This window comes from Chelonoidis abingdonii, chromosome 25, assembly GCF_003597395.2.
Source record: "Chelonoidis abingdonii isolate Lonesome George chromosome 25, CheloAbing_2.0, whole genome shotgun sequence".
NCBI classification, from domain to species: Eukaryota; Metazoa; Chordata; order Testudines; family Testudinidae; genus Chelonoidis; species Chelonoidis abingdonii.
Window position 1 is genome coordinate 14,507,523 of NC_133793.1, and position 71,570 is coordinate 14,579,092.

The 71,570-nt window shown below is 49.0% G+C and overlaps 1 protein-coding gene across 1 annotated transcript; it reads right to left on the bottom strand.

Moving 5' to 3' along the window:
• Window positions 1-38,874: 38,874 nt before the first annotated feature.
• SDC3 (syndecan 3) lies at window positions 38,875-56,381 on the bottom strand. Its single transcript, XM_075060886.1, has 5 exons — window positions 56,304-56,381; window positions 53,882-53,999; window positions 51,716-52,272; window positions 42,041-42,317; window positions 38,875-41,757 (listed from the first exon to the last, which is right to left on the bottom strand). The coding sequence occupies exons 1-5, from the start codon at window positions 56,379-56,381 to the stop codon at window positions 41,591-41,593; spliced, it is 1,197 nt and encodes a 398-aa protein (XP_074916987.1). The 3' UTR covers window positions 38,875-41,590.
• Between the last annotated feature and the right edge of the window lie 15,189 nt (window positions 56,382-71,570).

Below are 71,570 nucleotides of genomic sequence, written 5' to 3' on the forward strand. Positions count from 1 at the left end.
GCTAACTCAGCATCTCTCATACTATGCAAACAAAGAGAACATTCCAAGAAATTGAAAGGCAGCACATTTCAAATTGATAAATGGAAGTACTTTTTTCACATAAAAACAATTAGCCTGTGAAATGAATTGCCACAAGATTGCAATGAGGCTCAGAGTTTACTAAGATACAAAAAAAAGGATTGGCCATGCACATGGAATACAAAAATATCCATAGTTAATAGCAAAGACCAAACAAAACAAAGGATATAAAACCTCATCCTTCAGGGCTTAAGACAGCCACTAACTAATAGAGGTCAGGAAGGATCTTTTGCTGGGGGCAGGTTATCCTATAACTGCCTACTGCATGATATTGGGCTAGAGAGACCACTGTTATGATCTAATATGGCAATTCTTGTGTTTCTAGGGAGTCAGAATGAAAGGCAGGAGTGGAATTTATGCGTCACTTCTAGAAGACATTTTGAGATCCTTTGTTATACAGGGTGCAACATATACATATGTATTAATTAACGATAGATAAGCAGTATAAAACCCAAACAGAATATTAGAAATATAAGCATATGACAAAGAGGAGAAAATATACAGTAATAAACCAGGACAAGAAAACTAAGCAAAAGGAAGAAATGTACAGAGAGTTATTTGCTACATAGTGCCAGACCGGCTTCTGGGAAGGAAGCATCTGAATTTAAAGAAGCTGTTTTGGAGCTAAAGAAGACAATAAAATTACTGGTAAACATTGTCTGAAAAGGCTGCTAATGTCTGGATTACATCTTCAAAGTTTTATGGCGTTCAGCTAAAGAGGGAGGAGAAGGGGAGAGGGTTGTAGGCAGGTTGGGAGTGAGATTCTCTTTCCTGGCACTGTCTTGAACAGGCTGGCTTGGAGTCCTATCCCCAGAATGTTTAATGTGTAGATTGACTTGGGCTTTTCAGTCAGTAATTTAAGAAAACAGGATCTGGAAGAAGAAAAAAAAAGTCATAAGTAATTTAAACTAGCTACAAGCAAAGGCAGTTGAAGGTCAGGTTTTTTAATGTACACAAAAGTGATGACATGGTATCTGGAAAGGCGCCAGATTTGTTCAGTGGAAGAGGATTTCCTGCCTGCCACCTCGTATGCTATAACTCACAACTCTCCTTTAAATGGCATCGGTGTCTGAGAGTCTGTCTGCTGCTAGCAGCTAACAGATTCGGGACTCCCTTTGCCTCCACCATTTCACTCTGTTCCTGGGTCACAGCTGATAGATTAAGGAGGTACCTGGGGCTAGCAGTGGAATATACCAAAAAAGAAGTTGCCTTCTGCAATGACAGATGTGCTGATGTGATGATTCGAAGAGATGAATTGCCACTGAGCCCTCTCCCAACATATGATCAAAATTCCTCCTTCATCCCAATCTGTGTCTTGCTCGTTTAGGCCAAAATGCAGGAAAGCACTTTGGGCTCGTCTATACTTAAAATGCTGCACCAATACTGCTCTGGCACTTTAATGAAGATGCTCTAAGCCAGTGGTCCCCAACCACCGAGGACCGTGATCAGCGGACAAGCATCTGCCGAAATGCCGCAGAGAAGTGGCAACGTCAAGAGGCGTTGCCACCAAAATCCCGCTGAAAATCAGCAGCATTTCGGTGGTGATGCCTCTTGATGACACCGCTTTTCAGCGGCATTTCGGCGGATACTTGTCAGCAGGCCAGTAAGCAGGCACACATAGATGCCCCGGCGGGCGCCATGGCTCCTGTGGGCACAGCGTTGGGGACCTCTGCTCTAAGCCAACGGGAGAAAACTCTCCCATTGGTGGAGTTAATCCATCTCCCCAAGAGGCAGTAGCTATGTCAGTAGAACAGCCCCCGCGGACATAGCGCTGTCTACACAGGGGTTAGGTCAGTATAATCTTGCTGCTCAGGGAGTGTGGATATTTCACATCGCTGAGCGATGTCGTTATAACTGGTATAAGTCTGTAGTGCAGCCCAGGCTTACAATTTCTTACATTTCTTCCAGTGAGATTTACGCATACACTTGAAATTAAGCATGTATTTGGGTGCTTGGTCAATCAAGGCCTGAAATGATACATATTGTAAGACAGGGACCTGTAGACATTATTATAAATAATTATTATTATTATAATATAATTAATAGCTGGTTAAGACATTATTTTCCCCATGACATTTTTTCCCAGTTTGTGTCAAAAAATTGAGAGCAACCAAAAATCAGATTCTTATTTTCAATTTTTTTTTCAGTGAAAACCTCAATTTTGGGGAGGGAAACAGATTTTTTTCCCCCATGCAAAAGCCTATTTCATTGGGGAAAAAAAATTTCCAACAAAAAATTGTTTTGATGGAAAAATTTTGACCGTTTCTAACAATAATAAAATCTTCACCATAGATTCATTTGACCAGTTTTGTTAGCGTCGTCCAGTTTCCTATTGCAACGTTAGTGCCATGACGCCAGAAACACAATGGTGACACAAAGTAAGAGACAAGACTTTAATTTTTTTGCATTTTTTCCCCAGAAGAATTCATAGGAATAAATAGGAAAATATGAATTCATAGGAAAAAACACTTCGGGTGCTGTGAAAAATGGATCTGAGGCATTAGCTAAGAAGCAAGCTTAAAACCCATCTTTCAGGAGAAGGAAAACATGTAAGAAATAAAGGTAAAACTGACCATTGTTTTTAGTTTGTATGATTTTGCTAATGGCCAGAATTTGCTACCCACGTTTAGTCCTCCAACTATGATGGCAACACCGTAACAAATCATGTAGATGCCTGTTGGTCACTACGCTGCTCCGCAAGGGAACACAAAGCATCCCAGTGACAATGAGGAGAGAACTGAGATCTTCCTGCTCCAAAAGAATCTCAGTGAGCTCTTAGCAGTAGGAGGGCAATGACACCAAATCTTACAGTTCTGATCTCACCTAGTAGGGGTCAGAGGTGCACAGAGACACAATCCTGTTCCTTACACTACTACAGGGGAAGAGCTGAGCTGTATTTGAAAGATAAAGCCCTGAGAAAGCACATTCGTGCACCCACAAGAAAATATAGGTCACACTCACGTATTTTTGTGCAGCTGGTGACTTTAAACGATGACATTTTCTCCCTTGTGTTACCCATGTTTTAAAGATCCCAGACGTGTCAAACAACCCTGGTCTCAGACATATTCTCTCACCAACAATGTGCTGTATATCTTCCCTTCTTCACAATACTTTCACTGTGAGAGTGAATACAATGGAGTCATCCATAGAGTGCAGGGCACTCCTAATAGGGGTCTGCAAAGGGCCTTTTGATCTCACAACAGAAGAGCTCTTTGTGGGGCTAGTTAACCCCATCTGCCTCAGCTAAATTCCTGCATCTTCAGTCAGCCCAAATGGAAAAGATAGCTGGAAATTACTCGATTCCATTCTGGAGCTCCAGATGGGTCACTGTGTTGAGGCAGGAACATGGTATAACAGTGAGACCAGGGGAGTGGAAGGCAGGATATCTGGGTTCTAGACCCAGATCTTGGAGAGTCTGCCTAGAGCAGGGATTGGCAACCTTTGGCACACGGCTCACCAGGGTAAGCACCCTGGAAGGCCAGGCCGGTTTGTTTACCTGCCACATCCACAGGTTAGGCTAACCATGACTCCTGCTGGCCGCGGGTCACTGCTCCAGGCCAATGGGAGCTGCAGGAAGGGCGGCCAGCACATCCCTCGTCCCGCGTCGCTTCCTGCAGCCCCCATTGGCCTGGAGCGGGGAACCGCGGCCAGTGGAAGCTGCGATCGGCCGAACCTGTGGAAGCAGCAGGTAAATAAACTGGCCTGGCCTTCCAGAGGCTTTCCCTGGCGAGCCACGTGCCAAAGGTTGCTGATCTTTGCTCTAGCGGGTGGAGCAAAGGAACTGGGAGTTTTGATTCCCAGGGTAGCGCAGGAGGCAATGTGTCTGGCCTTTGGTTATACCCAGGCCCCACTTTGTTAGTCTAATACGTCTCTGCTCTAACCCACTTGCGCCACCTCTGGCACTCAGCCCCATCAGATTCAAGGGCTCCCTCCTGCAAGACCCCACCCTTAGCAGCTCCTTGTTCCCCTTCCTTCCTTCGCTCAGCCTCAGTTGGGCCCCTGAGCCCTCCCACTCTGGATAACATGGGAGACAGTGCTACCCCACCCACTCTCTGCCCAAGTCGTTTGACTCTGCCCACTCCAGATCAGCCCCCTCTTCTGCCAGCTCCTGGAGAGGGCATGACATCAGCCTGGCCCCCCATTGGCCCATCCAGCCTGACTTTTTGCAAAACAGCCCTGCCAGCATGCTATTATGTAAATTCGACTCCCCTCACCCTGATGCTGTGGGGAGAAAGGGGTGTGGTGGGGAGCGGGGACAGTTCAGGCTGGCATTTTAATGGCTAATGTGGGTTTTTCTTGTTTATGAATTCAGAGGAAGCGACTTGAGGAAGCATTGAAAGAAGGGAGGTGAGACCTGGCAGAGTCTATGCATAATGCTCATCCCTTCCTTGTATGCTACATACCAGCCTCACATGGACACCTGTGAGGCTGAATCCAGAATCCAATACACAGGGTCAGCCCTTGGATTCCTCCTGAGGGAAATGTCGGCATCTCTTGGAATAAATATAACCTGGGCCTGATTTTAACAGGGACTGAGCCTCCAGGATTCCAGTGACTTTGATGGAGGCTCCTCTGAAAAGCCAGCCTCCATCATGTCTAAGTCTATAGCTGGGGAAACCATGGTAATCCCTTCAACCATTGTGTGGTGACCAATGGCAAATGATGACTCTTTAATGGCAAACACCGTGAGTGCAGCGTATCCCAGAGAAATGCACTGCCTCTCCTTAGTGAAGGAGGCTATTAGTTTTCCATTATAAACTTGAAGTTAAACCCACTCATAACCTGACTAAAATGCTGAGTGATCCAGCTGACATTTTTTACACCAGGTCTTCCTCCAAGGTAGAATTTTTTTAGGAATGTTTGGAGAAAATCTCCCCAGGAGTTTGAAAGAGGCAAGGATGTAAAATGTTCCCTTTTTAACTCTTTTCAAAGATTTTTGTGGTTATTGTTTTATTATCAACCACTGTCAAGCCCCAGCTATAATGATTTGGTTGCACCCTATGCCATTTTTTTCTCTCCACCTGCAATTTATAGTTTCCTAGTATCCGAAGGTCTCTTAATCAGACTGGATGTCATCTCAGACTATGATCTAGCTGGAAGATGCAAAGCTGGACTTGCAGTCACAAAGACTCCCATTGACTCCAAGGGGCTTTGGCTCAGGACCTTAAGGCAGGCACTCACTGGAGTGAGAGAGAGACAGGAAAATTCCCAGAGATGATGACAATTAGACGGGGCACATTTTCTACAAAATAAGACTTACAAAGCATTTTGGGGGGAAAGTAGTTAAACAAATTCTCTCATAATTTGAATGGACTTCAATTTTGAGGTGGCAAAATTTGCAGATGATCCAAAACTACTAAAGATAGTTAAGCCCCAGGCAGCCTGCGAAGAGCTACAAAAGGATCTGTCAAAACTGTATGACCGGGAAACAAAATGGCAGATGAAATTCAGTCTTGATAAATGCAAAGTAATGCACGTTAGAAAATACAATCCCAACTATACATACAAAATGATGGGGTCTAAATTAGCTGTGACCACTCAAGAAAGAGATCTTGGCGTCATTGTGGGTAGTTCTCTGAAAACATCCACTCAATGTGCAGCAGCAGCCAAAAAACCAAACAATGTTGGGAATCATTAAGAAAGGAATAGATAATACTAGAGAAAATATCATATTGCCTCTATATAAATCCATGGTACACCCACATCTTGAATACTGCGGGCAGATGTGGTCGCCCCATCTCAAAAAAGATATATTGGAATTGGAAAAGGTTCCAAAAAGGTCAACAAAAATGATGAGGGATATGGAACAGCTGCTGTTTGAGGAGTGATGAATAAAACTGGGACATTTCAGCTTGGAAAAGAGACGACTAAGGGGGGATATGTTAGAGGTCTATAAAATCATAACTGGCATAGAGAAAGTAAATAAGGAGGTATTAGTTACTCCTTCTCATAACACAGGACCTAGGGGTCACCAAATGAAATTAATAGGCAGCAGGTTTAAAATAAACAAAAGGAAGTACTTTTTCCATACAACACACAGCCAACCTGTGGAACTCCTTGCCAGAGGATGTTGTGAAGGCCAAGACTATAACAGGGTGCAAAAAAGAACTAGACAAGTTCATGGAGGACGAGTCCATCAATGGTTATTAGCCAGGATGGGCAGGGATGGTGCCCCTGGCCTCTGATTGCCAGAAGCTGAGAATGAGCAACAGGGGATGAATCACTTGATGATTACCTTTTCTGTTCATTCCCTCTGGGGCACCTGGCATTGGTCACTGTCAGAAGACAAGATAATGGGCTAGATGGACCTTTGGACTGACCCAGTATGGATGTTCTTATGGATTAGAACTGGAAAAAAAATGTTTATCAAGGTGAATATTTTCTAAATTGGAGTTCAAAATTCAAGTAAAATTTGAAAAATTCATACATTTGAATGGTTTTTATTCCACTACAGACAGTTACTATATATACTGCACATTGCTTAGGCAAGCGTAATGTAACAGTTCCTACATGTGCAGACACACCCCTTGCATTTACAGGCCCCAGTGCAGGCCATTGTGGCATTTCAGCAGCTACAATGTTGTGACATGCACCCTTTGACACATCCACAGGTAACAATTTCTGCAGAGCTGTCGGGGATTGGCTCCCGTGACGTTAGCTTGGGTCCCAGTTCTCCGTTGCATCTGATCCAATTCATATGCTCTGCTGAGGCTAGTGTGGAATTGTTGCAGGTTGAAAGTGAGCTCTTTGGAGGGGACAGCACAATGCATCACTGGTTGGGGGCTGTGCCTCTGGTGATGACACTTGCAGGACAATGTCACCCAGTCCTTGTTGCAGCTCTCCTCATCAGGTAAATTTCACGTATTGCAGATAAACTTTTCTGCTGAAATGATTTTAGATCATCCTTCCCCAACTTTCTTAAAAGGCCATGTTTGTCCAAGCAGTTTTCTTGCTGTGCCCAACAATATGGTAAACAGTATCACACCCTGTCAGTGCATGAAATGACCAAGAGGCTGATGGGAAAAAGAAGCAGCCCAGAGAAGACTCAACAGGATAGATTTTGGCCATAGTAATCACAGGGTAAATCTAGGGTAACTCTGCTGGTTTTAGTGGAGTTGTTCCAAATTTCACTCTATGTAACCGAGAGCAGAATGTAGTCCCAGGAAAGGAACAGAGCCTTAAACATCACTGATCATGGGCCACTCGATCATGCACAAGCTCAGACAAGAGCAGGGTTTGCAGCATTATGACCTTCAGCCCCACATGTGGGATATTGGAATTGTGGTTGGGGAAGTCAGCCTATGGCAAAGCATGATGCATCCCATGTTCCCTTGGTTGCACTTATATTATAAACATCTGTTGCTCTACAGCACAGTGAATGAGCACAATTCAACACAGTGTGTCAGAAGTGATGCCTCCACTGAAAGATGTGGAAATCTCAGAGGCACATGTCTGAAAAGCCTTGAAAGACTTTTCTTGTTGTCATTTTAAAAAAAGAAAATAATCTACTTCCATGAACTCAGGCCAGATGTTTATGGTCTGGAACTTTTTTTTTTTTTTGAGTGCCTGGTTTGTTTCATGGACGTTAAAACCTTGACTCTGAACACCCATATCAATGGATGCTGCAGCTATGTTCAAAGGAGTCCAAAGATCAGCCATTTAAACAGGCTTAGCACTGACTTCCTGCATGGATGAGAATGAGAAAGCCAAAATTCTGTTGAAAGTGGTGAGCAGAGGCTGTTTACGGCTCTAGTTTAGTCTGTCAAAGCAAAACTGAACTTAAATAAAACCCTTGAGCCAGCCACAGAGAGAAGGCAAAGGACAATTTCAGGATATCGCCCAAAACATGAATTTCCAAACCCTTGATCCATTTCTGGTTCCAGACTGATTCCAAATAAAAAACCCAGCCATCCTCCACAAGGATGGTTTGGGGGTTCATGTAGCTGTGAACTGACTTTTGCAGCATGTCAGATGGACTTGCTGTGGTCCATAACTTGCATGAGGGAGTGCAAGGGAGCTGTCTATGAACACACAGTTGAGTCCAACAGGGAAGGGAGATGATGTAGACTTGGGATCCAAATGTCAAAAGTAGGAGCCTAATTTTAGGCTTGTATGGGTGAGATACTTCAAAAGTATCTTTAGCTCCCAAGCTTAAGCCCCGCTAACTTTCAATGTATCTTGAGCTCCTAAGTCACGTAGGTGCTTTTGAAAAGTCCTCCCTTGCATCCATATTTATACACTGCCACAGCTCTTTTGAAAATCAGGCACATATTTTGTGATTACAGATTTAGGAGTCCAGTTTTAGGCATTTGTTTTTGGAAACACCAGCCCCAGAATCTCCCTGGAGAGTCCTTGGGCTGCCTTTGGCTTTGTGATTGAGGCCCCTGCCAAATCATCCCTCCAATGACCTATCTTGAAGTCCAGTTCCAGATTTCCTTTAACTCAATGGAAATTCAGTGTCAGGATCTGTACAATGGATGGTGCCACTGCAAAGTTGCCTGCTCACTCCAGGAGCAAAGAATTACCTACTGAGCACATAAGAACAGCCATAATGAGTCAGACCAAAGGTCCATCTAGCCCAGTATCCTGTCTTCCGACAGTGACCAATGCCAGATACCCCAGGGGGAATGAACAGAACAGGTAATCATCAAGTTTTGGGCCCCACGCTACAAGAAGGATGTGGAAAAATTGGAAAGAGTCCAGAGGAGGGCAACAAAAATGATTAGGGGGCTGGAACACATGACTTATGAGGAGAGGCTGAGGGAACTGGGATTGTTTAGTCTGCAGAAGAGAAGAGCGAGGAGGGATTTGATAGCTGCTTTCAACTACATGAAAGAGTGTTCCAAAGAGGATGGATCTAGACTGTTCTCAGTGGTACCAGATGACAGAACAAGAAGTAATGGTCTCAAGTTGCAGTGGGGGAGGTTTAGGGTAGATGTTAGGAAAAACTTTTTCACTTGGAAAGTGGTGAAGCACTGGAATGGGTTACCTAGGGAGGTGATGGAATCTCCTTCCTTAGAGGTTTTTAAGGTCAGGCTTGACAAATCCCTGGCTGGGATGATTTAGTTGGGGATTGGTCCTGCTTTGAGCAGGGAGTTGGACTAAATGACGTCCTGAGGTACCTTCCAACCCTGATATTCTATGAAGTGATCCATCCTCTGTCACTCATTCCCAGCTTCTGGCAATCAGAGGCCAGGGACACCATCCCTGTGCACCCTGGTTAATTGCCATTGATGGACCTATCCTCCATGAACTTACCTAGTTCTTTGTTTAACCCTGAGGAGGACTGTGCTGATCATACTGGGGTTTAATCAGTCTTTAATGTTTCCATGTTAATTTAGGCTTAATTAGAGATTGGACCAAACCAAAACCCTGGACCTAGGCTGTGAGGAAATCTGAAGGAGAACTTCATGGCTTGGGGCTCATCTCCAAGTTCAATACAAAAAGATGATGACTGTCAATTAAATAACACTGATGTATGATTTAAAACTGTATCTAATGGAGATTTTAAAGTAAAGATTCATACATCTTTTTTTACCTCTAGTTCGTTGCCCATTTGTCCCCTCCTCCATCGTGAAACAAACCCAATATTTTAGCTAAAAAAAAGCAAGACTAGGACCTAGATCCTCAAAAGTATTTAGTTGCCTAACTCTCCTTACACTCCAGATTCTCACAGGTATTTCATTCCTTATTTCTATTGGTTTCAATAGGAGTCGGGTGCCTAAACACCTTTGAGGACCTGGGCCAAGATTCCTGAGAAGGACATCAGTGTTACTTCTGGGTTGGTTTGAAGTAGCCACTCAAGTGCAGTGTTATGACACAGTCCTCTTCCCGCACACATTTTCTCTGCAGCGCTGCCAACTCCTGTACTCTGGAGCGAAGGACTATGCTAGGTCCTTAATGTCCCACCTCTGGGACACATGGATCATGAACCTATGGTCCCACTGCTGCCGTGTTAACTAAATTGCAGTGTCTGTCTAATACTGTGAATTAACACAGTGACAAGAGCTTATGTCCCCTCAGCGTCTCCTTCAGAATGAATCGATTACTTCCTGAACGCCATCTCAGTATATCTTATTAACATAATCTACTGACTCACTACTAGGGCCCCATGGGGCTGACGCTTAGTTTGCCAGCATAGCAATGTGTTCGGTTCACTCCCAGAGTCCAGATTAATATGAGCAAACATTTAATTGCCACATTTTCTACCAAACCAGGAACTGATGCCCAACAAATCAAATCCAGTCCAGAAAGGCTGCAGATGGGGCTCAGATGGGGCTTGGTCTTGCTCCCATAAGACTTTGTCATCAAGTTCAGTGAGGGCGGATTGGTGGAGTGTCTTTGGTTTGTAAATGTCACCCGAGTGGTGGAAAATTCACAAACACCTTACAAAATATCTGCTGATTCAATTCCTTGCAATTTCACAAGACATCAGTGTTTCAGAATGCCCAGCTCAGTCACAGAATAACAGAGTGCCACAGTACGGGATGGGTCATAAACCATTCTGTCCAGAGTAACTTGGTGTCATCGAAGGACAAGAAGATGCATGGCCTCTCAAAGTAGAGGAAGTCTTTGGAATGGCATCAAGCAAGCAGGACGTCTGTGAAGTGGAGGTTAAGGGGAGAGTAAGGCATGAAGGAAAGAAAGCAGGAGAAAGCTCTACACTGCTACACATCAATTGCTACTGAAAGCAGTATCTGAAAGGGAAGTATCCAGCTAGAATAGATGCATTTGATCTCACAAGCCTTCAAACAGGCAGATGTGAAACTCAGTGGGAGGAACAGCAGGGCCCAATAAAAAGCAAGGCTGGGATTTTCAAAGGGACCAGAGAGAGTTAGGCAGCTAACTCCTAATGGCATTCAGTGGGATCTGGGCAACTAGTTCCTGTAGGTGAAAGGGGAACCCCCTGTAATCTGTGAGCCAGGAGGAGAAGGGCTGGCTCTTTCCTGTTGGCTCAGCACTGACGGGTTCCACTCCTGCCTCATTCACTCTCCCTCACCTCGGTTATTGTCTTTTATACTGAGCCAAAGGCCAGCAGACTCACTAGGCCGGAGCCTTTTCCTCCCTCTGCGCAGGGTAAATGGAGGCCACGAGGCATAGCAGAGCTCAGGACTTGGATAATGCGACCATGCCAACCTCCTGGCCCATGGTGTGAAGAGAGAGCCACTGCCTCCCTACATCACGGTCTGGAAGAAATTAACCCCAGTGCTGAAGTTCGGCACCCAGGACCTTTTTGTCTCTAGCGTTTTTGGCTTGGACAGCCCAGTATGGTGCAAATTTGAATTCCAGACCCTCTGAAAGTTGCCTGCTCAGAGTGACGTCTATTTCCTCCCCTGCCTTCTGTAGCAATGCTCCAGATTGGATGGCTGCCAGTTGGCAGGCTAGTAAGTACCAAGATTTTCTCTGCTGATATTTCTATCGGGATAGCAGATGCAGGCGGCTTTGCTGATTTAACAATTTCATGGTTTCACAAAAATTACAAAAGGAATCTCATTGCTATCTTTTTGATGCTCATCAGGCCTGGAGTCTGTTTATGAAGAGCATAGATCAAAGCATCTTTCTTGAAGGCCCATCATGTGCTGATAAAGTTGCTAAAAACATGCTGGTTTCTTTCCATTGACAATGGTGCCTGTGCAAAACCAGACCAAAGGATGGTAGATCAGTCAGAGAGAAGGAAGCTGCTTGCAAGATGCAAGACATAGAAAGAAAATTATCTGCTGGCCTCCATGGAACTGCTGTGTTACTGGGAGGAAATTTCCATGATTGCATCCAATCCTTTGTTTCTATCTATCTAAAGTACTTACGTGGCCCTTAACAACAGAGTCTCTGAGCACCTCACTATCTTTAAAGTAGGTATTACCACAACACCCCCTAAGGTATGTGAATTCTATCATCCCTATTCTGTAAATGAGGCAGACAGACTAAGCGATTTATTCAAGATCACACACAGGAGGTCTGGTAGATTAAGGAGTTGAGCCATGGTTGTTTGAATCCCAGACTGCTGCCAGAACCACTAGACCATCCTTCCTCTCTGATAGTTTTTGTTGCTCCCTGATTCTTGTTCAAGAGAGATGTGCAAGATGCTGCAGTGCTGGGGTTGCAAAGGCTTCCAGGGAATGTTTATATCTGCACAAAGTCATGTTTCAGTTGGATTCTGAGTTTAATTTACCATAGACCTGTTTGGAAAATGTCGATGCTTTTTTGCCAGAAATGTTCCCAGTTTTGTTTTTTTTTCTTCATACCTGTTTTCTAATGAAAGTATTTTCTCACCAACTAGAGTGCTGCTCAGATAATCTGGGGCAGGGGAAATCTGAAAAAAATTAGTGCCAAATTTTTTCCAGGTTTCATTAAAAGACTATGATAAAAAAAAGGTCTCAACTGCTCCAATTTCATGGAATCAGTGTGGCTGAGCGTAGAGTCCCTAAAAGCAAAAATCTGGGCTGCAACTGAGCTGTGAGTGTCCTTTTAATCTAGTGATAAGGAGAGGCGGCAATGTTGCTAGTAGTTAGAGCTGGAGGGAGAAGTCAAGGCTCATGAGTTCTGTTCCCATCTCTCCCATGACTTTCTGTGTGACTGTAGGCAAACTCTGTGCCCCCTATTATCCACTAGATCTGCTCTCGGAATTATTCTGGGGAAGTGCCCTGATCTGTGTTGTACAGGGGGTCAGACTAAATGATGCCAATGGTCCCTTCTGGCCTTGGAATTTGGGACTCTACTAGAGGGATATTAATACATCCCAACCTCACCAGGGTGGGGAGGGGGGAGGTGCTCCAAAGCTTAATTCATGTAAAACACTTTGAGATGGCTACTTAAGTGGTGCTGTATTGCTGCCTAGTGGTTAGAGTGCTGGCCTGGGACTCAGGACAGCTGTATTCAATTGCTGGCTGAGCCACTGGCCTACTGGGTGACCTTAGGTAAGTCAGCACTTTGTGCCTCAGTTTCCCCATCTGTACAATGGGGTAGTGATACTGACCTCCTTTATAAAGCTCTTAGAGATCTACTGATGTAAAGGGTAGTAGATCATCAAGTACTGGGTAGTATTTTTATATACAATACAATAAGTGCAAAGTGTTACTTTACTCCTGTATTCTCAGATTATCAAGACAACTTCCTGCTTCTTAATTCCTTTATTTATATACCCAGCTTTTTACTGTGAAAGGTCCAATAAGAATATTGAATGTGGCCAGCACATCTCACCTTCTATTTGCTGTTTCAATAACCTGCCTCTGCAAGTTTCGGCGACTCAGTGGCTTTTTATGTGAAGGTTTAAATCTTGGGTCATTTCCCCAGGGTTTCATTTCACACATTTTTATCTTCTTACCTCTAGCTCTGCAAACTCAGAAGTTGGAGGGTTGTTTTTTTTTCACCAGTCAGGTTCCTGAGATGTCCATATAAATCGAAGGCAAATAAGCCTCCTGTGTTCCCAGCACAGAGTTCTTTTGTAATCATTCCACCTTCAGCAATGAGCTCATCAAGCTTCACAAGTCGAAAGGCTTTGAAAGGGAAGGAAAATCTCTGAAGAACATCTTAGGAAGTGCTGGTGGGTCCTTATCCAAAGGCCACTGGAAACCTTAACAGTCACCAAATGCCTATGTAGGACATGCACTTCCCACTATGTCAATCTGGAACCCAACTCTTCAGCTGGGAGATGCTGTGCTATCTTGAGAGCTACCAAAACAATTGTTCTGACCACTTGTGATCATGAAGGATCCCGGGGCATTTTTCACAAGAGCAGGGTGATTAGTTCTGGTGTCCTGGCCTTATTTCTGATAAGGTAACTACCTACCGTTTGTCTACTTAAATCCCCATGCAGCTTCTGTTGGAGACAGACTGTTTCCTTACATCCTGCCCTATGCTGCTGAGTTCTGTTCTCAGGCACCATCAGCTCTGAAAGTGGCTGCATACCGTGATAGGAGAAGTCGTTCTTGTAGGGGATGCAAGACGCCGGGTATGTGTGAAGCACTCTGGGATATAAGCTGCAATATCTGGGAGATACCCATTAGCATTATTGGTGTGGTGTAGAAGCTAGGGAGTCAGGAGGCTGCAGCGGGGGGCGGGGGGGGTCTATTCTCAGCTCTGCCACTAACCTGCTGTGTAACCTTGGGCAAATCATTTCACCTCTTTCCCTTTCCTACCTTTGTCTCTTTAGACTGCACACTCTTCAGGACATGAACAGTATCTGCTCTGTGTCTGTGCAGGGCTCCCATCTTAGACAGAGCAGGAGGGTAAAAGTGGGTGGGGGGCCACCAGGGCCAGAACTATGGCCCCGCCCCCCATGCTGCCCCTTCCCCCCAGACCGCATCTTCTCCCCAAGGCCCCGCCCTTGCATCGCTTCTTCCCCTTAAGACCCTGCCCCCCACTGACTCCTCTCCACCCCATGTGCCCCCATTGCTTGCCCTTATGGACAGTAAAGAGTGGGAATACATAGCCCTCCCACTTTTCAAAGTGGTGGGGCCATGGCCCCCCAGACCCCTCATTCCAGCACCCCTGAGACAGAGCCTCTAAGGGTACTGTATGTAACTAATAACTATTCTGTTTGTTAAGACCACATGCAAACAGAGACATGTACCTGTTCATCTCACACTTGGAAGCCTGGTTCCTTTCAGTTCAGCCATCAATTGCTCTTGCGTCAGATTCTCCTGCCCCAAGAGAATCGTGGGCAGAGCTTGTTCTGCTTCACAAGGAGGCAGATGAATTCCTCACTCGTTGCCTCTGAAACTCAATTGCATTAAAATCTATCAATTAACTAAAGGCAGTGGAGTCTGCTAACATCAGACTAATTGAGAGGGGCTCCAAGCACTTCCTGTTAGTTATGCTTGTGGTTATTAGATGTAGAGGAGATGTATATAAATAGCTGGTGTGCTCTGCTAGAGAATTAAGAATTGTTGCAAAACTTGGATTTAAAAAAAAAAAAGAGACTTGATGGGGCCTTGTCACTCAGGAAAATAAGGGTTCAGTGTAATTATTATTGTATATATTCTAGTAGCACTTAGGAACCCCAGTCGAGGATCAGGGCGCCACCAGGTTAGGCAGTGTCTATTGCCCAACCTAAAGAGGCTAAATGATTCCCAAGTGTCTCCTGCAAGCCTATGACAATGAACCTCATCTGCAGCCCCTCCCAGCCGTTCTGAGCACCCTCCCCCCAAAGCACCCCCCTCCAGTAGTTCTGTCAATGTACGTCAAATCTCCGGTCACTTTCAGCTCTCTCCGATCTGACAACTCAGCCCTGATTTGCTGCACAAGCTGCTGTCTCAGCCAGGAGTGGAGCTGGGTGAAACTTTTCAAACAAAACATTGGGTTGAAAAATGCTGCTTTGAAGAAAGTGAAAGACTTCCTGGCAGCTTGTTGGTGTTTCTTTCACCTTGCCCATTTTTCTTGGACAATTCAATGGAAAGAATTTTGATATTATTTTTGGAATTCTTTTCAAAACTGCCATTGGATTTCCAATCTTTCAGAATAGAAAAGCCGGCTTTGTGGGTCTCTGCTCATGCAAAACTCAGACATCTGCAAGGTACCGATGTATGCACTTTAGCTGTTTGGGATGCTTTTGTTCTGTGTTTGTCTAGCACCTGGCCCAGAGGAGTCAGGGACGAGGGTTCCTTCGTGCTTCCACACCGTCTGAAATTAGGGCTGGCCAGGAAACAAGAATTCCATCTTACAACATATTTTGACTTTTTAGGATTTGGTTTATTTCTGGATTGAAACAAAAATGAGACCTTTTGAAAATTTTCACACACACACAAAAAACTATGAGCGAGACCCCAGAATAGCCAATAATCCTGTGATTAGGGTATTCAGCTGGGATGTGGGAAACTCAGGTTCAAGCCCTTGCTCCAAATCAGGATCTTGTACCTAGATCTTCTTTATCACAGGTAAGCAGCCTAAGCACCGAGCTATTGGCTAGCAGAGGGGAAGGTTCTCTGTCTGGTCATGTTCATAGATATAAAAACAGCAAATCAGAAACCAAAAGTCACAATCAGGCCAAATCACAGACACAAAAGTCAAATGTAGGGTGTTTAAAACCAGGAGACTCGCCTGCCACCTGCCAGCTCGGAAGCAGAGGGTATTTCAGAGAGGGGAAGGAAAGCTGTTAGCATCCTCCTTGTTGTCTCCCAGAACATTTCACAATGAAAATTACCGAGACTGAGCAGAAATACTGATTTTGCTGCTGCTTGGAGAACAAAAGAAACAGCCAGTTATATTCATAGATCAGGAGCAAAACAAGCAACATCTTTAGTAACTGAATGTGCTTCCACATGCCCAAGACTGGAAGCCTCCTGCAACTAAGAGCTTGTAGGCTGGTGACAGGCAGTTTTTCTTCATCGCTGCATACAAGGCTTCAGGTCAGGCAACTCTATTTAAAATGCCCTGCGAGCTGCCACTGAATATCCATGACAAAGAGGCCTGTGAAGACATTGGCAAGTGAAAAACGACTGTGGTGGTTTCTCAGCCCAGTCCCGTGTGGCCAATATGTCGCAGAACCACCATGCATTTTGGCTTTGGTTAAAAAGTCTCTCCCCGAGTCGCGCATCCTTGCAGGTCTCAGTGGAGATGTTTTGGTAGGGCAGTAGGGGTGCCCAGGATGGGAAAACTGGAGGGGGTGTAGCCAGGGCAGATCAAGAGGCATTGGCAGAGTTGTGCTTGTCTGTCTCCTTTTACGGTCCACGTCGCTGCATTATCAGAGCATCTCACAAACATTAATTAATTGAATTCTCTTCACAACCCCTCTATGGAGAAGGGGAGCATCCTCCTCCTCATTTACACCTGGATCACTGGAGCCCCAAGAGATTAAAGGACTTGCCCAAGGTCATGCAGGAAGTCAGTAGCAGAGCTAGGTAAGGAACCCACCAAGTCCTTGTCCAATGCCTCGGCCACAAGACCATCCAGGATAAAGATAGCACATGGTGGTGCACATCGTAGCAAGATTGCTTGGCAGACCTGGGGGAGGCAGGTTGCACATCACTGTCCTGCGTTCCATTTTGCTCAAGCCAGCGGGATGAACCCCTGTGACTTTCCTGAGCACCAGATTCATTCCCATGCCACCTCCTTGGGCAGTGCAATGATGGACTCGCACCCAGGCGGTCTCAGGGATGCTGCTGAGGGTATGTCTACACAGCGAGTGGTAGAGAGTCCAAGAGCCCAGATCAACGGGGCAGTGGGCTTCACAGCCTGAGCTCCACCCAAGCAGCCACAACTGCTACACAGCTATTTTTACTCTGGTAGTGTGAGCCCAGTGAGCCTCAGTCTGCGAACCCCGGCTCTGAGCCCCGCTGTCACGGGCTGCACAGATGGACGCTACATTGCAAGGCTTCTGCTGGGCCCTTTAAATCTGAACACAAGAGATCTTAGTTGAGCTGGGCAAAATTTCTCATCCAAACTGTTTTGGTGATGAAAAATACAGATTTAGGTTGAGCAAAATATGATACAAGTTTGTGCCAAGATCTCTGAATTCTTTCAGGCAAAACCAGTATGAACTCTCCAAAAAAAAAAAAAATAATAATCACATGAGTAACAGAGGCATTTTTCATAGGAAAAACCAGACTCTGAGAGCTTCCAGCGCATTTGAAAATGCTTTAAAGGAGCAGCCTGAGGAGCTCTGGGCAGGAATCTCCCATCTGAAAGATTCTCGTTGGACTCCTGCCCATTTCTGGTTCTCCCTCTCCCTCTCACCTCTCCCAGTCTAATGACTCAAGCAAAAATCTGGATAGCCACGAAATCTCTTCCCAGCCTAGTCACTGGACATTTCACTTGAAAATAGCCAGGAGCTGGGAATTAAAATGTGATTGAAGGAATTTATTCTGGCTGGTAGAGCAGAAGGTAATTTAGTAGGAGGTGATGCACTGAGGTTTTTGACTGGCCAGAGACGAGGCTAATTTAGGAGGAGGAGATGGATATAGGTTTCTGGCTGGCAGAGAAAAGGATAATTTAGAGGGAGATGATCCACTGAGGGTTTTGGCTGCTCGGAGAAGAGGGTAATTTAGAGTGAGAGACTCACAGGCTGGTTCCCTTGTTTTAACTTCATTGCAGCTTCCTTTTTTAACTTCAGGGCTGCCTGCCCCGGCCAGCTCTGTCATTGTATGTTAGCAACGCCTGATTAAAGAGCAGCTCTCCATGGGCACCACATTGCTCAGGATCAGGAGACCAGCAGAAGTCACTGGCTTGAATCTAGCTCACATTGATAGTGATTCTCTTTGGTGGCCCACGTGAAATGGTTTGGGGAGTCTCAAGCCCGTTCCAGGTGGTTATAAAAATCACCAGTGTAACTGATCTCCTACTGGCTGTCTCAGTGGAGAGGCCAGGCAGTGAATTCCACTGTAGCCTAATCCACTCATTGTCAAAGGTGGTCCCTTCATCTCAGCTTTGGGGTACGCCGGCAGGGACTTTGCCCTGTCACTGCCCAGGCACTAGCTGCTGGAGATACCGCCCCAACGGGCTCGGGCTCTGGGACTCCACCAAAAGTATCCCACAAACCCATGGGTGGACTTTCTTTGTCCTCTGGACAGTCAAGTTTGGTGGACAGCATGGATGGTGAGTATCATAGGCCAGAGGAGGCTAAACCTCCCCAAACAGCCTGGGGTGGTCCCACCCATGCTCCGCCCCCCAGAAGTGCCTTGTGCCTGCTTCCAGAGTGCCCTTCCTGCCCTTTCATAGCCCAGATTGAGGTTGGAGGGTGCGATGGCCTGCTGCTGGGACGCGGAGGAGCTGAGGCTGGTGCCTGCCTGGCACTCCGGGGCTGGGGTCATGGGCGGAGCGCTCCAGCGGGGGCCACCTGCCCAGCGCTCCAGGGCTGCGGGTGCTCGGGTGGCCCAAGGCTGGGGCACCAGCAGCTGCAACGGCGGTGCGCTGGGCTCAAGTGGGGAAGGGGGCAAAAAGGGAGGGGTGGGGAGGGGCCTCAGGCAGAAGGGGAAGGACTGGGGGCTAGCCTCCCCCTAGAGCCAGTTCACCCGCCGCCCATGGGGGACAGTCAAATTTTGTAACATTTCACCACGAGCAAACAGCTAGAGCAGCTACATTTTGAGAAGACGCTAGTAAATCTGGGATATGGGCTAGTAAATCTGGGACCCAGGCCTGCCGAATGCAGTGTAGACACTGGAGCCATGGGTGTTTAGTTATTGTGTAGACAGACCCTCAATCACTTCTGGAAAGCACCCAAGTCTTAAAGGTGCTTGTGAAGCTTTTACCCTAGGCATGCATTGTGCTCGGCACTGAGCCAACCCAGTAAGAGAGACCGCACGCGCTCTGCATAGCCAGCGGGTAGACAAAAGGAAGACCTATTATTTCTATTTTATAGATGGGAACTGAGGCACAAAGAGATTAAGTAAGGAACGTATAGCATGGCTGAGAACTGGTATACCACCTTCTTCCCTCTGTCCCATCAACGGTCACATCATGGTGCAAGCATCTGCCAGCTTTGTCTGTCTGAGGTGGCACGATGGTACACTGCTTAGCATCTTCTTTGATGCAATCCATCCATGGCTTCGTTAGCTTTCCTCAGAGTGACTTTCCTACCCCCCTCACCTGCAATGCTCTCTTCACCAGATCCCCTTCATTCATCCACTGTTGGAGTGCAAGCCAGTGAATTCCTGGATTCTATCAGCCATGTTCCAGACTTAGATGTCTGGCTTAATGCTTTCGTTTCGAACGCTGTCTCTTTGTGTCACACCTATTATGGCATGAAGACATCTCCTCTCGAATGCCTATAGGCAGTGAAACTGCTGTCTCCTTGTCACCCATCCTTCTGCACCATGCAGCACTGTGGGGCATATCATTGTTCTATGCAGGTGGCCTACGCAGAGGCCCATCCCCAGGGCCTTACCAGAAGACCTCCCTTCCTCTTACCAACATCTGAAAATGTAGCCCAGTCCCCTAGTGAACTCTTGTCTTGCTTATTCCTCCAGCCCCTCTTCTTCAATTTTGTTCTGAACCTTTCACTTCAGGTGGTAAAAATTCTCCTGCAGCTGGAGCAGAGCCATCGTACTAGAACACGAGAACAAGGCAGGGTCACTGACGTGACACAGTATTCGAGCTGAGTGCAGTGCACAGAGTGAACAGAGAGTGGCGCGTTCTCTTTTATGATTCTTTAATGATCTCAGGCAATCATAGAATCATAAAATATCAAGGTTCGAAGGGACCTCAGAAGGTCATCTAGTCCAACCGCCTGACAGATCGCCCCTTACTGGCTTGCCACCCCAGCACGCGCTTGAGTTGCTGGGGCCTGGGAGCCGCCCCAGCAGTGGGCCAACAAAATGAATTAGGGGGCTGGAGCACATGACGTATGAGGAACAGACTGAGGGAACTGGGATTGTTTAGTTGCAGAAGAGAAGAGTGAGGGGTGATTTGATAGGCTCGCTTTCATTCACTACCTGAAAGGGGGTTTCCAAAAAAGGATGGATCTAAGACTGTTCTCAGTGGTGGAGCATGACAGAAAAAAGACCAAATGGCTCGAATTGCAGTGGGGGAGATCTAGGTTAGCATATTAGGAAACACTATTTCACTAGGAGGATGGTGAAAGCACTGGAATGGGTTCCCTAGGGAGGTGTTTGAATCTCCTTCCTTAGAGGTTTTTAAGGTCAGGCTTGACCTTGACAAAGCCCTGGCTGGGATGATTTAGTTGGGGTTGGTCCTGCTTTGAGCAGGCGGTTGGACTAGATGACCTCCTGAGGTCTCGTCCAACCCTGATAGTCTATGATTCTGTGATTCTGTTCTATGATTCTTCCTACCCCACCCCATCTCCTCCCTCACTGCATGCTCCTCAGACTGGCAATTGTGAGCATCATGAGAAACAGCACAAGCCTCACAATCCAATTATGTGACTGGGTCTGACAGCCGCCATCTCAGCAAGCACCAGGGATCTACAGAGCCAGATGCCCGAGTCACTGCAGCTGGAGCTAACGAGCCAGGATCCCCAGGTAAGAGATGGAATAGTCTCACATCCTCAGTGATCAGGCACAGAAGGGGATGGTAACAGAAGCTGACCAGTGGCTGCCTTGGCAACAGTGAAAACAGGCCTCTAACACTTGAGAAAAACGCAAACCATTGCTGACAGGCAAAATAATTAGGGTTCAGAGGCTTGTTGCAGATCTAGAGGGCATGATAACTACAGGATTGGGTCCGTCCGGTAGAGAGGAGTGGCTCATGCATACACAGGAACTGGTCTGGCCAGAAGGAGACGGAGACACACACGCGCGCACACACACACACACACACACACACGCAAAATGCAAAGTGGGACAGATTAAGTAATTCACACATATTCAGAGGTGAAAGTAAGTGCCCTTAAAGTGCCGCCCGAGCCCTACAACCTACCCTGGGGCTCAGGCAGCGGGGCTCAGGTGGCGCTTTAAAGGGTCTGGGGCTCGTGCCGCTGCAGAGAGCCCTTTAAAGTGCCGCCTGAGCCCAGATGCCGGAGCCCCGGGGTAGTGGCTGCAGGGGTCCGTTGGCAATTTAAAGGGCCCAGAGCTCTGCTGTGGTAGCAGCGGCCAGAGCCCCGGGCCCTTTAAATCTCCTCTTAGCCCCTGGGCTCCCAGCCATCTCTGCAGCTGGGAGCTCTGGGGCAGATTTAAAGGTCCCGGGGCTCCCAGCCGCAGCCAGAGTGGGAACTTTAAATCTTGATTTAAAGGCCCCGCCTTTTCCAGTTGAGGCCCCGCCTCTTCCAGTTGAGGCCATGCCCCTGTTCAAGACTCCGGCATACTGGTAAGTCCTTTAAGTTACTTTCACCCCTGAACATATTTCAAGGGACCATTCCAGGTGAAGTGGTCCTTTAGCGAGTGGAGGCTAGTCATGCGCATGATATACACCCGCCTGTATGCTACAGCGCTCTAACAATCATTCAAGAGTGCTCCGTGGCAGAGGCTTCAGCATGGGCTAGCAGTGCAAGCATGAACCCGAGGCCCTGGCAGGTTGGTGCAGCCAGCCCTGAAGCCCATGCCATGTCTTCACTGTGTAGATAAGGCAGCCCCTGTGGCAATCACACATCTGACTGCAGTGTACACATACCCAGAGAGTTTAGCAACCAGCGTCTCCAGCAACCAGAAGTTCAGTGACATTTTAAGCTCTCTACTCACCCAGCCTGGGAACAAACATATTTGAGCTGCACAAGTTTTGGCGATGGGTCTGAGGTGGCCACAGGTTGCAATGGTGCAAATGTGGAATAAGAGAACATGCAACCCAGCAAGGAATTCACTCCGGTGGTATTTTGTAGTGTGTTTCTCTTGCTTTCCTTGAAGGCATTAGCACATATAAGTGCTCTCTGCTTCACAGGTCAGCGGCTCACTCCGCTCCTGCTAGGAAGTCAGAGTCTAGTGTCTAAGACACCACAGCCTGTTGCTATAGAAATCTGTCCGATGTCGCTAATCCAGCAGGAGCAGGGGCTTGGAGCAGGTTCTGATCTTCGCGTGGGAGTGCCAATGTTTGTGTTTATTGGGATTTGTGTTTTAAAAGGTTTCAAGGGAGCTCGTTAGGAGGCAGAACTAATTCAAGAGTGTTAATTATTAGTATGTGTAGTAATTTATTATAATAATTATTATTAAGCATTGATGTTATTGCTTGGCACTGAGGTTTGCTCTAGCTCATAAGACTGCAGCTCCTGGATGGCAAAAATACCGAAAGGAGACAAGATCTTCCCACGTAAGTTGCCCCCAAGTACGTGAGTTGGGGAGGAGGGAAGAGTCTGTGAAAAACATTCAGTAAACACAAATACTGAGATAAGTGTAGCAAGCCAAGCGCACAGACTGCATTATCCCACAGGACAGGAGAGACGCTGTGACATATACAGCTATGGGAGGAAGCAAGTGTGAGGATATCAGAATGTTTCTTTAAATTTGCAGCAGGAAGGCAGGCGGGGGGCAGGCTGGAGAAGGTGCTTGGCCGAAATTTGACACAGGGCAGCAGAGCGACAAGTATCTTTAAGGAGGGTATCAAGTTTGCTCATGTGTCGGTCCCTTCCACTGGACAGAAGCAGCACTGTTTGTGTGTACTTGTGTTTGTCAAGCCCTCTACCGGCTGGAGGTCTGCAGATAGCTACCCGTGTTGGTTGATGGAGTTTGTGCTTTAACTCAAGTGTTAAGAGGCCTGTGTTTTTGGAGCATGGCTCTTCGCCCTGTCATTTGATACCAGGGGAAATTGAAAGACAGTAAATTTTAACCAGATAAAAGGAAATATACTCTGCCCCCCCATCATTAAATTGTAGAATGCATTGCCACAAGGTATCATTAAGAAGGATTCCAAAGTGACAGGACATTTACATAGAGACCATGCAAAGCGAAAGTAGTAAATATTAAACAAACAAAAAAACCTAGAGTTTTGGAAGTGATATTAACTCTAATGCTACAGGGCATGAACCAACCTCTAGCACAGGGGTCGGCAACCTTTCAGCAGTGCTGTGCCGTCTTCATTTATTCACTCTAATTTAAGGTGTCGCGTGCCAGTAATACATTTTAACGTTTTCAGAAGGTCTCTTTCTATAAATCTATAATAAATAACTAAATTATTGTTGTATGTAAAGTAAATAAGATTTTTAAAATGTTTAAGCAGCTGCATTTAAACTTAAATTAAAATGCAGAGCCCCCCCTGGACTGGTGGCCAGGACCCGGGCAGTGTGAGTGCCACTGAAAATCAGCTCGCGTGCCACCTTCGGCACCCGTGCCATAGGTTGCCTACCCCTGGTCTAGCTACTTGTGGTTAGGAGAAATCTTTCCTTGGGGACAGGTTATCCCCAAACAGCACACTGCAGAGTTCCTTGCATCTACCTCTGTTGCATTTGGTGCTGGCCACTGTCAGAAACAGGCTATTGAACTAACTGCACCAATGGTCTGACCTGAGATGGCAATTTCTGTATTTACTTTTGTTTTTACTTGTTGTTACTTTATGTTTACTTTGTATCTTAAAAGCCTTAAGTGTGTGTTACAGGCAGATTTTCAGATCAGTTCCTATTTCATCCCACTGCTTTGCCCAACCCTAGTACGGAGTGGTTGTGATATTTTATGCAGGAAATAAGGGCATTCAGGAAGTGTTTGCAGTACGGCGCCTGAATAAAACATTCCACACCCTCTTCAGCAGCTCATTTGGGGATTCTTCAGAGCCAGCAGTTCTTAACCACCAAAGTACTGTGAAGTCTGTACCAACAGCTGGAAGTTCTCAGCACAGCCCCTGGCACTCAGAGCTACATCTGGGAACTTTTGCTGTCCAAAATAATAAGGCAGAGAAACCAACATAGTCTCTGAAGTCTCTCAAATTATAATCATTCAAAGGAGAAGCAGCTTCCCCCGCCACCTCCCCGGCAGTGGCTTCCTGGAAAGTTTGAAAAAGACACTTGCAGCTTTTCAGCTAAGGATTGCATTTATTTATTTAGCTCACTTTCACTTCAAACCATCTCCCTGCTCTATTGATGTAGGATCCCAACAATGAATGTGGTTCAAAGTGAACATTAAAGAGCACGGCTTGCTTTAAGCCACAAATTCAGGTGTGTTAGAAACAAACTTTTACAAAGCTTAACATCCACAGAAATGTTTAGGGGTTGTTTTACATTCTGAAGGCCACCTTGCATTTGTCCATAATCAAAAATAAGGAGCATTATCTAGTGGTTAGCACATGCCACTGGGACTCAAAAGAATGGGATTCTGGTCTCAGCTGTCCTTTCTCTGCCTCAGTTTCCCCACCTGTCATATAGGGCTAATGATACATATACAAGGTTTGAGATCCTCTTTTGACAAGATGCAGCATTAAGTGCTGGGTATTATTATTGTTCAAGCAATACCATTCTCCTTGCATGGTTCACAATCCAAATCGTGCCCCACAATATGCTAGTGCACGAGACCCTGCAAATGAAACTGATTAGAAATATATCAGTCTAGTTTCACTGGCCAGGCTGAGTGACAGGCAAAAAAATAATCCAACAACATCAGTTTTGTTCCATTCTGTGTGTGACACTTTATGGATTCGTAGATACCAAGGCCCTCAGATAACCACTGTGCTCAGCAAATCTGATCTCCGGTAAAACACAGGGAAAAGAACTTCCCCCAAACAATCCCCAGAGCAGAGCTTTTAGAAAAAACATCCCATCTTCACTTAAAAATTGTCAGTGATGGAGAAGCCACCACAATGCTTGGTAACTTATTCCAATGTATTTTTACCCTCACAGCTAAAAAAATGTATGCTTTAGTTCCAGTCTGATTATGCAAAAAGAACTAGGTTAATTTGTATATTTGTAACTAGGTAGTTTAAAACTGTGATATGGCAAATTGTTTAATGAGCTAATTTGCAGATTTTCAAATAATTGCAGGGAGACCATGATGCATCATGGGAGAAGTAGTTCAGTGAGGGAGGCCAGCCTATACAGGAGAATGCGCCCATGAGGCACTGGGCCTACAACTCCCATGATGCACTGTGTAACCCAGTCAGGCTGGGGCTCATCCCCCTCTGGCACGGAGGGGAGCCAGGGCACCTCCTTACACACAGCAGTCCATGTCTACGCCTGGCCCTTGGGCAGGATGGGCGGCAAATGGTTCAGGCTCACTCAGGGGCTGAGCAAACACAGTCTATAGCCCAAGCCCTTGGTCAGGGCGGGGCAGCAAATAGTTCAGGCTCACTCAGGGGCTGAGCAAACACAACACAGTACAAGCAGTGAGGCTACACAGAAGGCCTCCTCAGGCCGTGGAGAGGGGGAATCTGCCACCCTTGGACGGGTGGCAGGGGGGATGCAGGCCCTCCCGCTCCACTGCGTCCCAGCCCGGGGCCCTAGCAGCAGCAAGGGTTCGCTGCAGTCCGTGGGGAATCCTGGCCGCAACACACTGACATGGGTTGACAGTCCCCAGGAGCCAGACTGGGGTTGGCTACCCCCGGGCTACTTCCAATTCCCCCCTCTCCCTGTACCTGGCCTCTGCTGGCGTAGTTCGGGGGGTCCCAGACCATGGGTTCCTCTGGATACTGGGAGGCAGGACACTCCGACGGCTTCCCCGGATAGCGAGCGCAGGGCAGGTCAGGCTGGGGGTCCTCCGGATACCGGGCACGAGGCAGGTCCGGCCAGCGCTCCTCCAGATAGCGAGCGTAGGGCAGGTCAGGTTGGGGGTCCTCCGGATACCAGGCACGAGGCAGGTTGGGCCCTGCGGGAGCTTGGGCCTCAGCATCTGTCCTCTTCAGCAGCCAGCCCGCAACTGAGCTCTGGGGCCTGGCTTTTATACTTCCTGTCCCCACCCTTGACTTCTGGGGGGCAGGAACAGGTGGCATTGGCTCAGCCCACAGAGGTGCCTGCTCTGGCTCGTACCCCTCAGGCGCGGTGGGGAGCCAGGGCGCCTCCTTACACACTGTGACAGCATTTCCAAATTGAAATATTTCTCTTTTTGAGTTTTCTTCTAAAAGTTGTAATTTTCCATTGGGAGAGGGGGAGAACAGCACATTTTCTGACCAGTCCTACTGTACCATACCCTGCTGTGAGTGCTAGGGATATTTGTGTGTGTTTGGTGTGGTTACTCATGCTATACCTGTTCAATAGATAGCGGATTTCAGTGTACAGCGTTGCGAGACCAGTGCTAAAACAATCCATTATTAAACACCCCAAGCTGAGGATGCGCGAAAGACCAGCTCAGCTTCCTGCAGATGTTTGCGAGGCCAAGGTCAGAGAGAGGAGTGATAAAGTCACCAGGCTGCTCTTCTCAGAGTGTTACAGCATCAGGGTGGAATCTATTGGAAATCTTCCATGAGACTGTGCCAAATTTGATAAAATTGTGATTTGACCTTATCAGAAGGGACTCCCTAGATTTTTTGTGTTTTGTTTCGCGACAATGAACCCTTTCGAAATATATTTTCTTTGCACTCATAAATTAGAATATAAGGTCAAAATAAGAACAACCCATTTAAATTTATCGCAATGAAACGTTTTGATTGCCCCCAAAAGGAGAGAGTTTTCCAAAATTTCATTCTGCGGGAAATATTGAAATGTTTGGTTTTCTTCTCATCTTGGGGGGAAAAAAGTCTGCAGAATGTTTGAGTTACAGCCTTCTCTAGTCGGGGCAAACTACCACCCTCGGCCCAGGAAAGGCAGGGCCTGATGCAGGAAATCTGCCTTATGTGAAAGCACAGATGGCTCTTGGGACTCTTAAAAGAGGGCTACATGGGTGACCGGGGGGCTGGAACATTTTTATAGTGGGGGTGCTGTGATGGAAGCCATGTATTTGGTGTTTGTTATTATTGTTTCAGGCAGTGTCCCTGGTTCCAGCACCACTTTGGGTGACTGCTCCCAGAGGGTTAATTATGGCCAGAGATGCCAGTTAGCTCAAGGGTTAAAAATAGGAGCCCTCTGGCTGCTTTATTCGAGGCCTGTTAATATCTGCCTGTGCTCAGGAAGTGGTGCCATGCAGAGCAGGAAGAGAATGGGTGTGGCCTTGTAAGCCTAGTCTAGACCATACACTGAGGTTTGTGGGCCAGCCAGACCCCAAATCAGGCAGCCCAGGTCCTGCCTTTCTGACCAGGGCTAGGAGTTTTATCCGGTCATTCTCCAATTGGAGGCTACTGTTTTCTCTCCAAGGGATTTCCTGCCCGTGGAAGCTGCTACGCCAGACATCATAAACAGTGAGGCTGCTTCTGCTAAAGGCCTTTGCTCAGCTCCTGGGGTGGATGCCGCAGCAATGGGTGCAGAATTAGGGCGACCGTATTAAAGGCCGTACGCAAAGGCTGGCGCATTTGTCTGTGCACTGGGCTGTCGCTGATCAGTGTTATCACAGACATTCTGTTGCACTCCGGGTGTACTAGTCCCTAATCAGGAGCCAAAGGTGCTGAGTCTCTGCCAGGAGCCGCAAAAGTGTGGGGGCTACCGGTGCTTGAACCATGCCTCTCCTCCCCCCTCGCCCCCGCATGCTGCCCCTTCTCTCCAAGCCCACATCCTCGCACCACCTCTTCCCCCCAAGATCATGGTCCCCTGTCCCCCCATTCCGGCGCCCCCTGCTGTCCTACGCTCTGTGCAATCACTGATAGCATACGTAGCATTTTGCCCACAAGTGTAAATGACAGCACAAGGTGCAGGGCAATGGAGAATCAGGCCCCAGACCATCCCCTAGAAGCTCACACTCCAAAGGTACCTGTACAGTGCCCCGGGAGGGGTCATTTCCAGCTCAGGTGGGTGGGCATGGGCTCGCTTGGCTCAAGTGGGGCAAGTCAGGTTACCTTTCTGCCTCGATTTCCCTATCTGTAAAATATGGATACTAAGGATCAGCCTTATTAAAGTGCGTTGAGAGCCACAGATTAAAATATCTTTGATTTTATCCAAGTTGTAATGCAGGGAACATGCAAAGGTCAGGCCGAGGTAAGGATGCTCTTGTATATTTCATGCACAATCGTCTGAGTGTGACCCTTGCTCCCCACCAAGGTCATCACAGTTACACAACCAGTGGATTCCTGTAAGTGCTAACCAGTATAAATAGCAAGCAAAGGAAACACGAGGTTGTTTGAGTATTTGATTTCTTTTTTTCAAAAACAGACATCAGAACCAAAGAACTTTGCCTCTCAGCTGCTTCTTTACCCAGCAGCCACCGCTGCCCGTTATACCCAGCCCCAAATTTAATTCATTTCACTCATCTCACCCTCACCTGCCCAAATATAAAAATCAATGCATTCAAATGAAACAGCTCATAAAGTTCTAATGCATCTGTCCCTGGCCCTCTGTAGGGTGGTGCAGATGCGACTAAATCCAATACAGATAGACATCTGCTCTATCAGTCATGGGCGCCAGGGACCGTGAAAATGATATGGGCCCTGCTTGGCCATTACCCTGCACTTTGTGTCTTCATTTATGCCAGCGCGATATGGCTGCAAAACACCACCGGTGTGATCTGGCAGCATTTAACTATCTTTACACTGGTATAAATGGCAACATTTAGTGCAGGGCAATGGAGAAGCAGACCCCTGGGGTCCGAATGACAGAGGTGCTGGGCACCTGTGGCGCCCACTGACCTTGGCTGGAATTGTGGGCCCAGCACCTCTGCAAAGCAGGCCCAAGATGAATCTCTGACTGGATTAATTTCTGAGGACCAAGTAGTTAAAAAGATTGGGCCCAGTGCTGTTCCCTTTGAAGTCACTGGCAAAACTCCCACGGCCTTCAGTGGGAGCAGGATAGGGGGCACTGGGGCACCATTAAAGGTGCACAGTGCCTGCCCTTTCAACACTTAGTCATTCCGCCCTAAGTTGGGAACTGCCAGCTTGGATTCCACCAGTGGCTCGTCTGGTCGAGTGCTTCGTCTGACAGGCGCCAGTCCCAGCTGCTCTAGAATGAAGCTGCAGCAAGCCCTGTAGTAGGAGGTTATGCAATAACTTGCCCACAGGGAAAGTTGTTTCCTGACCCTCATTAGAAAGACGTTGGCTTATGATCTGAAGCAGGAGGTTTTAGATCCCTTCCGCACCTCTTGGAATTTTGTTGTTTGCTGATATGTCTTTTAGCCTTGTTATTATAACTGTGGATGTTCTTGTTATTCATATAAAGGCCTAATCTTCTTTTGGAATCCTATTAAGCTCTTAGTGGCCATGATATCCTGTGGCAGTGAGTTCCACAGGTTAACCATGCACAAATTCTTATTGCTTTGATCAGATTTGAGTTTGCCACCATTCAGTTTCACTTTATTATAGGAGAAGCAGTGGAGAGCAGCACCTGATCTATCTCCCTTTGACTAGTCGTAGTTTTTCTATATCATTATCATCTCCCCTCTGATTAGTCTCCTCTCCAAGATAAACAGTCAGACTTTTCAATCCCTTTTCCTGGGGAAGTTTTTCCAGGCCCCTGACCAGTCTAGCCACCAGGCTCTGAACTTGCCTGACTTCTGCTCTGTAAAGCCTTTGTGGTCTGGGGGAACAGTCTCAGAAGCACCTAAGTGCCTTTGACTTTAAATACTTCAGTGAATTTTACCCGGCATGACCAGAAAAAGTCACAGTACTTCAGGTGAGATATTAATTTACTATTAGTGTCATTATTGATATTACTGCACCAGCTGGGAGTGCCAGTCACGGACCAGCACCCCATTGTGCTAAGGGCTGTACAAACACGAAACAGAAAGCCACGGGGTTAGCCTCTCTTCCGTATTATTCTGCATCCCATTCCTTAGGCAGGCAGCCATTTCAGTCACACTGTATTGCTTTCTGCAGGGAGGTCTTACTTTCTTCTAACTCATCTACTACGTCACCGGGAGCGGGAATTCCTAAGCCAGCTTGATGCTGGACCAGCTCATTCACAGAACTGCTGATGGGAAAATCACTAAGCCGTTGGGGGAGGGAATAATTAGAGCTGGTTTCAAGCCTTCAGCCCAAACTCCCCACACCTCCGTGTAAGCAGTTCACTTAGCGGTTAATGGCAGCAGCCCAGCTGTTGCTGCCAAGCCTCCGGGTATCCTGACTGCCTGCATCATGAAGTCATTACCCGGCAGTATGTTTGTTCAGAGCAGTTTGGAAAACTGAAAAGGGTGACCCCAATAAATGGATTCACCCCTTTATGCACCATGGATGGAGCATGATCCATGGAGCTGTCAGCCCCAGCAGGACATGGTGATCTACTCTGCATTCAAGAGTGGGATTGCAGCAGCATGTGTAGACATACTGGAGCTAACTTCGGTCTAGCTAGCGGTAGCTAGTAGTCATGCTACATAGTGATACAGCCGTGATGCTGCAGCATGGGCTGGTTTGCTGAAGTATGTATCCAGGGCTCTGGGCGAGCGTGCCCAGATCAAAGTGAGCTCAGGTATGTCTACACGTGCCTCTGATTGCAGTGTGGACAGACCCGGAGATGGATTCAAAGGGATAAAACAGTAACTGTTGTTCTTCAAGATGGGTCGTTCACGTCCATTCCGTTTTAGATGCACGTGTGCCCACGTACAGTCAGCTGTGGCACCCTCTGGAGTGCCGCACTTATGCATTGGTATATCAGGCGCCACCGGCCCAATGCCCTCTCAGTTCCTTCCTATCGCTCGTGGTGGTTAGTCGGAGCGCCTTTTCCTTGCTTGGCAAGGGCTAACATCAGGGAGCTCAAAGCGGTTCGTCTGGCCTGCCAGGCTTTCTTGCCCCACCAGATGGGCAAGATGGTGCAGGTCCTGAAAGACAATACCGCCGCAGTGTATCACTTCAACAGGCAGGGCAGAGGCAAGTCGTCGGCCCTTTGCCAAGAAGCTCTCTGCCTTTGGGACTTACGTGTGTGGCAGGCCATTCATCTGGTAGCAGCACATCTGCCTGGGACCAGGAACGTGTTAGCAGATCGCCTCAGCAGGGCCTTCTCATCTCGCCATGAGTGGTCACTTCATTCAGAGGCGGCTAATATGAACTCCCAAGGTGGACTTGTTCATGTCCCATCAGAACAGGAAATGCCACATGTCCTGTTCACTCCAGAGGCTCCCTGTCAGATGCTCTCTTGTTCCCACGGTCAGGTGCCCTGATTTACGCCTTCCTGCTGGTGCTGTTGATCCACAGAGTTATCCTGAGAGCCCCCGTGTGGCCTCGACAGAACTGGTTCAGCACCCTGCGGGACCTTTTGGTAGCCAGCCCTCTGCGGCTTCCTCTCTGGCCAGACCTGCTGTCCCAGGACCACACCAGTCTCCTGCACCTGAACCTGGAGGTGTTGTGCTTGTCAGCATGGCCACTGAATGGCTGAATGCAGAGGAACAGGAATGCTCAGCCCGGGTGCAAAAGGTCTTGCTGGGTATCAGAAAGCCCTCCACCAGAGTGACCTACCTGCCCAACTGGAAAAGGTTCACGTGCTGGGCCTCAGAGCAATGTATCCAGGCTGAACAGGCCTCGCTACAGGTGATCCTGTATTATCTTCTGTACCTCAAACTCCAAGGATAGTTCCTGTTGTCAGTAGGGTCCACCTAGTCATCATTTCAGCCTTCCACCCTCTGTTCCAAGCCAGGTCAGTCTTTGCTCATGATACGATGTCCCAGTTTTTGAACGGTCTGGAGCATCTCTACCCTTACGTCCAGGATCCAGTCCCTCCCTGGGACTTGAATCTCATGCTGTCACGTCTCTTGGGGCCTCCCTTTGAGCCTCTGGTTTTCTGCTCTCCTCTCCTCTCCTGGAACGTTTCGTTCCTGGTTGCGATAATATCTGCCCACAGGGAGCTTACTTCAGAACCACCCTATACGGTATTCTACAAGGATAAGGTCCAGTTGCAGCTGCACCCAGCATTCCTGCCCAAGGTAGTTTCCCAGTTTCATACCGGCCAGGATATATACTTACCTGTCTTTTTCCAAAGCCTCATAAATCGGAAGAGGAACTCAAGTTGCACACCCTGGACATCAGGAGAGCACTGGCCTTCTACATTGATAGGACAAAGCCGTTTCGCAAGTCGACACAGCTGTTCATTGCGGTGGCAGACAGGGTGAAAGGTAGCCCAGTGTCTCAGCAGAGGATTTCATCCTGGATCACGGCCTGCATCCACCACTGCTATAAGCTGGCAAAAGTGCCTCTGCCGGCAAGCATGACAGCACACTCGACTAAAGCGCAAGTGTCATCGGCGGCCTTCCTGGCACAGGTGTCGATCCAAGAGATCTGTAGGGCCACTACCTGGTCGTCTGTCCACACATTTGCATCTCATTATGCACTTACAAGCTCGAGACGCTGCTGGCTTTGGCAGGGCAGTGCTGCAAGCCGCACGACCCCGAACTCCGAGCCCACTTCCATTGACACGGCTTGCAAGTCACCTAGAATGGAATGGACATGAGCAGGCACTCAAAGACGAAAAAATAGTCGTAACTATTGTTCTTCAAGATGTGTTGCTCACGTCCATTCCATTATCTGCGCTCCTGCCCCTGTGTCGGAGTGGCCGGTAAGAAGGAACTGAGAGGGCCTGGGCTGGCAGTGCCTGATATACCAATGCATGAGCGCAGCACTCCAGAGGGCACCACAGCCGACTATACAGATACCACTAAGGCAAAAAGCTCTGACGACCGCGCACGTGGGCACACGAGCACCTACAATGGAATGGACGGGAGCAAGCACTCATAGAAGGGTAATTTTGATGTGCTGATATGGATAATGAGATCTCAGGACATGCAGCATAAGACACTGTAGTCAGGAAAGACTCCGGGCCTGCCCACTCTCCACCCCATATATCTGGAACAGTGGGCAGGGGGAGCCCGCCGGCCTCGATAATGTCATGCAATGGCCAGTGCTAGATACTGAATAGTGGCCTTGATGCAGCAACGCTCTGTCCCCAGATAGCAGTAAGGTGCTATCGGACTGAAAGGGCCCCATTTCTGAGCCAGCGTGGGAAAGTTGGTTATTACAGAGAGGAAAGAGTTTGATGTCACTAATGTAAACCAGCAGTGAAAGAGCGATTCGCTAGAATCCACCACAGCACTGCAACATCCCGTTAGCAACACCGACACTTTAACAGACTGGCTTCCTCCTCTGGCTGGCAACCAGGTCTGGACACCTGGGGTCATCAACAATCAGGCAGCACCTCAGCCTCGTTTTGCCGTGAACACAGCTACTCCCTGGGAATTGTGAAGTCTATAACATGGGAGCCTTGGGGACAAAGCAGTGGGATGTGGCAAGATGTCTCCTTTAGGAAGCAGACAGTGCATTTGCTGCCAAATTGTTCCCCAGCATTAACAGCCAGTGAACGCTTGGGCTTATTAGCTAGGAAAGTCACACATTCGGGTCCTGAATTCAAATCAGTTAGCAATGGCGCTGCATCACCTCACTCATCCTCCATCGCTGGAGACAGGAACATCCTAGTGGTTTGGCTAGGACCGGTAAAGGGGACCTGCTGCTGTAATTCTTTGAGAGGGAGACTTTAGCTCATTCCTGCATGAAAAGCACCTAACACGCAGTGGGTGTTAGATGCAAGGATCGCTGATGGGCGGTGCAAAGATCGGTCATCCAAGAGGCATTGCAAAGTGCCTGCCTTATTAAAGATGCTTTTGTGTAAATTATACATGATTTCATTCTCCATGCGCTTTCCTTGCAGAGTTCAGCACATCTCCACACCCCTCGCATCCTCCGCGAGCGCTGCCATCAAGCTCTCTGGATACTTAGACAGGAGGTCAATAATTACTGGATGGTCATTTATATTCTCTCCTATCCTCTCACCTGGTTGTTAGAAAGCAGGAGCCTGCTTAGCACAGTGCACTGAGTGTAGCTGCAGAGATACCACCTTGGGTTGAGGTCCCATCAGTTGACAAACTCTGATGGTTGGTCCTGATTCGTCTTTGATGGCAGAGTGTCAAGGGAAATCCCAGGGTACTGGCCTTTTAGCAGGGGTTTACTTTGACTTGGTGGTGCAAGGTGACTGTGCGCTGCTGCAGGCGTTGCCTTCTGGCTGAGTCACAAATCCAAAGCGCTGACCACTCGTCGGCTTCAAAACCAAAGGCACTTTGAAGACCATCTCCCCCTTACCCCCACCCGGGAGACCTAGCCAAATTCCAACTCTGGCGATCACGTTAAATTCTTCCTGCACTTTCAGTGGGATGCAGTCATCTTCACTTTCTGTTTCTTAACTATTGTAGGTGTTACTGTGAACCATGAAACAGCTGTCACATTCCACCCCAGCGGTGGCAGCATTCCGGTGGTGTGCAAAGGGAGCCCTAGATGTATTAACAGCAGCCTTCCACCACGCAGCCCTTCCTAGACTCAGCTGCCATGCCCAGGTGTTATGGTCTCTTCTGTGGCAAGATGAGCAAGGAATTATGATGTGCTGAGCACAAAACTTAATTGGGTTGCACTCGGCTAGACCATGTAGAAGGGAGCTGCTGTTACTCTAAGGTGGCTGAAGAGTTGCTGTGGAGACCATTAATTAAACACAGCCTCTCGCCTGATGCTATCTAACTGGAGCAGCCTGGATAACAAGCTCTATCTTTGTGTCTAGCCCTCGTCACATGTTGGCGCAATGAACACCCAGGGACCGGAAATAAGCCACAGCACACAAAGCTCCCAGCGATCCATGTTTAAATGACTTTATTTTTCCCTTTTGTAAATGGGCACAGCACAGAAATCATTAAAAAAAAATAGACAGTACCATTACAGTGCTAGATCCATTGGCAAAGATTATTTTATAATAATTATTATTATTATTATTTTATTTTTAAAGTTTTGGCCATTGAGTCAGAACAAAAACAATTAACAAACATTTTTATTTATTTATTTTCATTTTTAACAGACACTATGAAGCAATTTAAGTACTAAACTCTAGGAGAGTTATGTACATACAAAAAAAAACGTTCGGTTTAAGATATGGTTCCTATTAAAAATATTTACATGCATTTTTTTTTCCTCCCCTAGTTGTTGAATAGTAAAACACTATAATTTCAACTGCTGCCAAAGACTTTTCAGTCTCCTAGTTGGGCTTTTTAATCAGCCCCAAAAAGGAAAGAGAAGATTTTATTTAAATCTTCTGGAAAGAGGTGAGGGGATTGGGTTTTTTATCTTTTTGTTGTGGATGTATATCACTGGTTTTGTTTTTAAATGTATACAAGTTGGCTTTGTGTTTATTTACAGAATAACCAGTGGGTGGCATTTTATCCCGGAGACATGGTGTTGAACGTTAGTGTTAGATAAGTACATTGCTTCATAAGTGATTTTTAAAAGCAGATTTACCAAACAATGTGGAGATATATATATATATATTATTATTTGTTTTGTCTGCTTTGATTGTCGACTGTTCGTTTATGACTTAGACCTCTGGGAGCCAAAACAGAAAGTCACTGCTCAGAAAGTCACTGCTACCCTTGAAGGTCTTTGGAAATGCATTGAGCAAGATCTGGTGGCAGGATCTTAAACCTTCCAGACTGAGTTTTTCTGTAGCTATTTAGGATGTCCACTGATCTGGAGGCATAAGACACTTGGGGTCAGAAGGGAATAACTGAGAGGCCTTTGAAAGCTCTGTGTACGTTTACCTCACTGATCTTCCTCTGTGTCTGCACTGGACAAAGAGCGTGGAGGAAAGGGAAAGTCGGCAGATGCAGTCCCCTTGAAAACGGTTCTGAACAGCCTAACACAATTACTGGGCACGATGTGTTGAGTTGCCTCTAGGCCCCTTGCACAAAACCCACCGAAGTCAAGGGGAAGTTTTCCAGCAGCTTCACCAGGCTTTGGCTCAGGTCCTTGCTGAGAAAGGGTCAAGAAGGAAAAAGGGGCTAAATCCCCTGCTGATGTCAACTGACTCCCGTGGCTGAGGAGCTGCTCCAAAGGCTCTGCAGAATTTAGCACTCTTAAATCTACAAAGCCAGCCAATAGTTTCCCCCATCTTAGTTTATGTAGCTGGCTTGAACTAAAGCTCTCTCTGTGTGTATACACAAGTATATATGTATATACATGTATAAATTACATACACACACACACACACACACACGTTCTTCCAAGAGTTCAGACCTCCATCCAGCTAGCTTTTGCCTCCAAACACTGGGCTGGGTTTGTATTTGCTCAGGACTGCAGAGCAGCTGGCTATGTGCCTGACAAGACTCAGTTATTCTAATAAATGTTTCAGTGCCAAAAGCTTTTCAAAGCCTGGAAGCCCAGATTGCGCCACAGACTAGAACATTTATAATAATAGAAGCAGAAAAAAGAAATCCCTTTTCATTTTTAGCTAACCACTTTAAATGGAACAAATCCTCTGTGCTGGAGGGGGATCAGATTCTGGGCTAGAGATTAGCTACCTATGAATTATACCAAAAGCTAAAGGCTCGAACTGAGCAAGGCAGGTTACTATAGATGGGATCTTTGTCATTCTAACAGAAGACCAGTGTATGGAACTGTCAGTGTGCAAGGAAACTCTGCAGCCTGTGGCAGGGCCCATTATTGACTCTAGTCCCGATTCTGCTTGTGTTTACACTGGTATAAATCTGAAGTGGCTTCACTGCAGAGCACTAGTGCCACTGAAATCAGACTCGGGACCACTGAGGCCAGCGAGGCTAGGACACATTGGACCTGGTTTCAGCAATGTTCCGGCTGTCTCTGTGCTAGCCCTTGTGTAGAGAGGGCTCCGACATTTCAGCACACCTGAGCCCTGGTTCCACCACTGGAGCTGCAGATTCGGATGCTCCTAAATTCCTGTGCGCGCAGACCCTGGGTTCGGGGAAGTCCAAGGGGTCAGTCATCAAAGCGGTCCAGAAGCAGAACCCCTGCAAAGCTCGGGGGAATCCAGCGTTTTGATATGAGCCCTTCTCTACATCAGAGCTTCTGCCTGCAGTCACAGCATCACCTTAGGTTCTGCTCTGCTCACCACCCAGAAAACCTCTCACAAAGCCAGGCAGCAGAAAAGGGCAGAATTGGAAGAGTGGCCTTAGGGTTCAAATATGACTATGGGGAAAAGTTACTTTCCGACTTAATACATCATCTCCTTCTGTGTCTTACATTAGGGCCACATGTTCTTTTGAAGTGCTGAATGCCCACAGCTCTGGGTGAAGGTGACGGGAGCTATTGATACCGGCTTTGAGAATGAGACCTCAGCTGAACAAATACCTCCTTGCCGAGCCAATACAGCTCAGGCTAGGGAGTCCTCTGTGGCCAGAGCCTTGTCAGCTCAGCTCTGATTTCAGTGGTTAAAGACTGTCCATCACCTTAGCATATGAGCTACCCATAGAAGGATCCCTAAAAGCCAATGCTGCAGCTGCTGGGAAACAAGTTACATCCAACTGACTTTCCATTAGCTAGCTGGTGTTAAGCCACAAGCCAGGACAAATACCTGCACCTTCCACCATGCAGCAGCAGCATCCAGCCTTTGATTGACACCTGGAAGAAGAAAATTCCACAGGTCAGAAGTTCAGTTAAAACAGGGAGACAGATTGTAACCGCCTGGGTTCGAAGTGGGAGTCACTGCAAAGTCAGAAGCGCTGTTGTGAATTCAGAACCCCTGGGGCTGGAGCGCAGCTGTGTCCCGGGCTTGCTGAAGCTTTCCAGGAGATCATCAAGACATGCTCTGTACTGCAGGTCATGGGATAAGAGGCAGCATGCGCAGAGCCAGAACTTCAGATGTGGAATCACTGAAATCCCATTTTGGGGTTTCCTTTCTTGACTACGAGCCCATTGGAGCTGAGGGCACCCAGCACCTCACCGAATTAGGCCCTATAAACCAATCAGCATTTGAAGCAGGTAGGAGAGGGAAGCAGAGAAGGTATCCAAAGATTTGCATCATGTCCCCTAGCCACACAAGCCCAAGGTTTGGTAAGATGCTGCCTTACATGGTACCTATCGCAAGTTGATTTTCATAATGCATTTCCTGTTTCATTACCAGATCAACAGCTGGGGGAAACCACCTGCTTTCCACCCTCCCCTCCCTTTGATCAAGGCTCACACCAGGAGTCCCACCAAACCCCCTGGAGAAACTCATATTCTTCATATATTGATAGCAGGATTTTCAGAAGTACCCAATGGAGTTAATCCTCCAACTCCCATTGACTTCCAGTTGGGTCCCACAATCCTAACCCCACTGAAGTCAAGAGGAGTCTTTCCTATGATTCTGATGGGCTGTGGATCAAATCCTTGCAGCATTTGATTATTGACAGCTCTTGGATGATTTCCTCCAACAAATTAAGATACAGGAAGCCACATTCATGGTATAGCTTCCAGTCCCCCAGTCTATGCACAGAAGAGAAGACATAAAACACATCTGGAGTGATTATTCCGAACTTTAGTCTTACATCTACCCTTTCACTTCTGGATAGCTGAGACAGTTGGAAGGGCCTATTGGTGACCGATTTTAATTTTTTAAAAAAGAAAAGGTATGCTACAAACCAAGATAAAAATGTCCTTGAGATCACATCTGCTTTCTAGTCCAAGAGAGACACAGAAAGAGATTGGTAGCAGCAGCTACTGGACAATAAATTAAGACATTGGTCAACTCTGATCAGTGTTTTAATTAACGATATTTTTGTCTTTTTGTACTTTAAATTCTTTTAAGAGAAAGCAAAGAAGGATTTTTCAGCCTGCTCTAACACTCATATTTTGAGATCGTTACTCCCTTCCGAACCTGTAAAAGATTTAAGTATCGGGATTACAGTTTAATACCAGCTGAGAAGTCTAAAGTGGATTAAAAGAAAAAGTTGTATTACAGTACTTCAGACTATTAAGGGAAAAATATAATGGCGCAGATTAATGAGGAAGCTGAGAAAAGCAAAATTTAAAAGATTAAGCTTGGAGATTTTAATATAGTCTCAAAAGATTAGGACCTTGTCTTTCAAAAGGGACTAAGGATTTTTGGTTGCCTCAGTCTTTGGGGTGCCCAAATTGAGACATCTATAAGGGGCTTGATTTTCAGAATCCACCCTGGAGAATTAGCCCCCTTTAAGGTCTCAATACAGTCCTAAAAATAAAGACATTCAAAATCAAAGTCCTTTTTGAAAAAAAATCTCAGCTTAAAGTTGGTGGGGAAAAAAACCCTCCATCCAGATTTGCACCAAACCTTCAAACATTTGGCTCTCACCTCCTGGCAGCCCTGGAGGGGCCTTTTCATATGACTGACAGCCTCATTCTGCTCTCAGTTACACCGGAATCAATCAGGAATAACTCTGCTGACATTGTGACATCAGAACCAAGCCTGGGTTGTCATTCTTGTGCCTTTCATCAGATACCAGCTGCTATCACCAAATGTTTGCTTTGGCCACAATTCTCCTCTCTCGTCCACATGCCAGAGCCGCTTTGTTCTCTGGGCTATGCCGAAACTTTTTCTGGCTCCATGAGCAGATCATCCCCGGCGTGGCCCACTAAGACAAGTCCCAAGGTCCCTCACAAGGCATATCCTGTTCCCAATTACGTGTGCCCACACTGATCCACGAGAGAGTTCCATGGGTCACAACAGCTTCGGGTTGGTTATTTGTGGAGATTGACCCAAGCACATCAGAATGTAAATGCCTGTGTCTATACTGCCTGAGCTAAATGCCCACGTTAGCCACTAGTATACTGATAAACCTCCACTTGCAAGTCAGCCTTGGGAAGGGTTCAAAGAGTCAGACTAGTAGGTGACATAAGGATGTTGACTGCTTTTTTAAAAGTAAATACAATAGCAAAGTGAGGGCCTCAAAGGAACATGGTCCAGTTCCAAATAATCTTTTTAAAAACCCAGTTTCCTTAACTGTATCGTGAACAGCCCTTTAGGTTATTAAAGCCGGCCAATTCAAATTTCTCACTGAATATTCCACACTATGGGCCCAATCCCTGGGGTCTGGATTGGGCCCTCGTGCCACTTACGTCCTTTCCATCCTAAACGCACCTCAGAGGATTCAAAACACATTAGTCAGTTTGATGGTTGCTTCTGGCTGGTTTCCCTTTTGGGCTCCCATGCGAAGTTGATCCGAAGCCCATTGGAAGTCAATCAGGTCCTAGCTGTAAAGTTTGAACAGGAGTTTTAAAAATAAAAACTAAAAAAAGATAATGGAAACATATCAGTCTTGGATTTAATAAATGATACATCATGGAGCTAATGTGACCTGACAGTGACCCTTGAAAACCTACCGTTGTCTCCTTTATTTTCTTAATTTCCTAGGGTATCTGCAATTTGACAGGAGCTATCACCAAACAACATCTGAGGAGAATGGGTGCAAAGCACGGCTGGATGAGGTCTGTGAAATATTATCACATTCAAAGGAACACAGAAGACCTCTTAGCCTCTTGTTGTTGTTCTTGTCGATCCCCCCTGCCCCCATTATCCTGGTTCCCTTCAAACCACCAGCGCTGGTTGTTTGCAAAGAGCAGGGAATACTGCGCTAGCTGAGTTTTGTTCGTCACAGTGAAAACCCAGCAACAGCAAGGTCCCTTTCACCAAGCCCCTCGCCAGCCCCCCAAACATGGTTTCTATACACTTAAGGTCTCTGGCTGTGCACAGCAATGCAATGAAGTGAAGCAGTGTGAGGAAAGGAGCCCCACACAACTGCCAACCGGGGCTCTCTGCAGCTATGTGAACTCTCTGAGGAGGTGCTCTAAAAGCTCAGCTCCAGCCCACTGGCCATTTTTCATTCCGAGAGCAAACCGCAACATTAGCTGTTTCATCTCATTGTGCTTTTTCAAGGCTTGAAATTGTATTTGACAGACGCATCCTCTTTCCGAATATAGCCATGGAGCAGCGAGTCCCAGTAAGAAACCAAACCCCCAACCCCACAGAAAGAAAGAAACCCCTCCCTCTCCCCACACTCCCACCCCTACCCCAATTCTGGTAACAGGTATTCAGATCTCAGAGTCAGTCGTGGTGTTTGGTAAACCCAGGAAACTCCAACCATCATCAGGAAAATGACCACCCAAGCATGCTCTCGTCCGAGGAGTGTTCGCATAGGCACTGAAAGTTGGCTGCCCGTTCGCTCCTCACGCTTGCTGTCCCCTGCAAACGCTGCGTCCGCTGGAGAAAGGTTACGGGATTCGTTTTTAAATTGGTGACGCTTTATTTGTATATATTTTAACTGAAGCTGGTTTTTTTTTCTTTTTATTATAGTGTTTGTTTGTTCAACTCACAGTCCCATCAGAAAGAGAGCGAGAGAGAGAGATTGGCTGGGGGAGGGTGGGGGCCGAAGGAAATTGAACCAGAAATCGAGTGAAACGGAGAGAGAGGCACTCTGGGCTCTGTTTATGCATAGAACTCCTCCTGCTTGTCGGGCTTTTGGTATGTGACGTTCGCCTGCTTTGGCTCCTCCAGTGTGTAGCTCCCTTCGTCCTTCTTCTTCATCCGGTAGATGAGCAGCATAACCAGAAAGGCAGCAAAGAGCGCCCCGACCACGCCGCCCACGATGACAGCTGCAACGGAGAGCAAAGGAAAGAGCTGTTCAGTGAGCAGGACAGAGAGGTCTCCTGGCCACCAACAGCACTGCTGACCCCAGGCATCCAAAAATCACCATTGAACCCCCCCCCCCCCCCCAGAGATTTAACAATAATAAATCGCGGGCCTTTTTATTTGCCTACTTCCCTTTCTGCCCCACCCGCCTCCCAGTCAACTGCGTGGAGTTCAGGGTGGTGAGGGGTCACTAGGGCCTTTTGCAGAGTTTCGAACTCCCCGTCAGCACCAGAGCGTCAGCCTCACCTATTAGCACTTCTTTCCTCTCCAGGATGTTCTTCTGGGGGAGCTGGGCAGCCGAGTTCCCAGAGTCTATCGTATTGTCTATGAGGCCGGGCTCTGCATTCTTCCCCAGCCCCGGCTCTGCTGCCAGGGTAACCGCGGCGATCACTTCGTTACTGAGCTCTGGCCGAGTCGTGTCTTCCTCCTCGCGGATTTCGAAGTCCCCGCTGGGCCCTCCGCTGACAGGAACCTCCAGCTCGTTGTCGAGGGCTGTGGACACGGTCACGTCCAGCAGCTCGGTCTGGGGAAGGGAACGAGACGGAGGAGGAGAGGGAAACCGTGAGGAGAAACTGCTTTGAGCTTCCCTCTGCCTTTCCCCTGCCAGATCTCCCCAGCTCCATCCCCGCCCCCGTCCGAGATGGCGAGAGACGTTGGGACCCGAGGCAGCTATTGCTGTGTGGCACCACGGGGGGAAGGCGAGTTGGGCAGGCTGGGGCTGAGCGCCGGGTAGCTGGGTCAGTCCAGCCCATCTTACAGCTTCCTTGAAATGTCCCACCAGATCACAAGGAGCATTAGACATCCTCATTTTTAAGAGCAGGTTGGACTAACAGCTGTCAGGGATGGTCTAGATAATACTTAGTCCTGCCTTGAGTGCAGGGGACTGGGCTAGATGACCTCACGAGGTCCCACCTGCTCTCCATGGGCCCAATCCCTGCGGGCCAACCTACCCACCAGCTTCCCACGGGCCTGATCCCTGCAGGTCAACCTACCCACCAGCTCCCTGCAGGCCCGATCCCTGCAGGTCAACCTACCCACCAGCTCCCTGCGGGCCCGATCCCCATGGGCCAACTTACCCACCAGCTCCTCGCGGGCCCGATCCCTGAAGGCCAATCTACCCACCAGCTCCCCGCGGGCCCGATCCCTGCAGGTCAACCTACCCACCAGTTCCCCACGGACCCGATCCCTGCAGGTCAACCTACCCACCAGCTCCCTGTGGGCCCAATTCCTGCAGGCCAACCTACCCACCAGCTCCCTGCGGGCCCGATCCCTACGGGCCAACTTATCCACCAGCTCCCCGCGGGCCCAATCCCTGCAGCCCGGCCTTCCTGCCATCTCCCAATGGCCCAATCCCTGCGGTCCAACCTACCCACCAGTTCCCTGCGGGTCCGATCCCTGCAGGTCAACCTACCCACCAGCTCCCCGCGGGCCCAATCCCTGCAGCCAGGCCTTCCTGCCATCTCCCAACGGCCCGATCCCCACGGGCCAACTTACCCACCAGCTCCCCGCGGGCCTGATCCCTGCAGCCCGGCCTTCCCCCCATCTCCCGATGGCCCAATCCCCGCGGGCCAACCTACCCACCAGCTTCCCACAGGCCTGATCCCTGCAGGCCAGCCTTCCTGCCATCTCCCGCCGGCCCAATCCCCGTGGACCAACCTCCCCGCCAGCTCCCCATGGCCCAATCCCTGAAGGCCAGCCTCTGTGCCAGCCTCCCGCGGGCCCGATCCCCGCAGCCGAGCCTACCCACCAGCCCCCTGCGGGCCCGATCCCTGAAGGCCAACCTACCCACCAGCTCCCCGTGGGCTCAATCCCTGCAGCCCGGCCTTCCCGCCATCTCCCAATGGCCCAAGCCCTGCGGGCCAACCTACCTACCAGCTCCCTGTGGGCCCGATCCTCACGGGCCAACCTACCCACCATCTCCCAATGGCCCGATCCCCGTGGGCCAACCTACCCACCAGCTCCCCATGGGCCCGATCCCCGTGGGCCAACCTACCCACCAGCTCCCCGCGGACTCAATCCCTGCAGGCCAACCTACCCACCAGCTCCCCGCAGGCCTGATCCCTGCAGGCTGGCCTCCCTGCTAGCCCCCCGTGGGCCCAATCCCCACAGGCCAGCCTACCTGCCAGCCCCCCGCATGCCAACCGACCTGCCCCCCCCGCGGGCCCGATCCTGCTTTAGTTCCATTAGCTGAGCTGCTACAGAGCCCTTGAGCTAGCACCCTCCCCTCCCCAGCCCCTCAGGAGCAATGCCTGGCTCCCCAGTCACCGTGATCCCTGTGTTCTCTCCAGGCCTGCCAAGCAGTGCAGCTGCTTCTCAGTCTAGACGAGGCTGGCGGGCAGCAGTGTGTCCTCTCCCTTGCACCACTGCCTTTAAAACAAGCCCCCTGGCTCGCTAGCTCCCGGGGAGTGTGCATCTGCCTCCTTTTGTGACAGAGAATAACTGACAGCCTGAGGGAGCCTGGAGCGACGCAGAGAAAGGGGAACTCATTTAGACAAGTAACTCTGCATCTCAGTCACTGCTTCCTTCAAACAGACGCTTCAGGCCTTTGGATCAGAGAGATCAGCGGATTAAACCCACTGCCGTGCGACCCAAGAGGCAGGAAATGTTACACAAATGAATAACTGCAGAGCAGTGGGGCTCTGACTGGCCAGGGAGGAAACAGGAGATGGCATGATGAACTTGTAAAAGACACAGGGAAACGAATCATCACCACCTGCAAACCACATGAGACCCATGCCGGAGCTGTGCAGGGACACTGATTTTTCCATCCCTTTGCATGGGGAGCATCGTCTGGCAGACAGGGCCTGCAGCTAGGAGCCCAGGAGACCTGGGGGCAAGTCGCATCATTTCTTGGTGCCTCTGGTTACCCTCCCACTCTTTGTCTGCAGAGAGCAGCCCTCACTAAGGGTGTCTACACTGCCATGGGGAGTGCGACTGCACTAGGCGTAGACATGCCTGAGCTAGGTTTGACCCAGCTGGCTCAAGTAATAACAGCTGCAAAGCCACCGCAGAATGGCTGGCTACCTGGGCTGGCCCCTCCTGACCAGGGCCTCGGGTACATCACCACGGGGCCGCGTCCCAGGCTGCTGGGGCTAGCTTCACCGCTGTCGCTGCTGGGGGTAGCTTTCAGCCAGGGGCTGCAGTCACACCTCAGGGTTCTGCTGGGGCTGCGAGCTCCATGGATCGCGCTCCATACACGCTGCATTGAGGTGTGGGAGCCATTTATTGGGGGCCCCCATTCACACTTGCGGCAGCACTAGCGTGGTTTCCCTCAGCTGTTTATGGGCTGCTGTAAAACCTGAGCTCAAGTACAGAGCTCGTTTGCGGTGGTATTTCCAATATATCACACTTCTGAGCAGCCAGGGAGGTCCCTCTCTGACCAGTTCATGGGCAGTTTACGGCTAGCTCCCAGCTGCGGTGTCGAGATCCCTCAGTGCATCTGGACGGTGCCTAGCGGGATGGGGCCCTGAGCTCTGCTGGGGCCTTAGGAGCTACCAGAACAGAATAATATAAGGCCCCAGTTTGTCCAATGGGAGAGTTTGTCCAATGGACACTGATACATCAGGACATAGCACTGTGTTTTGTCCAGTTACTCAAGACAGTTAAGTCCCAGGCAGACTGCGAAGAGTTACAAAGGGATCTCCCAAAACTGGGTGACTGGGCAACAAAATAGCAAATGAAATTCAATATTGATAAATGCAAAGTAATGCACATTGGAAAACATAATCCCAACTATACATACAAAATGACGGCATCTAAATTAGCTGGTACCACTCAAGAAAGAGATTTTGGAGTCACTGTGGATAGTTCCCTGAAAACATCCACTCAATGTCAAAAAAGTGAACAGAAGGTTAGGAACCATTAAGAAAGGGATAGATAATAAGACGGTAAAAATCATAATGCCTCTATACAAATGCATGGTACACCCACATCTTGAACACTGCATGCAGTTCTGGTCACCCCATCTCAAAAAAGATATATTCAGATCAGGGCCGTTGATTAATCACACGATTAACTCATGCGATTAACTCAAAAAAAGTAATAGCAATTAAAATCGCAATTAATCGCAATTAATTAATTAATTAATCGCAATTAATCACACTGTTCAATAATGGAATACCAATTGAAATTTATTAAATATTTTTGGATATTTTTCTACATTTTCAAATATATTGATTTCAGTTACAACACAGAATACAAAGTGTACAGGGCTCACTTGATATTTTTTATTACAAATACTTGCACTGTAAAAATGATAAACGAAATAGTATGAAGTGAATTGAAATATACAAGTGCTGTAGTGCAACCTCTTATTGTGAAAGTGTAACTTACAAATGTAGATTTTTTTTATTCCATAACTGCACTCGAAAACAAAACAATGTAAAACTTTAGAGCCTACAAGTCCACTCAGTCCTACTTCTTGTTGAGCCAATTGCTCAGACGAACAAGGTTATTTACATTTACAGGAGATAATGCTGCTTGCTTCTTATTTACAATGTCACCAGAAAGTGAGAACAGGTGTTCTCATGGCACTTCTGTAGCTGGCATTGCAAGGTATTTATGGCCAGATATGCTAAACATTCATATGCCCTTTCATGCTTCGGCCACCATTCCAGAGGACATGCTTCCATGCTGATGATGCTCATTAAAAGAAACAATGCGTTAATTAAATTTGTGACTGAACTCCTTGAGGGAGAATTGTATGTCCCCTGCTCTGATTTACCTGCATTCTACCATATATTTCGTGTTACAGCAGTGTCAGATGATGACCCAGTACATAGAATCATACAATCATAGGACTGGAAGGGACCTCCAGAAGTCAGCTAGTCCAGTCCCCTGCACTCATGGCAGGACTAAGAATTATCTAGACCATCTTTGACAGGTATTTGTTTAACCTGCTCTTACAAATCTCCAAAGATGGAGATTCCACAACCTCCCTAGACAATTTGTTCCAGTGCTTAACCACCCTGAGAGTTAGGAAACTTTTCCTGACGTGCAACCTAAACCTCCCTTGCTATAATTTAAGTCCACTGCTTCTTGTCCTGTCCTCAGTGATTAAGAAGAAAAAAATTTCTGCCTCCCCTTGTAACAACCTCTTATGTACTTGTTCATTTTAAGAACACTTTCACAGCAGATTTGACAAAAGGCAAAGAAGGTACCAGTGTGAGATTTCTAAAGATAGCTACAGCACTTGACCCCAGATTTAAGAATGTGAAGGCCGTCCAAAATCTGAGAGGGACGAGGTGTGGAGGATGCTTTCAGAAGTCTTAAAAGAGCAACACTCTGATGAGGAAACTACAGAAGCCGAACCACCAAAAAAGAAAATCAACCTTCTCCTGGTGGCATCTGACTCAGAGGATGAAAATGAGCATGCATCGGTCTGCACTGCTTTGGATTGTTATCGAACAGAACCCGTCATCAGCATGGGCGCATGTCCTCTGGAATGGTGCTTGAAGCATGAAGGGACGTATGAATCTTTAGCGCATCTGGCACGTAAATATCTTGTGACGCTGGCTACAACAGTGCCATGCGACTTCCAGTTCTCACTTTCAGGTGATATTGCAGGGCCGGCTCCAGGCACCAGCACAGCAAGCAGGTGCTTGGGGCGGCCAACAGAAAGGGGTGGCACGTCCGGCTCTTCGGCGGCAGGTCCCTCAGTCCCTCTCAGATGGAAGGAGCTGCTGCCGAATTGCCACCAAAGAATGAAGCAACGCAGTGGAGCTGCCGCCAAAGTGCTGCCGATTGCAATCGCGGCTTTTTTTTTTTTTCTCCCCGCCGCTTGGGATGGCAAAAACCTTGGAGCTGGCCCTGGACATTGTGCACAAGAAGCAGGCAGCTTTATCTCCTGCAAATTGTAACCAAACTTGCTTGTCTGAGCGACTGGCTGAAGTAGGACTGAGTGGACTTGTAGACTCTTAAGTTTTATATTGTTTTATTTTTTAATGCAGTTGTTTTTTTTTTACATAATTCTACACTTGTAAGTTCAACTTTTATGATAAAGAGATTGCACTACAGTACTTGTATGAGGTGAACTGAAAAATACTCTTCCTTTGTTTTTTTTTTACAGTGCAAATATTTGTAATAAAAAAATAAATATAAAGTGCGCACTGAACACGTTGTAGTCAGTGTTGTAATTGAAATCGGTGTATTTGAAAACGTGGGAAACATCCAAAAATATTTAAATAAATGGTATTCTCTTATTGTTTAGCTTTTTTAATCGCATGATTAATCACAATTAATTTTTTTAACCGCTTGACAGCCCTAATTAGAATTAGAAAAAGTATCAAGAAGGGCAACAAAGCTGATTTTGGAGCATGGAGCAGCTTCCATATCAGGAGAGATTAAAAAGACCATTCAGGTTCCGAAGGAGACAGCTGTGGGGTGGGAGGATGTGACCGAGGTCTATAAAATCATGACTGGTGTGGAGAAAGTGAATAAGGAAGTGTTAATTTACCCCTTCACAAGAAGTTAACAGGCAGCAGGTTTAAAGCGAACAGAAGGAAGTACTTCCTCACACAATGCACACTCTGTGGAACTCATTGCCAGGGGATGTTGTGAAGGCCAAACGTATAACTGGATATGAAAAAGAATTAGATAAGTTCCTGGAGGATAGGTCCATCAATAGCCAAGATGGTCACCCCTCCTCTGGGTGTCCCTAAACCTCCGACAGCCAGAAGCTGGGACTTTATGACAGGGAATGGATCATTCAATAAATTGCCCTGTTCTGTTCATTCCCTCTGAAGTATCCAGCATTGGCCACTGTGGGAAGACAGGACACTGGGCTAGATGGACCTTTGGTCTGACCCAGTCTGGCTGGTCTTATGTTCCTATGTCATTGGAGCTCACTTAGATTGCAAAGGCCAGATTCACACAGCTGTTCAGGTGTCTAAAGATGCAGATAGGTGCCTGACGGATTTTCCAAAGCACCTAAGCAGGTTAGGTGCCCAACTCCCATGGGACCGGTTAGGCCAGCTTGCAGAAAAGCAAAAACAGGGCATGAGTTCAAAGTTTGGACCCAGATCTGAGCAGATCTCACAGCGCTTTACAAGGTGGGTCAGGATCATTAGCCCCATTCTTCAGCTGGGGACAGTGAGGGGAAGTGACTTGCCTACAGTCACCGAACAGGCGAGAGGCAGAGTCAGGAACCGAACTCGCAGTGTCTGACCATAAAGCCAGCCTTCCTCTCAACTGCTTCCACTGCCATGGCTAGGAAGCTGGTCTCAGATCACCCATCTGTGCTCCGCCTGCTGCCCCTCTGCAGAGAGCCTGTCTCTGGATCAATCATTCAACAGCCAGCTCCATCCCTGAGGTTGTTTCAGGCACTTGAGGGCACGGGCAGGGGCCATCTGCTCTTGCTCCGCAGTGACCTTCCCTTGACCCAAACCTCGGCTTGTCTTGCCTGCCCTGGAGGTCACCCTAAACAAAAGATGTCTGCTGTCCAAGCACAGGGCTTTGCAGCGCTCCTAGCCTCATCGCTGCTACTCCAGGTCCTAGCGGCAATCTGTGTGCCTAAGAACTCCCCCGTGCCTGGGAATAAAACAGCCTTCAACCTCAGCCTGCTGCTCAGGCCACCACTCGCTACACTGGCACCTCCTCAGCACTGGCACAAATTCGAGGTCCCTGCGCTGATCTTCAACACCCTCAATGAGATGGGCCCAGGCTGGGCCAGGGAGCGCCTCCTTCCATCACCCACAGCTCACCAGGAACCACAGGGCAGGCCACGCAAAAAGCCAGACTGGGAGCTGTTTTAGTGGGAAGACTCCCAGGACAGGCTGGGACAGACCTGGATTTCTGAGCCGTCAGCATTAAAAGTAATGCCCAATGAGAAAGAACAGAACAGCCCTGTGCACGGCCCTGATTCTCTCGATACTTTTGTCAAGAGCATTTCCACCCCAAACTCGGCCATGCACAGCTATGGTCTGCACAGCCCCACGCGCCTGGGAAACAAACCGATAAAGGAACGAGGCAATTGAGGGGCCAGGCCTGGGAATGAGACATACCAAGAAACAATTAGGGGCGAGAAGCAAAGGCAGAGAAGGAAGGCGCAGGGGGTGGGGGTTGACAGCAATTCTGGGCCCCAGGATAGAACAGTGAAAAACGGCAACCACGTCTCCCGGGGCCTTTTAAATCACCCAGGCCTCTGGGCAATTACCCCCTGTTGGCAGGCCTGGGTGTGAGAAGAATCCTGCACCCCACACAGCTCTGTCCACGTCCTGCTAGGTCATCACTTCATTCAATGCTTCCTAAACCTTCAGGTCGATAAAAAAACCCACCAAGACCATCCCAACATTGGTTGTTCCCTCCTCCCCCGGAAAAATTCACATTGCTGACTCCCTCAGCGAAGCCCCTTCTCCTCCTAAGACAGACAGTGAACATGCTGGAGAGAGGGATTAAGCGGCTGGAGGGATAAGAGGACGGGACACTCAGGGGCTTTGCATTATTATTTCAATGTGGCGAAGCCGTTTCTGACCAATGTGGCTTTGTGCCTCTCCAGGAGCATGGTTGGCAGTGCTCATCCCATTCATACACCGTGGCTGGGATGTTCAAAGGAGCCCAGGGGAGCTGGGCTTTGGAAATGCCAGAGCTCAGCGTGCAAAGCAGTGGCTGCAGCATCTGACCCAATCCCACCCTTCTCGGCTTTGTCTTTACAAAGCTGCTCCTGCGCACAAGGCCCAGCCAGCCCCTGTGTCCCTTGCTGTTTTGCTTAAGGACTTGGCCCATAGAAATTTCACCGCTTGAACTGTCCCGGGATACTAACCGTAGCATGAATACAGTGATCCAAGTCCCCAGGGGCTATTCCTGGTCCTCTTCCAGCATGGATAAGCTATACCTCCATAGGCACCACTATACTAACACACCTGCAGCCATACTTGGGTTGTACCAATGAAGCTATACCAGTAATCACCCCCTACCCAATAGAGTTATACCAGTGCAAACAATGTGTGTAGAGCAGGCCCCCACCCCATTTCCCCACAAGGTCACCTTGGATTTGTGCTCAGAGCTCTGGGCTGGAACCCCTTGTCCTGACCCCGTCGGGTTCGACCACCCTGCTGGCTGCGAGTAACATGGCTTTGGGCATTATGTCCAGCAAAGGGCCACGTGCCACCTTCCAGCATGTCACTAGCACTGAGCACGCACGGAGTCCGAGGCCTCTTCTACACTTGAAAATTGGACCAGTCTAACTAGGGGTATAATTCAAAGGACAAGCAGTGAGAACACTATGCAGCGGATCTGTCTTACCGATCTGTGCTGCACGGTCCCACCCCATTGGCCAGCTGTGCCCTCCTGTGCTGTCCTAACCTCCCCTCTCCTCATTTCCTGTACAACCAGATACCCATGGAGCGCTACACCCCCATCCCCTCCAAGGCCATTGCTTAGCCCACCTCCACTCAGGGGTCTTTCGCTTCCTACATTCTGATCCTTACACCTCCCTGGTTGTTCTTGTTGCTTTTCTTGGAGCTCCCTCTGATGTGCCTTCCTCTGTCTGGCAGGAAATGACTCAGAAAAAATGACTCAGAAATGACTCAGACCTGGAGGACAGGTCCATCAATGGCTATTAGCCAGGATGGGAAGGGATGGTGTCCCTAGCCTCTGTTTGCCAGAAGTTGGGAATAGGTGTCAGGGGATGGATCACTTAATGATTCCCTGTTCTGTTCATTCCCTCTGGGGCACCTGGCACTGGCCACTGTTGGAAGACAGGATACTGGGCTAGGCGGACCTTTGGTCTGACCCAGTCTAGCCGTTCCTCCGAGACCCAAGCTATCACCCTCCCCTACCCTCTCACTCGCGCAGTGCTCAGAGCTGTGTGGACATTGCTGTGATGCTGCAGCTCAGGCCAGAGCCTAGGCTCTCAAGCCTCGGGGTGGGGCAGAGGGTTCCACCCGTTCAGTGACCCAGGGTAGATATGCCCTTGTCCCATACCTGGGGTGCGTCCGTGGGGGCCAAGGTAGCAGCCAGTGGCGGCAAGACAGTGCTTTTCTCTGTGACAACCGTGGTCTTGGAGGTGCTCGACTTTGGACCAGCTCTGGGTCTGGCAGTGCTGGGGGTGACGAGCCGGGACGTGGCAGCCTCTGTGACCGTGATGGCTTCCGTCACAGCTGTGGCTGGCATTTCCAGGGTGGTGGCCCGCGTTGTGGCCATCGTCGTGACGAAGGGGGGCAGGATCCTCCGGACGGTTGTTGGCTTGGCAGCAGGAGTAGTGAGGCTGGCAGCAGCAGCAGCTGTTGAGGGTGGTGGGGTGTCACTGGCCGTGGCACTAGTGGTAGTTGCTTTCCAGCTGGGAATCAGCGGTGCCTCTGTCACCCTGGGGATGTACAGGATGCTGGTCGCCTGCTCAGGGGTGGTTTCCTCTGCAGGCAGCATTTCAAAGGGAGTTGCCACGGGCTGCACAGATGTGACAGGCAGCACGGCCGGGGTGGTGGGGAGAGTGTCCGTGTGGAGCCTCACCGCCGTCTCGATCCCAGACTCCTGCTCAAAATCTACAATGGAGACAAAAGTGAGGCTGTGAATGTGCTGCTGCCTGGGCAGAGTCACGGCCCTGTGAGAAGCAAGGGGGGATTTCCCTGAGAAGTCACGAGCCACAGAACTGGGATTGGGATGGCCAGTATACCCAGGGTTTGGGGCTGACTGCCCTACAGCAGCAGTTATGGGGATCTGTGTGCCAGCTATAGAGAGGAGAAGGGTGCACACTGTGAAGCTGGCAGACCAGGTGCCAGCTTGTGCCCAGGCCTGTAGGCCTCACTGAACACTGCCAAATGCAGAGCGGGCCACTAGTCCGGCCCACCTGTGTATTGCTGAAACAGGGATTAGCTTTATAGAGATGTGCCTAGTGTTTGGACTTTAAGAAATGCTTAGAAGTTGCTACCTGCATTAATCTCACTGATCAGATCGGTATCCCAGGCTGTGAGGTAATATTTAAGTGTTTGCTTTATAACGATAAAAACGTTTGCCCTGAAACTGGAAACCCCTCAGCCAGGAGAGAAGCGTTACCGAGTGTGAAATACTAGTTTACACAGAAGGTGTCAGGTCTTGCCCACAAGAAGGCCCATGGGAACCCAATGAGCCATTGTAGAACATCAGAGGAGAAAATACTTTGTTGATGGCTCACCCCACACCATGGAGACGAGGCGTGTGAGTGGGCTCGTCCCATCAGTGTGGACTCTGGGCGAAGGGAATAAAAATCCCCGATGGGAAGGAACTGCATCTTACACTGCTTGGACTCTGAGGAGTAAGAATTTCTAAGCATAAGCAAAAGATCCCCAGGCTTGGCCTGGGCTAGCCCTCAGGGACAAACAGAGCTTGTTTATCAGACAAGCTTTGATTAGCTTTTAGAACCTCATTTGTGTGTGTACGTTTACCTGTTTTAACCTTGTAAATAACTCTTGTTTCTTTTTGTTAGTCAATAAATCTTTCGCTAGTTTCTCATAGGATTGGCTACAAACGTTGTCTTTGGTTTGAGATCTGAGGTGCAATTGACCTGTGGTAAGTGACTGGCAGTAAGCTGAATATTGTAATTTTTGGTGTGAGGGACCATCTATCCCAAAGGCAGGCTTGCCTGGGTGGCAAGACAGATCAGAGTGCCCAAGGGGACTGTCTGTGACTCCATAGTAAGGCTGTTATAGGGCATGAGGAGTTCCCTCTTGATACTTGGGAGCTCATGGCCAGTCTGGGGTTTGTGCCCTGGTTTCTAACAGCCAGTCCTGCGGCTGGTACCCACAGCCGGGAGCCACTCCAGACACCCTGACGCCTCACAAAGGCAATGAGCCCCCTGTAACGCTGACACGTGCCAGCACCCTGCAAACGCCGCAGGGCCTGTATGCGAAGGCCAGGCACAGAACTCCCCAGAGCTGCTGTCAGCAGGGGAACCTCACCCTGCAGAAACAATCCCCTGGGGGCTGGGAGAGGGCATGTGCCCATGGGGATGGGTGAGCTGTAATTTACTCCCTTCTCTGGAGCCGAGCAAAGGACACTCTTGATGCTCTAGTCACCTCAGAGGCCGAGCACTGAAAGCAACAGCAGAGCTCCCAGGATTCAGCCAGGGAGCTCTTATCTGATCCCCTCTCCTAGGGGCCTTTACTCTATACTTACATCCCGAGCCAGATCCTGAGTAGAGGTCATCACTTTCATCATCCGCAAAGGGGTCGTCATCCCCTGACCCTTCCAGGTCCACGGGCCTCTCATAGTTTTCGTTACGCCAGCGCTGTGCCTAGAATCAAGCAGAGGAGAGAGTCATCTAGGGAACTTACTAGGAGCAGCATTATATTGTCACACAAAGGCCCTGCCTCAGATCAGGGGCCCGGTGCGTCAGGCGCTGCACGTACACAGTTAGAAATAGTCCCCACGGTGAAAAGCAAAACATTGCAATAGAGAAAGGGTGGGAGGAGGAGCAGAATGAGCTGGAAATAGAGATCAGGACCCGTGGGGCCATGTCCAGTGCCCTACCCATTGGACCACACTGCCACTCACCTACAGCCCATGTTCTGGATGCACACAACCCCCTCGGGGATGGTTAGGAGCTGCAGGTTGCTGCCCATATATCACTGGGAGGGCTTGTAACAAGGGGTAAAATTTCCCAAAGTACCTATGTGATTTAGGATCATAAGCCTCATCTTCAAAATTGACACTCAGGATCCTAACTCTTCTTGAAAGTCAATGGAATTTAAGCTCTTAAGTGCTTAAGTCACTTCTGAAAATGGGGCTTGGGCTCCTAAGTCACTTAAGCACTTTTGAAAATGTGACCCAAGGTCTCTGTTTGGGCCTAGATCCTCTGTCTCTGGAGTGCATTATTATTATCATCCATTTGGGTGGAGGGATAGCTCAGTGGTTTGAGCATTGACCTGCTAAACCCAGGGTTATGAGTTCAGTCCTTGAGGGGGTCACTTAGGGATCTGAGGCATAAATCAGTACTTAGTCCTGCTAGTGAAGGCAGGGGGCTAGACTCGATGACCTTTCAAGGTCCCTTCCAGTTCTAGGAGACTGGTATATCTCCAATTATTATTATTTATCTCAGTACTGTCTAAAATGTGCCAGGCACGTTCCAAACATGGAGGAAGACACAGTCCTTGCTCCACAAATAATACACAGTCCCAGAGTTTTGAAATTCCTCCTGCTACGCTATTTTCAAAAAGGAACTCAGTATTATCCAATGAACTTCACTCTGCGGAGAAGATTGAACAGTACAGCTCCCTCTAGAACCGGACAGGCAAAATGAATGTGAAGTTTTGGGAAGAGAAGGGGAGAGACAGATGTGCTTTGAAATGTATTAACTTACAAAGGGAAACGCAGTGATTGTTATGAACATCACAGCAGAGGCGCCAACCAAGATCAAGGTCCCCCAGTGCTGTACATACGCTCCGTGAAGCTGGCCAGCCCGGACACCTCTCTCTTTGCTGCTAGTGCAGGCGAACAGAAGGTGCTACGTGAAACTCACCAAAACTGGTCAATTTCCCTGTGAAGGCTGCTCCAGCCTTCCAACAGGGAAGTGACAGGATGCAGAGTGGGGGAGGTGATAGCAGGGGAGCAGGCGCAGGTGAGGGAGAAGTGAGGGCTTGGCGGAAGGCTTACAGCACCTAGGAATAGGGTGATCAGACAGCAAGTATGAAAAATCAGGACGGGGTGGGGATAATAGGATCCTATATAAGAAAAAGCCCCAGATATCAGGACTGTCCCTATAAAATTGAGACATCTGGTCACCCTACCTAGGGATCTCAGATATAGAGCCTGGCTGGTCCATAAAATAATGCCCTTCCCAAGGTCACTGGAGAGCTCAATGTCAGCGGTCAGAGTGCAACAGGGGTAGGGAGTCCTAGATCCCGCAGGTGTATCTTACAGGCCTTTCTTTTCTTCCATCTACTGAGGGGTCCCCGTAGCGCTCCTAGAACTTTGATCCATCTCCCGCAAGTGGAGGGAGCCTCTCCCCTTGGATTGACTCAATCAGAGGTGGAATCCATCGCTTTGATGGAGGCCCGGGCTGGGTACAGTTGACAAGGTAGGTAAGACGACAGCCTAATAGGTCTTCCCCATTTCTAAGTTTTACGCTTTGAGTCTCTGCTTGCCATCAGCCAACAGGCTCGGCCTCAGATTTATTGGTAATGACACAATCGCCAGGAGGGCTTAGAATAAGAGTCTGCCACAAAAAAATACCCTTAAAGGGCACCTAGAATCAGAAAAATCCCGTACAGCTTATGGGAGGGTCCGTGTCATTCTCTTATAGAGATGGATTTTCAGAGAGCAGGGTCATGTGCAAAAGCATTTGTGCAATTGCACGCCTAGCTGCCACGACTGCAGTAAGCGCATGAGCACACCAGGCATCGCCCCCGGCAGTCAGACAGCTACATAGCTACTTGCCCAGGGAAATGCCCCATTTCCACATGCAGTCTTGGCAACCAGGTCAGCAATTGCTGGTACATTTTTACATGGTCTCTGCCTCTGACCGAATCTCCCTCTGCAGCTCTCACTGCATCTGCTTATCTGGCACCAGCTGCCCCTGTGCGTCTCCCTGCAATCTCACCATGGCTGGGGCAACAGCCTTCTCCTCCGCAATCCTGCGCCTTGGCACAGCCTCCTTGGATCTCTTCCCCTGTCCCATCTCAGCTAAAACTTCTTTATTTCTCTCGTCTGCAGCTGTTAGTTTCTCTCTCTGGCCAGGTCTACACTACAGACCTAGGTCAGTAAAACTGTCGCTCGGGTGTAAAAAACCCACACTCCTGAGCAACGTAGTTATACCAACCTTAACCCCCCGGGGTAGACAGAGCTATGTTGGTGGGAGAGCTTCCCGCATCAACAGACTTACTGCCTCTCCTGGAGGTGGATTAACTACACCCTGGGCTTTCCCCTCGGCACAGCAGCATCTCCGCCTAGGCGCTACAGCCGTGCAGCTGCGCCCATGCAGCGTTGTAAGTGTAGACCTGCCCTTGCTCTCTCCCGCATTTGTTCCATTTTGGCCGTAACCTGCATTATTTAACTCCCTGACTCTGGAAGCCCCTGTCCAAAAGAAAGGCTCGATCCCTCTGGATGCCAAGTACCCTCCATGCCTGCTGGAGACCAGAGGAGCTGAAAGCAGGATCGGGCTCTACAACTGCATCCAGCACATCAAGAAAACTTCTAGATTAACAGGAAGGAAACCCGGCTCACAGCTGACCCAGCACGTGGGATTCCTGCAGACAAATACATCCCCAGTGCACTTACCCTGCAGAGACCATGGACTCTCCTCTCTCTCTCTCCCTCTCATTGGGCGCCATTCGGAGTCAAAGCCTCTGAGTAAAGATCTAAGCCCCAGGCCCCCCCAGGCGAAGACTCTCCCTCTGCTCTTGGGGGCCAGGCTGTTCAGATTTCACAGCCTGATGCACGAGACGCATACGCGGAAAGTTTATTTGGGTTTCCAACAGCCATAGCAGAGACTCAGTCAACAGGGCTTTGCCCACAATGGGCTCATTGACTGACAGCCCCTGTCTCCCTTCCTGGCGCTGGCTGTACCTGGAAGGGGGTCCGTCATGGTGCCAAGTCTAGCTCCAGGAGAGAGGGTTTGCTGTCCATCCCCAACGGGCAGAGCACTGTCAACTGCCTGCAGGGTGTAATCAAAAGTCTCCACTGCTGTCTGGAGCGCTTTACTGGGGGGTATTGTTAATGATCTCTGCAAGAGAGTGAGTGGGCTCTCCAATTATGATGCCGGTTTCTCCCAACTGGGTCAAGGGTCTTTGTACGGGAGCTAGAAACTGTCCTGTACCTTGACCTTCCAGTACATTAAAACTGATTGTAATGGCCTGCGTAATACATCAGTCTTGTTAAAACTCTGGCTCCTGCAGTGCCTCTCTGAATGGCTCCCATTGATAGGGCTGGGAAATGGGGCTGCATGCAAGCGTCCTAGCTCCTGGGACTGTCTGGCTAGTGTTGAGAATACGAGGTGGGGTGTCGGAACTGCTGAGTTGACATGCCGTGTGGACTTGGGCAAGCCACTTAGCTTCTCCGTGCTTCAGATTCCCACTTGGCATCGTCCATATAATAATATTGTAATACACTGATAGCGCTCAAGGCATTTCTCTTCATGCTACGACTACTTAAAACTCCACAGGGATTGCAGGAATAAAATTCAGTCCGCCTGCTCTGTAAGTCCAGGCCCCTGATGGTTGGACTAAACAAGAATCCTCATCAGCTTGTAGCAGTACAGGGCTTATGGCACATAGCGGAAAAGTTCTACTTCCACCCAGTAGAGGACAGTGGCGCATACACTCACTAGCCGTGTGCTACAAGAGAAACCTGTTTCGCAGTGTGTTGTAAGTCTTCATTAATCTTAGGGAAACACTTTGCAGTCATGGGATGGAAGCTGCTCTGGAAGTGCCCTGGAAAGATGAAAAGCCCCAAGTCAAGCTGTGGCTTCCAGTACCACAAGGCAGATTTCCCAGGCTTCCCTGGTAGTCACTTCAAAACTTGATGGGTGAGATTCACCCCCACACAGAGGCTGAGACCAAGGCCCAGACACCACTTCCATCTTTGCATCGTTCAGTGGAGCCAGCACTATTCACCACAAGCATTGACACAACGTGAATCAGGCTCCAAAAACTCACGAGCTTGGCTTAAAGATCATGAGAGTTGTTTTTTTTTAAATAATACCTTTGAGGTTCTTTTTATGCTTCAGGGTGCACTCAGGTCACATGTTCAAGCACCTCTCTGCAAGCCTGACAGCCAGACCCTTACTTTTTTTTCTTAAAATGAACACTGAGATGCTCACCTAATCACATGTCTCCTGGAGCAGGAGCTTTTTTACACCAACTATTGCGAGACTCGCAAGAAAATCACGAGAGTTGCTTTGTGCAGGCCCTCTGCACAGGGGTGACTGTCCCCCAGGCGTGGCTGATTAGTGGAAGATCCTGGCAGTTTAGTTATTAGAGACTCCACAGTTCCATATACGGTCACATTCCATCTATTTGACCTTCCAACCTCCCAGTAACAAGAGCCAGATGGGCAGGCCCTTTGTCAACCTCATTTCCTGTTTACTGGAACCAGCCCAGGGCACTCCAGCCATTGACTCACTGGCTACTTGTGCTTGGAATGGGAAATCAAAACAAAGAGAGCTCGTTCCAGGAATTCCTGAGCGGGTGCATAGCGTGGCCAGCTCCCCGTCCCCCCGACCCAGGAAAGGCGCGTCCAAACCAGTCCTTGTGCCCTGGATCCATTTCACTGGCACGACAGATTGAAACACTCCAGCACCAGCAACCTGGTGCCACCACAGTGCCCCCCTCCCCTGGGGAGGCCAGGCGGTGCAATTACAAAACACTGGGCTCAAAGACCAGCCAGGAACAGTCCATTAAAGATGGCTCTGCAACTGGTGGGATTTGGTGCTGCTGTTACCAGGTGGGATTTCATAAGGGGGACATGAGGTCAGTGCCTCACTAGGAACAGCCAAGGGGATGAACTCCCTTTGGGCTTGCACTGGTGCAGAACGACGCAGCGGCTGCAAGGAGGCTCGGCCACAGCATCAAGACATTGCCGCGTTCTGATGCAGCGTTGCAACACGAGTGCGCCTCGTGGGCCTCTTGAGTGACATCAGCACCTAGAAACATCACTGCCGACCACCAAAAAACTACCTTCAAAAGAACATTGTCGTCTCTGTCCTCTGAGGACCTCAGTGTGCTTACAGCTGTTCTTTATAGCACCCTTGTGAGGTAGGCATTATCCCCAATTCACAGCGGGGGAAACTGAGGCACCAAGCAGTGACATGATTGCATAGAATCACAGAAGTGTAGGGCTGGAAGGCACCTCAAGAGGTCATCTAGTTCAACCCCCCCCCCACACACACACACAGAGGCAGGATTAAGTAAACTTAGACCAGTGGTTCTCAATCAGGGGTACACGAACCCCTGGGGAGACACAGAGGTCTTCCATGGGAAATCAACTCATCTAGAGATTTGCCTAGTTTTACAACAGGCTACATAAAGAGCACTAGCGAAGTCAGTACAAACTAAAATTTCATACAGTGACTTGTTTATACTGCTCTGTCTACTATGCACTGAAATGTAAATACAATATTTCTATTCCAATTTTATAATTATATGGTAAAGATAAGAAAGGCAGCCAATGTTCAGTCTGTGACACTTTTGTATTTTTATGTTTGATTTTGTAAGCAAGCAGTTTTTAAGTGAGGTGTAACGTGGGGGCAGGCCAGACAAATCAGCCTCCTGAAAGGGGTGCAGTCGTCTGGAAAGGTTGAGAGCCCCCATCCTAGACCATCCCTGAGAGGTGTGTGTCATGGGGCAGAGCAGGGAATCGAACCCACAGTCATGGATCCCTCTCCCAAATGTGGCTTGGAAGGTTGAGACTTTTATCAGTGAATGTCAGTAAACATTAATTTCACCGTGCAGCCACAGAGTGGGGAACAAATATTCCCATCCACAGTAATCAAAATGTCCGGCTAGGCGACGTAAGACAAATACTTCTTGGGAACGCAGGCGGTTTGATTTAAGGATATTTACATTGTATATTTTTGACACGCGATGTTGCCTATTTGTGTTTTAACAGTTATAAAGCTCAAACTCTTTGAATCTCGTCTGTCATTAAATATCGCCTGGCCGCCCAGGCAGAATTTTCTGCAACCGAAAAAATTTAAAATCAATACAAGTAATTTTAAAAAAGCATAAAATTAAACATTGACGTTATCCGTCAAAATTATACCAAAATAAAAATCAAATTCTGCCAAGCCTGTTAGCCATCACACCCTCCTTCCTCCCAGCCGTACAGCCAAACTCTCGTCTGGAATCTGCAACGCAAGGTGTGAAACAGCCTCTCTTGTGAGATTTCCAGAGCTGCCCCCTGTGCGTTTTGCAGAAAATGCTACAGAAACAGCCTGTTTGAGATTCTCTCGCTTCCGGCCTGCGGAGGAACGTGGAAGTGCAGAGGCTGTGACAAGCAAGGAAACCTACGGACAAAGATAATGGCTGCTTTCAAGCCTCACAGTGTGTTGCTTTTAGGATCAATGTCAGGCTTGGACAGACTCCAGAACAGCTCGTATTTCCCTAGTGACAACCCCTTCTCAGGTGCCCAAAGTCTCAAGGAAAGAAAGAAGAATTAAGAACAATGCGCATCCAGGTGCTTTACCAACAACAGCTTATTTCCCAGTGCTTGACAGCAGCACTGCTTAGTCTAGGAATCTGCATGGCTGCCGAGACTCTGGCTGTGAAGGGTGGACACCAACATTTTAACAACTGGGAGACTGTTTGCAGCAGGAGGCTCTGGTTTCTGAATTATTGTTCTTTATTATGTATATGCTCAATTTTGCACAAGGCAAAAAGGTTGCACTGTGAACAGGCGTATAATGAATCCAGGCATGTGGACACAATTCTTAGATGAATCACACCAGAGCCAGGACTAGAACCCAGGATCTGGGGATCTAACAGCTCAGGTCTCTGCTCTCACAACCTGTATGGGTCCTATGAAGGAGGAGCATGGGTTGCCAGATGGAAGACTTTGGAGGAGGCACCAGGGAGCCAGTCTGTGTGCACATGGCTGGAATGCTGGTGCAGTTGCAACATCTCTGTAATTAGTTCTCTTAATAAATAGCCAATTTGGTTTTCCAAGCGTGGATTCTTCTCATGTTATTACCCAGAACATGGTCCATGGAACATCTACCCCTTGGATTAAAGGAAAATAGACCCAGCTGGGTGCAGAAGCAAGTCATTTACCTTCTCTGCAGTTCTAGAGAACTAGTGTAGTTTCCAGAGGGCAGTAGGAATTTAGGTGCCTACAGGGCTAGACAGCAGCTGAACAGGGGTTCTTGGGATCTAAATTTTGGGTTTAGGCACCTAAACTGGCAGTTGGGCACCTAATTCCTTTTAGGGATCAACCTGCAGTGTTTGAGGATCATCTCAGCGGGTGTTTTATGAGCTCATTCCTTGCTGGATTCAGGGACAGGGCTGTGCCTTTGGGGTCTAAAGTGGCACCACACTATGAAGCCCCAGCTCTGGCATTACCCTGGGAAGAGGTAACATTCAGCCCTGAGCATTAACAAGCCCAGAACCGGATGTGCCCAATCTCAGGAATATTTCTAATCCTCACCCTCAGGCTCCCAATCAAGAACTGCTTTTGTGTCTGCAGCCCCTTCCTGTCCCTACACGCTTGGCTTCAATCCACGCCCCCCTTGTGTTTTTTTGATATTTTTTTAACAGGATAGATTAGATTCGACAGATAATCCTAGCAGCCTACTTGTGTTTGGAGTAATATTTTTTGATGGGCAAGGAAAATATAGTTTCTTCTCTTATTACCAGCTTTGTAATGGTGAAAGAGGTGGACTGGTTCATTTGATACCTCCGTAATAGTTCAGCCCTGCAAAACTGTCATGGAAGTCGACCATCCCCGACTCAAAAACGAGACATTTACTGTTTTGTCAGCGATAATGCAAAACCTAATGATACTTTACTCGATCAAAAACTAAAGTCAACATCTCCTCCCTGCGGGAGCTGTTAGAGTTTTGCGAGGCATATGCTCTCATACATAGAGAAATGCACACCCACTGAGTCCTGCGGCCTTGAAATTCCACTGGTCCTTAAGTGCTTTCCTGCCACGTCGGATAAATCCCAGAGCTCTGATTTCGTGCTGAAAATAAATAACTACAGCCCCATCCTGCTAGAGAGAAGGGATTTGCAAGCTCCGCTTTTTCCAGTAAGATAATGTAAAGGCAGCAGGTAAATATATAAGGTGTTGCTACCTTCAAGAGCATTCAGTGCTAAGAGCAGAGGTGTTAATTAAAACCAGCTGCAGTAATAAGTTCACAGAGGTGCACGGATGTGATCTGCCAGGCAGAATAATTCTGTATCCTCGTTTGGTTGCTGTTCTCCCTTTTCAAAGACGGGAGCCCTTTAAGCTTAGCTGTGTGGGAGGAGCCCATTCCCCTGTCCCAAAGAGATTGACAGTCCACACACGGTGGTTGGAAGGCAGGCCAACAACATCTGATGCCTCAGTCCCTACCAGGGAGGCAGTGCTGCTCATGGGAACACAAGTCAGGACTCCTGGCCTCTCCCACTGATTTGCTATGTGAGCTGAGGGAAATCCCTTAGAGCCTGATTTCCGGAAGACACACGCACCCATCGCTCCAGCCGAAGCCAATGGGCGGTGTGGGTGCTCAGCACCTCTGACAATCAGGTCCTGATAGCCCCTCTGTGCCTCAGTTTCCCCAGCTGTGACAGGATAATAGGGACAGAGCTCAGGGAGCGGGGGCTTGCTGGTTGCAGGGCTCAGTTCACTGATGTTTTGAGATCTTTGGATGGAAGGACAAAGCGTTTTCATTACTCCTCTCTCCACCATGTGAATCCTGACACACTCCAGGTGCTCACAGCATGACACCAAAGAACGGAGCAAGAGATTCTCTTCCTTGCTCTGTGATTATCTGGAACTAGACCCCCTCCAGCATCCCTGAGCCACAAAAAGAATCCGTTCAAGAAACCAAATTCCCTGCTGTGTTTTCAATTCTCTCTTCACTTCACATCCTCACGGCCTGCGTTCTGCAAACGCTGCCGGCTTCCCTGGGAGAGAGCGAGAAACAGTCAGCAGCTCCCCCCCCAGCCCCTCTCCCAGGGGAGTTTCCAACAGGTGCAAGCGCCAACTCACCGTGAATAAAACACCCCCCGAGAACCCGGGGGGTAGGAAGGGTTTGATGCCAAAACACTCTCTCGCTCTCCCAACCCTTTCAGGCAAATGCCCATGAATCAGAGTCAGATGTCGGGGGATCAGTATCCCAGCCGGCCAGTCAGTGGCCCTCACCCATACTGCCTCTGAGGCTGTTTCATCGCAGGTTAGAGCGGTGACACCGACTAGCAGGACGGCGGCATGGACACGCTGGAAACCAGCTGGGACAAAGCTCGAGAGCAGATGCTCTGCACTTGTGGGCAGTGGACAATGGGGGGCGCGGAGCCAGCTGACCTCACGGCACGGGTTCCTTCCTCTTTCCAGCTGCTACACCGCAGTCAAGGAAGCTAAAAATACGTCAGGCACGTCCCGCCCATTACTTGCCATGTCAGCTCTTGCTGTCGCTGCCCCAGAGATGTGTGACTACGGAAAGGAGGGAAGGTGGAAGGCTGGGTGGAGAGGGGATCAGGGAACTGAGGGTCAGGCGAGAGGTGGGAAGGCGTCAAGGAGACACTCTCTGTGTTAAGATGTGGCCGGCCCTATAACGAATCCTGTGAGCCCCTGCACTGGTGTGCATGGTATGCGACAGCCCCCCATGTGCGGGGGGAAGGCAGGGAGTCATTGTGCAGACCACTTGGCAAGAGACGAATTGTCCCCAAGTCACTTCCCCAGCCAGTTCCCCAGCCCATGGGTCACAGGGGACAGCACTGATCTCCCGGGGATGGCGCTTTGGTCTCTCAGTGTCTGCAGCTCACAAGAAATACCCCACAAAAGCCAGCTGCAAGGGGCAGCGGAATGACCACAGCCCTTCCAGCAAAGCCACTTAGCTAACCCAGCCAGGAGCCACAGCTAAGTGTGTCAGCCTGCATCGGCTCACTGGCATGTCCCGCCCCGGCGCCAGCGTGAGCACGCCACTGGCATGGCCACAGAGGCCTGCTCCAGGGGAGAGCTGGGGCTGAAGAGATCGGGACTGGCAGCCTGGACACTGGCAAGGCAATTTAGGAAACAGATTCATAGCCTGGCTCTGTTCCTGGACGCAGCTGTGAAATTCATAGCACAGGCTGACTCGCTGGTTCACTGTCTCCCGCCCAGCATGCTGTGAAAGCCCCACCACCACCCCGCACGGTACTGGGCTGCCTGCTCTGATCACTGGTCCTGGGTACAGAGCAGAACATCCTGCACCAACACCATGTCAAACCAGACCCCGAGAGTGGCTCTGGGGATTCCTCACTTCGTGGCACGTGAGGGCCCGCACTTCGCAACACGCCATGGTCTCACTCCACACACGAGGCGAACGATGGGGCAAAGAGGAGCTCTGCAGTTAGGAGCCATCCCACTGCACCTCACAGAGTCAGTGACCGTTTCTACCAGAGGATCTCAAAGCACTTTACACATTCATGGCGCAAGCAGGGTGACCAGGCACAGTCCTGATATTTGAGGCTTTTTTTTATATCGACTCCTATTACCCCCCACCCCCTGTCCCGATTTTTCACACTGGCTGTTTGGTCACCTTACGCACAAGTCATAAAGCTTCCAAAAAGGCAGGCAAGTTTCATGAGCCCCACTGGACAGAAAGGGAAAGATGAAGCAACTTGCCCAAGGCTGCATAGCAGGTTAGTAGCAGGGTCAGGACTAGAACCCAGGATTTACTGTTCACTGCTCTAGACTATCGTTATGATAGTAAACAAGCCGTGATTGTTGCTGCATAGGGGATGACTAGGGAGACTGGATTTCTAGAAGCAGGGTGAGGTCCCTCTTAACCTCCTTAGTGTCAACCAAGAGCTGCTTGAACTTAGGTGCAAATGCTTGTGAAAACACTAACCCCCACCGTGACCGTTCCCTTTTTGCCCCCTCCAGCTGGGAAATAGACAAGCCGATCAGGGTGCCCTAGAACACTGCTCAGGCTTGGTACATGTGCTCACGCGCACAGACTGATGCTATTGTTCTGCCGGGGCTCGGTCCTGCAGCCACACGCAAACTAGGGGGTTTGCTGTGGACTTCAAAGGGACGGAACAGGCTCTTAGTTATTCATCTAAGCAGTGCCAGGAGATCCTTTAGCCAGAGCAACCAATTCATTTCACTCATTCAGCTCCTCGGGGCTTCAGCTAGCACCCACAGAACGTCTGCATTAAACCAACTGCCCTAAGCAGCTGCTTGTTCCAGCTGATCAGGTCTCAGGAGACCTTGGGTCTATTCTTGGTTCTGCCACTGATCTACTGTGTGACCTTGGGCAAATCAGTTTGCCTTTGCCTGCCTAGTCTGTTTACATTGCGAACTCTTTAGAGCAGTGGTTCTCAGCCAGAAGTCCGGGGCCCACTGGGGGGCTGCGAGCTGGTTTCAGGGGAATCCGCCAAGCAGGGCCAGCATTAGACTTGCTGCGGCCCGGAGCAGAAAGCTGAAGCCCAGGACCCTGAGCCCTGCCACCCGACTGATACCGAAGCCTAAGCAATTCAGCTTTCTGGGCCCCCTATGGCTTGGGGCCCTGGGCAATTGCCTGGCTTGCTACCCTGAATGCTGGCCCTGGCTTTTCTATGCACAAAAACAGTTGTTCTGGCACAAGTGAGCCATGGAGTTTTTATAGCATGTTGGGGGACCTCAGAGAGAAACGGTTGAGAACCCCTGCCTTAGAGCACGGACTGTCTCCTGCTGTGTGTCCGTGCAGCACCTTGCACAGTTGGGCTCGGATTTGGGTCGGGGGCTCTACATGCTTTTGTTAAACAAATAACAATAGCTCAATCCCTTCAGTGGGTCCTGGTGTTTTGCTGGTTGTGTACTTTGGGGGGGTGGGAATACATTCTCTCCATTGTGTTACAGCTGTAAATAAATTTTAAATGTATGGAGATATCCTATCTCCTAGAACTGGAAGGGACCCTGAAAGGTCATTGAGTCCAGCCCCCTGCCTTTGCTAGCAGGGCTAACGACTGATTTTTGCCCCTTATCCCTAAGTAGCCCCCTCAAGAATTGAGCTCACAACCTTGGGCTTAGCAGGCCAATGCTCAAACCACTGAGCTATCCCTCCCCACAGCTATCCCTGTAGCTAAGCCAGGATCTATTTCAAAGAAGTGCCTTGCCCTGTCTAGTTGCTACGGTTTGTGGCGGAGCAGAGATTTTCTTACATCACGTTCTCTCCTTAATGGACTCTACTGTGGGCTGGGGTCCCCCCATCAAACAGGAATCTCCTAACAATGGGTGACAGATGTTTACCCCCATGGTTAAGCAGGAACCTGCTAGCCCACGGCAAGGCCTTGGGAACAACATACTTGATGTCACACAAGCGTGTCTCTCCCTAGGAGCAATGATCTGGCAGCAGGGCACTGGCATGGCACACACCTGGGACACGCAAAAATCCCACAGGTGTGGTTGGCTGGGGCCTACCAACAATGTGCTGCAGCCTCTGCAGACGCACTGGCTCTGGGAGCCTCTGATGCCGCAGGGCGGCTGCACACTATACAGGGACGTACCTTCCACGATCAGCGACAGCCACGCAGCTGTGAGATGGCAAACGCCAGCCTCGAGTTCTTTCCCCGACTAACTGGGGTTCTGTTAGCTGCTCCCCACCAGCTCCAGGTAGAATCTGGCTGTGGCACATATACCAGAAACGACCCAGGACTAAGCCAGCCCATCACAAGGCGAGGTGGAGGCAGAAGCTGCCAATGCCCCAGCTTTTGCTGAGTGCCCGTCAGCTCAGCACCCATACAAGTCCCCATCATGACGACCTGTGGCTGCCAGTGCCACGGATCTGTGCGACGCTTCCACTGCTCAGAGACTAGGAAACAAGAGCGACCAGAGACGGGGAGAGTTCTCTCTCTCTCTCTGCCTCTTCTCTCCTTTTCAAGGCTTTTCGAAAGCACCCAGGAAGCAGAGAGGGACGTGGATAAGAGATTCTCCTGCGGGATCCAGCTCTAGTTTAATGCAGATGAGGGATGGCCAGTGGGGTCTCTGAGCTGGCTCCTCAACAATACTTTGTCCCTCTGCAGCAACATCCATCAAAGGATCTCAAAGCGCTTAACACCTGCCCATGGATTCAACCTCCCCTCAGCCTCGACGGCGTGTCCATGTTCTCACCCATTGTGCAGGAGGGGAAATGTCATGGAGAAGGGCAGCAGCTTGCCCAGTGCCACCCAGCAGGTCCCTGGCAGAGCCAGGAATAGAAACCTGACTCCCAATTCTGGGCCTCACCCACAGTCCCCCCTCCTTACCGAGCTGGCCCCAGGAAGGGGCACCTGGATGGTCACACATGGGGCCACCCGCATGAGTCACTAAAGCAGGGCCAAGTGCAGCTGGACCTGCTCCCTGAGGAGACAGAGGCAGGGCCAGGGTGGCTGAGCTAAACACACGCTGATCTGCAGGTCGCTTCCCAACCAAAGGGAGCTATGAGAGGCCTGGAAAGCCAAGCGACCCCACTCCATCCCACTCCATGGGAAGTGACCTCTCTGGTAGCTCAGTTAAGACTGACCTTGTCCTTCCACTGCTCAGCTCGCCCAAGCTCAGCTCCAGCCAGGTCTGTTCCTGCTAGGCAGGCTAGTGAAAACATCCACAGCTTCAGAAGTCTCAGCAAAGAAGTGACTGAGGATGCCCCAAACTTCCCTGTCTCGCCATGGGAGGGAGGGATCAGACTGAGCCGCATATTCAGAGCTGGGGGAAGCCCACGTCCAGGTGACAATGCTTTTCTGATCACAAATGTCCTGTCTGAGGTGCACATTGGGGCTGTGTGGTTATAGTACTCACAGCCAAGCAACGAGTGTGCCAACCACAACCGTGGAGTGAAAGAGTGCGGGCTGGTAGCTGCAACAGTGGGTAGGCAGGACTCCTGGGTTCTTCTCCTGGTTCTGGAAGGTAGTGTGATCTAGTGGTTAGAACAGGGGACTGGGAGTCAGGACTCTTGGGTTCTCTTTCCAGCTCGCTCACTCGCTCTCTGTGTATGTTACAAACTTAGGGCCGCTTGCATGCAGAGAGGAGGAACCAGACCCGGACATTCAGCCTCAGTAGCACGACCCCTCTTCACTGAAGAGAAAGTAACTCGTCCACGTGAGGCAGTGGCCTGTTATGGCTGCTGCAGCCACCAGAGGGGCACAGAACCACATGTGGTAAGCCAGGCTCCCACAGGGAGATGAGCCCCTCAGTCACATGAATCCGGCTCCTCAGGCACGCCCATGTCTCACCCCTTGGATCCCCAGCACACGTGTCAGTGAAGCTGATGGGCAGGCAGTGTAGATGGCAATGCCTAGAGCTGATGCTTCAGTGCACCCGTGTCACCTCCACCGTCAATCGAGCTGGAGCGCAGCAACCTTGCAGGCCCTGCCACGTACAGAGCTGTAGGATCCCTGGCAGGCCAGGGCAGCTCAGCTCACCCCCTCAGCAGCTCATCTCAGCAGCTAAACAACACGCAGGAGCGGGCTCTAGGTGCTAGTCCTCGCCCTCCCAAGTGATAGCTGCACCGAGCTCCCCTGCTGCTCTCCGAGCTCCCGGTTCTCTCCTCGGCCAACTCAACCCCCAGCCCCAGCCGCCTTATGCAATACCCATGTACAGCGGGGTGAGGCGCAGCTGCACGTCTCATGTGCTCCCCCAGCTCTCTGGCGGGTGCTGGCACGCAGAATGGAGAGGAGAGCTGCACAGGGGAGCCAATTACCCGGTTGGAGCCATGTGAGCCAAGGAAAAGCAACTCCCATTGATAAAACAACATCTCACTGGCAGAGGGTTTCATTAACTAGCACTGATCTGCCTTCCCCGCATCAGACCAGGGCTTCGTTAGACAAACTGAATCTGGGGCCAATACGGTCGCAGGAGACAAGGGCTCTCGGGAGGCTTTATCGAAGGCTTGGAGCTCACAGTAGCTGGGATCCCGGCTTCTCCCTACATTGTCACCCTTTGTGAATGGAGAGACCAGCAGCAGAATACAGAGCAGCAGCCTGAACACAGCTCCCCCACGTCGGCTGTGCTAGCCAGATAGTCCCAGCTCCCGCAGGCTAGTGGCTGTGCTCTAAGCCAGGAAGGCAGGGTTCCAGACGTGACTCTGCCGTGACAGTGGGTAAGGATGGGAATAATAACTCTTTGTAAAATGCATGGGGAGATCCTCAAAGGATCTGCATCAGTGACCAGCACCAGCTGGGATCGGTTCCTTGCCAGGAGTATGTCTAAGTGCATCTTTCACTGGAGGTCCTGGGGCTGAGTATGCTGGCACCAGTCGATCCTTCACACACCAGAATTTCTCAGTGTTTGAGCTCCAGGGCTTGGGGTGTGAGAGTTGGTCTCCATATGAGAGCTGGGATACCCCTTGCTTTTCATTCACCCCCCTAGCTGCAGGCTGGCTTAACATGCAATTGCACAGGGAGCTTTTGGAAAGGGAAGAAGTAACAATCAGCCAAGCTGGAATTTGCCCAAGTCACCAGGATTAACCACCTACCCCCAGCGAAAGCACATGTGCAGGGATCATGGATCCCTGCATAACCAGTGTACCCCTTAGACCCACTTCCCATGCACCCCTATTCATGCACACACCCATCACACACTCCCACACCCGACACACCATATACCCACACTCCGCTACTCCCATACAATCATCCCAGTCACGCCCTCCTCCATACAGAGTCCTCCCCATTCCCACTGCTCCACCTGTTCCCTCACCTCCCACACCCATGGTCCCACCCCCTCCCGCAGCACACAGATACCCATACCACCTCCACCTCACACACTTCCACCTCCCCGAAGGGAAGAGCCATGTAGAACTGAAGAGATGATAGGATTTTTGACCAATCCTACAGAATTTAACAGAGACTTCTAGCCTTTCTCTAGAATCCTATAGGATGGTTAAACCACCACCACCACCAAACCTCCTACAGGAAGTAATTTCTTCTCTATAAAACCCTATAGGTATTTAGCAGCAAAGAATCCTGTGGCACCTTATAGACTAACAGACGTTTTGGAGCATGAGCTTTTGTGGGTGAATACCCACTTCGTCAGATGCATGTAGTGGAAATTTCCAGGGGCAGGTATATATATGCAAGCAAGCTAGAGATAATGAGGTTAGTCAATCAGGGAGGATGGCCTCTGTTCTAGCCAGTTTGAGGTGTTGGATAAACAAGGGGCAGAAACTGGTTTTGTAGTTGCGCTAGCCACTTCACAGTCTTAATTTGCAGATGAATTGAAGCTCAGCAGTTTCTCTTTGAAGTCTGGTCCTGAAGTTTTTTTGCTGCAGGATGGCTACCTTAAGGTCTGCTATAGTGTGGCCAGGGAGGTTGAAGTGTTCTCCTACAGGTTTTTGTATATTGCCATTCCTAATATCTGATTTGTGTATTCACCCACGAAAGCTCACGCTCCAAAACGTCTGTTAGTCTATAAGATGCCACAGGATTCTTTGCTGCTTTTACAGATCCAGACTAACACGGCTCCCCCTCTGGTACTATAGGTATTTAGTGTAAGTTCTACGGAACCCTGGTTAATTTCAAAGAGACCCTGATAAATTTGATAGGACTTTTCTATACGTACAATCTTTTTATTATATTTAGACACACACACTCCGCACCCAACCAGTGTGATGAAATGGACAGTTACGTGCAGAAAAACACAGAGGGTTGGATTGTTGGTTCCCATGGCCTCGCTGATTTCGGTGGCACTGCGCTGACTGACAACAGCAGAGGATCGGGCCCAGACTCTAGCTAATCTCTGAAGAGGATGGAAGGATTGGAGGTTGTATATTTTTTGGCGCGTTATTGACCCGGGTCATCTCAGAGCTATTTCTCGGACATTCGCCATCCTTTATAAGTAATGTTTCCCCTCAGAGTCTCTCAGCACATTCAAAGAAAGAAACTGGCCAATTCCCACCCCCGAAGGTTGGGTTAGAAATGAAATTTACTGCTGTTGCAAAGAGATCTTAGCTGCTGCGCGTGTCGATTTAATACAGTGTTGTAAGCTGGGGAGAAGAGAGACTTACAAATCAATCACTCGGTCTTTAAACACAGGTAGATGCGGTGGTGAATCTTGCCTGAATGCTATTAGGCCCTGTTCCAGTAGCCATTGACATGACAACAGTAACTATGGTAACTACCTCCTTCATCCTAAAGACGGAGATGTGTAACTCCCCGCTATGCTCCGGAAAAGAGAGAGCGCATCACTTTGATGTCAAGAGGTTTCCTCCAGCACTTTCATGTTTCTCTTTTGCCAAGAT

What these genes read in the sequence shown, in the direction of transcription:
- SDC3 (XM_075060886.1), bottom strand. Translation starts at nt 56,381, where the DNA reads ATGGGACAGGGGAAGAGATCCAAGGAGGCTGTGCCAAGGCGCAGGATT. An exon ending in CCCCCACGGACGCACCCCAG is followed by an intron (nt 42,318 to 51,715) that starts GTATGGGACAAG and finishes TCCCTTCCCCAG; the next exon opens with ACCGAGCTGCTGGACGTGAC. An exon ending in GAGGAAAGAAGTGCTAATAG is followed by an intron (nt 41,758 to 42,040) that starts GTGAGGCTGACG and finishes TCTCCGTTGCAG; the next exon opens with CTGTCATCGTGGGCGGCGTG.